The 56,135-nt window shown below is 47.2% G+C and overlaps 2 protein-coding genes across 3 annotated transcripts; one reads left to right on the forward strand and one right to left on the reverse strand.

The window, feature by feature from the left end:
* The first annotated feature begins 6,629 nt into the window (after positions 1-6,629).
* WSB2 (WD repeat and SOCS box containing 2) lies at positions 6,630-17,706 on the forward strand. Its single transcript, XM_012730974.1, has 8 exons — positions 6,630-6,833; positions 11,108-11,352; positions 11,504-11,635; positions 13,838-13,938; positions 14,987-15,159; positions 15,895-16,005; positions 16,120-16,227; positions 16,692-17,706. The coding sequence occupies exons 1-8, from the start codon at positions 6,646-6,648 to the stop codon at positions 16,852-16,854; spliced, it is 1,221 nt and encodes a 406-aa protein (XP_012586428.1). The 5' UTR covers positions 6,630-6,645; the 3' UTR covers positions 16,855-17,706.
* Positions 17,707-17,804: 98 nt separating this feature from the next.
* Positions 17,805-28,138, reverse strand: RFC5 (replication factor C (activator 1) 5, 36.5kDa). Of its 2 annotated transcripts, none has more exons than XM_004691003.2 (11): positions 27,977-28,138; positions 26,577-26,641; positions 26,178-26,314; positions 25,102-25,181; positions 24,176-24,249; positions 22,931-23,090; positions 22,127-22,208; positions 21,705-21,834; positions 21,093-21,170; positions 20,150-20,204; positions 17,805-19,248 (listed from the first exon to the last, which is right to left on the reverse strand). In XM_004691003.2, the coding sequence occupies exons 1-11, from the start codon at positions 28,039-28,041 to the stop codon at positions 19,152-19,154; spliced, it is 1,023 nt and encodes a 340-aa protein (XP_004691060.1). In that variant the 5' UTR covers positions 28,042-28,138; the 3' UTR covers positions 17,805-19,151. The 2 variants fall into 2 exon arrangements, with proteins under 2 accessions (XP_004691060.1, XP_012586429.1); XM_012730975.1 differs by lacking the exon at positions 27,977-28,138 and adding an exon at positions 27,523-27,765.
* Between the last annotated feature and the right edge of the window lie 27,997 nt (positions 28,139-56,135).

Raw genomic sequence — 56,135 nt, forward strand, 5'->3', positions numbered from 1 at the left:
GGCCGGGCCCTCCACGCGGGCCGGCGGCGGGGTGCGCGCTCGGCGCCCAGCTTTGTTTCACTTTCGCTGACAGTCGCCGCCACCGGGTCTCCGGCCGCCGACCCGACTCGGGGAGACCGGGCCTCGGCGAGGCGAGGCTCCCCACCTCCCGGAAAGCAGCGGGGGGGCGCCCGGACCCGTCACTTACTCGTTCGCGGTGGGATGCGGGGGTGCGCCCCGCCCTTGCGGAGTGCCCCCCCAGGGCAGGGTGCCAGCTGCCCGGTGACGCCCTCGCAGTCTGGGGGGGAGTCAGCGGTGGCCCTTCCAGGCTGTGCGGTGGAGGACGAGCCCCTTGACCACCCCCTCCGTGTTGTGGCGGCAGAATGGGACCATAATAGTACCTGCCCCCGTGGCTGGTGGGGAGCCTCCCCAGCCTGCCTGTTGAGGAGAATGGGGGCTGAGGTGCCTCTGAATTATATTTGGAAACAAACCCCCCCCCCCAACTGATGCAGTGGGGTGGGGTGGGGCTTTGATGCTGCAGGCTGCTGACAGGTACGATAGAGAGGGCAAGTTTGGGGTGCACGGGGGAGGGGAGGCACTGGGCTTTATCCTTAGAGAATAGCAGCTGTCATCAGGAACTGGAAATCACAGTACCCGGGATCTACTTGGAGCCCCCCACTCCCAGCCAGACGCAAGCTCTGGGAATGATAGCGTGCTTGTTATATGGAGGCGAGCCTCCGGGCGCCCCTCCGGCCTCTGCTCCCAGAACCCCCATCCTACCTAGCCCCTTAGCCCCACCTGTGTAGAAATTTGGGGCCAAGGGTTTGGCTTGGCTCCTGGGATTCCCAGCTCTTGAACGTCCCCCCACCTCCCTGCTAAAAGGCAGTTTGTCTTGGGGAAAGAGCCTCACAAGGGGTCAAGGCCTAGGGCTCAGAATTTGTTCCAGAACATTCACTTCCAGTGAAGTTCAAGCTTCATCCTGGCCTGGAGGATTCTGATGGTTGGTGTTTGTTTCCTTGGCTTGTTTGATCTAGCCGGAATTGCTGGTGGGTAGGTTCAAATCAGGGTATTCCCTGGGGTGGTGTAACTTTTTAATTTGGGAAATGACAGTTCTTTGTTTGCTGGAGTCAGGCTGTTAGTAAAAGGTGTTGAGGCGGCTCTTTCTTGCTTCCCATTTAGATAAGGGCTTTTCAGTGAGTGTGTCACACACAGAACTCTTTTAAAATGGCCCTTACTGTTTGAATCTTTTTTTTTTTTTTTCTTTTTAGCTCGGGCTATCCTTTCCCTTCCTTATGTATAATTATATCTGTAAGAGGTCCCCTACCCAGTCTTCGTTTTTTCATCAGGAATATGTTTCCAGTCTGGGTGTTATTCCTAATGATTGCTGACTGTATTCTGGGGTGTGGGCAGAGCTGTTTGAGAGCTGCCAAGCTACTGTTTTTTAAAAAAATAAGGCCAGAGTTTTACATTCTTTTGAAACTGAATAAAGCCTATTGTAATGGGTTTACAATGGACAATAGTAGATACCTTCAGAACAGTGATTAGAATGTATTTATTCAATCAGCAAATATTTATTGAATGTCTACTACGTGCCAGGCACCCACTTGTCTAGCACTGGCCAATAGAAATACAGTTGTGAGCCACAACTATAATTTAATGTTGTATGTGTTTACATATATATATGTATATATATATACACACACACTATATAATGCCCAAGTAGCTGTGTTTAAAAAAACACAGATAAAATTAATTTTGAAACACTCATTAGCATTAATTCCACACAGAGTGCTAATTCAACATGTCAATTAAAAAATTATTGAGACATATTTTGGGGCCTCCCTAGTGGTCCAGGGGTTAACATCTCAGCACTATCGAGCTATGGCCAGCCACTGCATAAAGTTTGACCCCCGGCCAGGGAGAAAGCCCTACGTGGTGCTGCAGACCTCGCCTGTCTGGCCAGCTATGCCCCTCAGCAGTGTATTTCAGTAGATCCGCCTGTTCTGCTCGCCACTCTGTCTCTGGTGAACCTTCTCACCCCTCGCACCTCTGGCCTACACTCCAGTTCTTGTATGCATAAATAAATAAAAATAAATCTTTTTAAAAATATACTGAGATGTTTTAGATTCCCTCCTCTCTCTCTCTCTCTCTTTTTTTTTCTCTCTGTCACACACACACACACACACACACATTCCTCCTGAGTATCTCTTTTTTTTTTTTTTTTTTTTGGTGCTAATTCTTTGGAGTCCAATAGTTTATTTTTACAGTCCAGCTTAATTGAGACTAGCCACATTGGAAGCCCCGTGTGACTAGTGACACTGTATTGGACAGCACAGCCCAGCCCCAGAAACAGGTAGCTTTGGGGTGGGGGTGTGGGAAAGGCAGACAATAAATGCATAAAAACAGGAAGGTGATCCAGAAAATCTGAGTGGTGCCTATAAAGAAAATAGGTAAGTGAAAGGAAAATGACTGGGTCACTCGAGAGTGAGACCAGGAAGGTCCCTGGGTAGCTGCCATCGGGCAGCCCTCGATGGTAAGGTGGGGTGGTCTGGCCACCCGGGGTCTGGCCAGGCAGAGTTTTTCAGGCCAGTGGGGACATTGAGTGGAAGGTGCTGAGGGAGGAGAAAGCACTGAGCTGCTTGCTGTTGGGGCCTTAGCGTGGCTCTCTGGTATCAGGTGCATCTTTCACAGAAGAGGCTGATAGATGTCTCTTCCTTCAGCCTGATTATCCAGACATTTCCCAGTGCGTAACTAGAAAGCCCTGATCCATGAGACCTCTCACCATGAAGTGCCACTGCAAGAACAGGCCCAGATGGGACTTGAACCTCTTGGCGTGCTCGCTCTCTTTTTTAAAGTTTTGCACTAATTATGGCTTTCTTTTCCAGCAGCCAAGTATAGTTTGGGCCCAGATCCTCCTCAGAATTTCTTTAGAAATGACAAGACAGAAGTCTGTCTGGATTCTTCTTTTATCTCCTGGATTCCTGAGTCTGAAATAGGGAGAGATTTAAGTCTCCAAATTCCATAAATAGAGTGAATTCTGAGTATGGTTCATTTTTAAGAAGAATGTCCTATGAAATGTTTGGCATAAACATCATAATAGTTTAAGGGGTTTCATTTCATTTTTAATTTCAATTGGTATGTGTTCAGACAACAAATATTTACTGCCTACTCTCTGCCAGGAACGGTGTTAGGCACCAGGGATAAATATACAAGATCCCTACTCCCAGGTAGTTTCGATCCTACTTGGACGGAGAGACAGACTTTACTTTTTAACCTTATATTCCTAGTTTATTTGTTAATATATATTAGTCATACAAGAACTGGGGTGTAGGCCATAGGTGTGGTTGAGGGGGTGATTCACCAGAGATTGGGGAGCAGAACAGATAGATTCATGGCAATACACTGCTGAGGTGAGCAACGGTGAGGCAGGAGAGGTCTGCTGCACCATGTGGGTCAGCTCCCTGGCTAGGGATTGAGCTCATGCCAGGGTACCTGGTGATAGCTTGAGAGCACTGAGACTTTAACCCCTGTGCCATCAAGGAGGCCAGATAGTATCTTTTTTAATAATAATTTATTTTTCCATCTCAGATGTAATCCCTGTAGGCTTCCCATCACCAAACCACCCGTGTGCCATCACCATAGTCCAGTGAGGCCAGCTAATCTTTTTTTTTTTCCACCTTCTATTTCTTGGATTTTTTTTTATAATATAATAGTTTATTTTTACATAATTTTGTACATTTTTTTTTCCATCTCAGTTGTAATCCCCATGGGTTTCCCATCACCGAGTCACCCGTGTGCCATCACCATAGTCCCGTGCACTTCCCTCCCCCATTTTTGATCCCTTTCCACCCCCACAAAATGTCTCTGGTATATGGTTGTTCATTATTCTTACTATTTTCTTGCCTGGTCCATTATACTCCTGCTATGAGTGAAACCCATCTGGTAGAGGCCAGATAATCTTAATGGTGATTGTGTTAATTTAATTAAAATTAAATGGTGTTAAATTAAAAATAAGCTGTGAAGGAGAGTGGAGTTAGAGAAAGGGCTTTCCAAGTTGGCCTTTGAGATGAGACCTGAGTGAAATGATGGTGCATCTCAAATGCAAGGGATGGCTGGTGCAAAGGTCTTGGGGTTGGATCTAATTGAGTATGGTATCAAGGGATATAAAGGGAGAGGAACAGCCTGGGTAGGGGACAAGGCAGGGACGAGGTTAGGCAGGACTGAGGGGGCAGGGTAAGGAGTTTGGATTTTTTTCCAAGAATGACTGAAATTGATTTTTTTGGTAGAGGACCGTGGGACCAGAGCAGAAGCTAGGAAAGCAATGAGAAGGCAGCTTAGTGAGAAGTGATGCATAAATGGCGTGAGACGATGTTGCAGTAGGTGAGATGATGCATAAGTTGGAAGAGGAGACATGGAGATGGAGCTAAGTGAGGGTTAGGAAGTCTTTTGGAAATGGATTTGGTTTGTGTATGAAGACAAAAGTCAAGGAGAACACGCTTGATATTGTTCAGCACTCCCAGGGTGTTGAAAGGATGGATAATGTTCAGGTTACAGACAAAGTGAACCAAGTGCGAATACTACGAAGATGGAATGAAATGTTCATCCAGCTGATGAAAATGTCTTAAAGGCAGTTAGTGTCATTTAATTCTTGATTATGTCCAGGTTTCTCAGCCTCAGCACTGATGACATATAGGGCCAGAAACCCTTCTTTGTAGGGACTTTCCTGTACACTGTAACAGGCTGATCAGTACCATCCATGACCTCTGCCCATCAGCTATCACCCTCCTATGCCAACCGGGATGTCTCCAGATGTGCCACGTGTCACTGGAGGACAAATAGCCCCCTATTGAGAGAACCAGACGACAGGAAGGAGGCATGGACAGACTTGGGAGTGGCCACTGGGAGGACATACCTGGGAATGATGCGAATGAAGGCAGCGTGGTGGGCTTGCTGCGTCACAGGAGAGCCCGTTTGCTCTCCCATGCAGAGCCCCTGGGAGTGTGTTCCTGTGGGCGTGCAGATGTGCCAGGGAGAGCAGCATGTGCAGACACGTAACATTTCTTGAGGAATTTCAGGGCCTCTACAGGTGCCAGTTTATATTTCAACTGAGACTTGTGCATTAAACCTCAGGAAATGAATGAAGGTTCTTTACAGAGAAAATTTCCCTAAATTTTTCTTTAAATAGCAAAGCCACCAAAGGCTTGATGTGATTTATTAAAATTCTATTTAAAGGCAGTTTCCAGGAACACACTTATTTTATAATACAAGGTATTTTCATGTACCATAACACCAGAAGAATGCAGATATACTCAACCGTATACATCCATGCTTGTGGGTGCTTCTTAACCGTCTCTTTGACTCCCAGGAGATCATGGATTGTTCTTGTGATCATGTATCACTGAGAAAAAACTGCACGTTCAACTCCGAAAGGTCACTTGTAAGACATATCCTGTTTTCGGTGAAGTCAGAATGTGAGAGACCTGAAAAGGTGTTTCCTAGAACATGTGAAACATGGACGTTTAGTAGCTGGGAGCTGATACAAAAGGGTCAGAGTCTTGAAACTGCTCAAGAGGGACACAAACACCAGGAAGTGAGCTCATTCAGGATGGAAGCCAGTTGTAGTATTAGTATCAATCATCGTGGTCACGGAGTCAGAAAGGCCTGAGCTTACTAGCTTCGACACCAGCATCATCTGTCTGCTGTTGAGAACCTTCCACTGGCGTAGAAGGTCGCCCTGGGAGCTGTCCTTCAGGGGGATATAGCCGCAGCGGCGTCCCAGTCACCACGTGCCAGGCAGGCCCTGTGTCTTGGTGTGTGAACAGGGGTGCCGGGATCCTGTTGCGGGTGGGAAGTTGGTTGTCACTGGGCAGGGAAAGCAGAGCAGGCCTGTTCCTCTCTGCAGTGTGAGGCTGGGGGATGCTTCCCAGCCGCTCCCCTGGGTGGGGCCGTCACGATCAGCCCACAAGACCAGGCCTGAATGTGAATTAGTCGCTCCCGGGGCTGACAGGGAGACTCGTGTGGCCAGTGTGGTGGGCGGGGCGTTATCAGGGACATACGATGCAGTGATGTGATGTGTTTCCTGCAGCAGGGTCCCTGAGGACAGAAAAGCAAACCAGGAGCATCGTGTAAAAGATGTGGGCAAGAGGGGACGAGGGTTTAAACCAGAACAGAGGAGGTGGGAGGCCCAATCAAGTGGTCTCTGGCAAGGAAGCCTGGCCGTTGCTGAGCTTCTAGCCTGGGCAGTGGGGAGAACAGGGGCACCTTTGCACTTCAGGTGTCTCCACCTTCACCTGTTTCCCAGCCCAGGTTCTACCTATAACAGCATAAGGCCCTGGGACCTGCAGCAGCCGGCATGATCCTTGCCTGGCCCACCCTCCTTCCCTTCTCTTCAGGAGCTCAAAGGACAGTCAGTCCTCAGTCCCGCAGTCCTTCTGCACAAAGGTTACTCTGAGCCTGGTTAACTGTAGTGGAGTGTGCCAGGATGAATAACCCGTCTGGAATGTGGCCTGTGGCTACTCTGACTGCCCCTGGTCATTTACATGACAGCTCCTCCTGGAATTCAGTGTCACCCTGTGCCATGGGAAGAAAGTGGCTTTCCTGTGTCTGCGTCAGGGAGGTGCTGGGGAAGCCCCACTCCCCACTCTGGGAGGTGAGGGTGTTTGCAGCATGCTGTCTCCTGTCTCAGAGGAACCGCTGCTGCTGGCTGAGCTCAAGCCCGGACGCCCCCACCAGTTTGATTGGAAGTCGAGCTGTGAAACCTGGAGTGTCGCCTTCTCCCCAGACGGCTCCTGGTTTGCCTGGTCTCAAGGACACTGCATCGTCAAGCTGATCCCCTGGCCGCTGGAGGAGCAGTTGTAAGTACTCACCCCCAGGGAACAGCGGGTCTTTGCCTCAGGGTCCAGGAGTGCTTTCCCGAATTGTTCTCTGCGGTGTGGGGTTTCCCAACCCAAGAGCAGGAGAGGGGAAAAGACTAACAGTTCAGAAATTGATCCTTGGGGTTTCCAGAGGCCTACATGCTGTACCTGTGAACAGCAATTCTGTTATAACAGTAATTATGATAGTCTTTTTGTTAAAGAACATCTTTATTGAAATGGCAGTTACTTAACACACATGTTGCCCACTTAAAATATGTACTTCAGTGACCTTTAGTGTATTCACAGTTTTATATCTATCACCATGACCAGTGTTTGAACACATGCGGACTCATCACCCCCAGAAGAAACCCCACAGCCCTGGGCTATTGTCCCCCAGTCCCCCTCTTTTCTCCAGCCCTGAACAGCCTCTGTCTTCATAGACTTGCCTTTTTTGACTGGCTTCTTTGATTAAACATAAATGTTTTCACACAGTGTTACTATGTGTAGCTTGTATTTCATTTCCTTCTATTGCCAAATAATACTCCATGGCGTGGAGAGATTTTATTTTGTTAATATATTTACCAGTTGATGGCCGTTTGGGGGGTTTTGCTTTTTGGCTATCGCGAATAATGCTGTAATAAACATTTATCTACAGCTTTCTTTGTGGACATATGTTTTCTATGTTAAACCATTTGATGAACTATCAGACTGTTTTCCAAGGTGACTGCCCCATTTTAGAATTCTACTAGAGATGTGTGAATTTCCCATACCCTCACCAACACTTGTTATTGTCTGTCTTTTGGTCACAGCCTAACAATCTTTGGGTGTGAAATGGCTTCTCGCTTGGCTTGGAGTTGCACTTCCCTGATGGCTGCTAACTGAGCATCTTTTCATGTTTCATTGCCTTTGTCTGTCTTCTCCAGGGAAATGGCTCCGAAGAGCCTGTGCCCACTTTTAAATTGGGTAGTTTTTATGATTGCCCAAGTTCATGGCTTTTCTTTCTTTGGGTTGGACAGGTCCCTGGATGCTGTGAGCTCCTAGTCAGATGGCCCAGCACCTCATCTTCCCATTTGTCCCTTACGTGTGCATTTATTCAGTAAACATTTTGTGTGTGTGTGTGTGTGTGTGTGTGTTTTGCCTGACTGAGCTAGGGGATGAGAATCTTGATAGGGTCAAACACTACCCCTGCTCTAAAGAGTCTCATTTGTTTTGCTCTAGGCATCTCTTACCGATCCCCTATTAGAATATTCACAGTTATAGTTGAGAGGTATAGATTTGCACTTTCTGGAAGGAAGGCTGTTTAACAATATGCATTAAGAATGAAACATTCTTCTGGCTATTGGTAATCAGAATGGGGCCATTATTTAGATAACTGAGTATCATCATGAGATTAACAGCATAGTAGTAAAAACTAGAAACGGCTTCAAATCCAGTGTGAGAGAATAGTTAAGGATATTGTGGCATTGCTGTGTGACATTTTTGCAGTCATCAAAGATTGTGTGTGTGTGTGTTATTTTAACCATGACTTTAATTTTTCTATGCTCAGTTGAACGATAACTCCATAGCCATTCACTGTTCCCCACTCACACTGTATAAGGGACTGAACTCAACTTCACATCTAGACTTGAGTCTGATACAAGTTTACAGACTAAAAAAGTTTTGATTTTAAAGCATAAAAAGGAAATTCTGTTGTTTTCCTGAAAAATCAGTCTTGTATTCAAATATATATATATTACTGTTGATATATCGTTTTAGGATTAACTAAGGAAAATGGAAATATGAATAGTAATCCTTTCTGTGTGTCTGTTGTTTAATGAGGAAAATAATTGTTTAATATGTTAAATAAAAAGTTACTTGTTTTAGAGGAATGATCACATTTTGAAGAAAAAAATAACTTGGGGAAATATCTGTGGCATAAAGCTTATTGAGAAAACTAAGCAGTAAAACCACATAGACAATATGATTCCAGAATTATTTTTAGAAAACATGTATATATACATAAGCAAACATTTATAGTGAAATATTTCCTTGGTTAAAGTGTTAAGATTATGGGTCATTTTTATTTTATTATGTATCCATTTCCAAAATATCCCTATTATTCTTACAAATTTAAATCATTGTTATTTTAAAAGTTCTTTGAAAAGGGAGTCTGGGGCATTTATGTTCTTGGTAGGATTATTAAAAATTAATAAAAATCCTTTAGTGCGTTTGATAGTGAGCACTTTAGAAGAAAGTGTGGAAACTTTAATTTCACTCAAGCTTTCCCAGTGAATCTTCCCTAGCTCACCCATGTAACTAATCTCTTAATTTGCTGGCAAACTCCAGAAGATATGTTGGACACTTGGCTAGAATACCAAGACTTGAGTTCTAATTCCAGTTCTGCTTCTGATTTTGTAACCCCAGGAAAGTAAAATAAACCACAAAAATGGAGATTTTGATATCTCTTTCTAGAGAAATTGAATGTGTGATATTAGAAGAAATATGTGAATATACCTTCTTTCAAATACAAAATTTAGGATTTTATTAAAAAAATAAGACATCTAGGGGCCCTCCCTGGTGGCGCAGCGGGTTAAAGCACAGCACTAAGAATGGAAAGTTACTTCCACATGAGATCGATCCCCGCCTGCCCCGGAGGTGACCACATGGCGCGGCAGACCTCTCCTGACCTCCCCACTGCTCCCCTCAGCAGTGTACTTCTTCAGTCGGCCTGTTCTGCTCCCCACTCTGTCTCTGGTGAATCCTCTCACCACCCCTGCACCTCTGGCCTGTACCCCAGTTCTCTATGCATATGTATGCATAAATAAATAAATAAGAAACTTAAAAAAAAAAAGACATCTAAATTTGGAGGTTCTGAGCTGACCGGCAGAGGTCCCCTACATCAGCTTTTTGTGTGCCTCTTTTCTGGACGGTGAGTTCAGGCGGGTCTGTGAGATGTGGCCCGGGCTGTGTGTGAATTGATCGGGTCCAGTCACCATCACAATCAGATTGTCTTAGCACAATAACACATTTTCAGATGACATTTGACCATCTGGACCTAAGGTCAGCAAGCTTTCTCTGAAGACCCAGATTGTACATGTTTTTGACTTGTGACCATATGGTTTCTGTCAAAACCATCAACTCTCCTGTGGAACTGTGAAAGCAGCCATAATACTTGAGCAAATGAGCATGGTGACCCAATAAAACTGATTTGCCAAAGCAGACAGCTGGCCTGGCTGTCGCTTGCCACCTTCTGTTTACACTAACAGTTTCAGAACCGAGGAAGCCTCCATTGCTCCTTGGGTTTCATTAAAATTCTTTAATCTACTTCCACAACTGACACAAACTCTTTGGTAGTACATAATGTATAAAGGAAGCCTGGCTGCGTAGTTGTTGAGTATTCAATTTCTCGTGGAGCTGAGTTCAAACTTTCTTATCTCCATATTCCCCAGTTTGATGTAGCCCTGAATGTGGTCAAGGTCACACAGAAAAGTAGGACTTAATCCTTATACTGATAAAGTGCTCCCCACTCACTAAGCCTCAGCGTTTCAGGCTGAACCCCAGGTTGTCTGCCGTTGGCACTTCTGACATCCTGTCTGCTGGTGCCGTGCTGGGCAGGGCCCAGTGTCTTATGAAATGTGTGTTACTTAGGGTCTCCTGGCCTGTTGCACACAAAGTAGAATGTAAAGAGAGAGGGTTGGCCATGAGAGCTTCGGGTCAGTCTGCTCTGAGCAGTCTGTTGACCTGCCCATTGGCTTATCGCTGTGCTGGCTGTCCATCAGGGAAGTAAAGGAAGAGCTTTAGGTTGGCACATACTTAGAACAGGGTCAACATACATCATGTAAGCTGTTTTGGCACAAAGGGGGCTCTTTTTCCAGCTTCTGGGGCTTCTAAGCTGGAAGTAAGGAGGCTCATCAGGCAGGAGAGCAGAGGGGTTTTCAGGCGCTTGGGGGTGTCCTGATTCCCACCCTTCAGCTTGCTGGCTTTCTCGGGAAAAATTTGAGTGCCTCTTTCTGTCTGTACCTCAAACCCTGAGAGAACTTTCTGAGGCAGCATATATCTCCCCTGGAGAATCTGTGATCTAGTTACCTGTAAGGCATGTCACCCCACTATAGAGCTATCACAAAGGGGTGAGTCAAGATCAAGGAAGCCTCTGTTACCTGAACTCTTAAAGAAGTCATACCAGAATTCCACACCACCTTGCTTCAGGGCCTTCAAGGTCTCAGATACCCCTGAATGAAAGTTGGCTGACATGGTGACATTTTGCACTCATTAAAAAAAATCTGTCATTCCCCCAGCGTCCCTAAAGGGTTTGAAGCCAAAAACCGAAGCAGCAAAAATGATACAAAAGGGCGAGGCAGCCCAAAGGAGAAGACTTTGGACTGCGGTCAGATTGTCTGGGGCTTGGCCTTCAGCCCCTGGCCCTCTCCGCCCAGCAGGAAGCTTTGGGCACGCCACCATCCACAAGCACCAGACGCCTCCTGCCTGATCCTCGCTACAGGACTCAATGATGGGCAGATCAAGATTTGGGAGGTGCAGACAGGTAGGCCATTTCCAGCTGGTGCAGGGCCCTGGGAGTGCGTGGGCGCGTGCTCATCTGAGACCAAGGGCTCGTGCCGGGCTGAGGGGTGTAACAGTGGCTGGAGAAGGGGCGCCGCGGCCTCTCCCACTGACGGAATGCCCCTTCCCTGCAGGACTCCTCCTCCTAAATCTTTCCGGCCACCAAGATGTCGTGAGAGATCTGAGCTTCACACCCAGTGGCAGTTTGATTTTGGTCTCTGCATCTCGGGATAAGACTCTTCGCATCTGGGACCTGAACAAACATGGTATGGGGTATTGGGCACCTTGGCAACGCCTTAAATATCACTTGCCTCTTACTTCACTTTATCAGTGCAGAACAGCGTCTTTGTTTCTGTCGTCTCTGAGGGAGCCAATTCGGACATTTTTTTCCTGATTGCCTCAGCTGCCCCACTCTGTGAATGTTTAATTCCAAAGGTTTACTGACTAAATCTGAATGCATACTTAGGATTTGTAGATAAAACATGTAAGAAATTTTGGTTACTAAGAACCCACTTTCACGCCGATTGCTATCACCCCTACTGAAGATACATGATGTAGAATAGAATAGGTGTTTTCCACCTGCACAGCACTGATTGACGTTGTAGACGGGTAATGCTGTTACGGCTTGGCCTGCCTGCTCTGGGTTGGCCTGTGCCCATGAGGTGCCAGCTGTACCTCCGCCAGTCGTGGTGACCACAGATGTCCCCATACATGGGCTGGCGTCCATGTGGAAGGCAAGGTCTGCCCAGGTGGACAGTCAGTGGGTACTTCCCGTTAGAATAGTCTCTTTGTCAAGCAGAATCTACACCCAGAATTCTCCTGGACTAGAAGGTGTCATTACATTTTCTTGAGCAACCAGGAAAGAGTTCCCTACCACCTAGGGTTGGTCCTTAATCGGAGAGGTGACATAGGCAAGAGGAACTTACTGCTAAGCCATTTCTCTCCCACATGGGTGGGGACAAAGGGCGGGGTGGGGGGGGGCGGAAGGAGGTGTCCGGGACACAGCACCCTCATCCGGATAATACAGAGGTGCTGGTAGCTTGACAGGGCTCCGAGGGGCACCTGCCCCCTGCCCGCTTAGCAGCGGAGTTGGGAACTGTCAGACAATGGAGTTGCTGTTTGTAGTATCCTCATGGAGGCCTCTAACCTCCGGAACTCTAGATGGGTCCTGAACATCCCTGGGGAGCTCTGTTGCACGTGGAGATGGGCTGCTGCTGGGAAGGTGTCCCAAAGGCAGCGCCATTCTAAGGAGAGTCAGGAGGCAACCTGTCGCCATCTGAGGAAGCCCTTGAAGGCACTCTGAAAATCACTGGGTGGGAAGAAGCGGGAGGAGGACTAGTGAAGGAGGATGAGAATGGGTGAAACGTGCTAGGGCAGTTATCAGAGCTATTTAAGAAGAGGGGAATACAGTCGTGGGCCCAGTGGGTGGGCCTCGCCCTGCGCACCTGCCTCAGTTTGTTCAACTCACGCCATTACCCGCAGAGCAGGCTCTGTTCTTATTTTACAGCTAAAGAAATCATGACTTACTATTTAAAAAAGTTTTAGTACTCACCCTTTATTTACATCCATAAATTCTTGAGTGTGTGTACCCATACACACCACTGAAAACTTTGTGCTTTCTTTCTGTGGTGCTCCCCAGCCTCTCCCTGGTCCTCCCATCCTGTGCATTCCCCCGTCCCTCTGTGACCTTGAAACCCATGCAGCCTCCTGTCTTTCTCTTTTCAAGAGACAGATACTCAGGCTCTCAAGTTTATGGGTTTTGAGTCATTGTTTCATAAACATAGGCTCACAGCCTTCATGTATTTTCTACATTTTGTTTTTTTTTCATTAGTGCTCTACAGAAAATCGAGAGCCTTAATTTCATCTAAATGAATAGTCCTGTCACCATTTACTTGCCAACCTTTTGTGAGTGGGCATTTAGTTTGCCTAGAACTAGAGATAGTGCGTGACCTCAGGTTATATGCTGAGTAAGCACTGGATCCAGGGTCAGACCTGCATGTGGCCTTATTCTGCACCCCTATCTGCTCATCCTCAGCCTGGTGCAGGCGGGAGGAAGGGAGATCCTTCTAGCCAAGGACTCGCACAGGGAATCTCCATCTGTTAAGTGACGGAGAACTGAAGATAAACTGTCCTGCAAATGTGGCAGGACACTCAAAGTACTTGAGGTGGTTGGGGGGCCTGTAAAAAAATGTTCTGTGCTTTGGAAGGGTACCTCATTATCCCATGTGCCTTGTGGACATGGGTGAAATTGTAGGTAATGACTTTTCCTGGGCATTAGAAAGTGGTACAAATAGATTTTATGCATTTAAATGACAAGTCCCGCAGTATTTTTCTTTGCATTGATGAAAGGGGCCTTGGGCTCCACTGTAGAGAACTGGACGGGTACACGGGGGAGGGCTGCTGTGACCAGTTCTTTAGTCTTGCTTCGTGGGTTTGAGAGCGGCTCATCATTTTCTCTTTTCTGCCAGGTAAACAGATTCAGGTGCTGTCAGGCCACCTGCAGTGGGTTTACTGTTGCTCCATCTCCCCGGACTGCAGCATGCTGTGTTCTGCAGCTGGAGAGAAGTCAGTAAGTCTCAACACTGAGGGCCATCTCCTTCCTGCTTGAGTTCAGCAACACGTGGGGGTCTGACTTAGGCCCTGTGTGTGAGGGTAAATAAACCAAGTGTCCTCTGCCATTGACAGATGCCCCAACAGAAGCCACAGTGGCCCACAGCCCCTCCCGAGGGACCTCCCTTTTGATTTGCACTTTGATGTGAACCAAGGGAGAGAGGTGGTGTTTGGAAGTGGATCGATTCCATCATCAGAGAGCTGTTTGCTCTTACAGAACGATAAAGGGATGCTTTTAAGGTTTATTTTCCTCTTGGAGTCTAAAGATTTTAAAAGTTGCAACCTACGTGTGTCCACACTTCCTTTGAACCATCTAATTTGAACCTGCCTAATTAGCATTTCCCTTTCCAACCATAAAATGTACAACTACCATTGAACTTTGTCCTGAAATCCTGTCAGTTGTTTTTTAAGGAGGAGAAGCCCAAGAACAGTTTGGGAGCAGTTTGTTTGAATTTTGTATTTGCATGGAGCTGTTTGCTCACTGTGACTGACTTGGGAAAGAAAGAGCTCACTATTTGGTACAGCCCAAGTAGTTAATCATTTACTTGAAGTTTGGAACTATGTGAAAATGCGAGTTTTCTTAAAGCAAATAAAATACAATCCTACTTTTTATGATTCGCAAGAAGGTTCAAAGTGATGAGCTGGGTCAGACGGTCACAAGGCCAGGTGTGGGAGGGTGGCTGTTGGCTACCCTGGAGTTCACATCTGACCCTTATTTTTGGTTTTAAGTGAAAGGACAAGGTAGCCCTTGGCTTAGTTCTCCATTTGCATTGATGGCTGTTTGCACTGATATACCTCAGTCTTCCTGAGACTCATGTGGTGTATTATCCCCTAAAGTCAGCTTTTTTTATGTCCATAGGCATTTAGACCTGTTACTTTATATAAACATGTGTGGTACATTCTAGAAGAGCTCTGGTGTGGGCTTCATCTGGTGGTGGGGCCCAAAGGGCACCTTCCGTACCTTTCTGCCACTTCCTCTCTGACCAGACGCCCGTTGCTCTCCATAGGTCTTTCTGTGGAGCATGCGGTCTTACACGTTAATTCGGAAGCTAGAGGGCCACCAAAGCAGCGTTGTCTCTTGTGACTTCTCGCCTGACTCGGCCTTGCTTGTCACAGCTTCTTATGATACCAACGTGATCATGTGGGACCCCTACACCGGCGAGAGGCTGAGGTCACTCCAGTAAGGACTGAATCCCCGTTTCCCTGGGCAGGGAGGGGGGGTGACTGATGAGACCTGCCTTGGCTTGACATGACCCTGCAAGAGGCCCACAGGGCAGCGGACAGCTGGGTCCACACACAGTGGGTTCAAGGCTTATTTGAAGGCACTGGAGGGAGGCTGTTTCTCATTGTCTCTTTATGTTCTCAAATTGGACCCAGTGTCTTCAGTGTCTTGAGGAGGTTGCTTGTACTTCTCTGGATTAAGCATTGCGAAATCTCAAAGTGACTCTTTCTTTCCATTTACTAATAACTGTAGTAACAAGTTCAGAACGATCCTCTCTTTGAAACTGTTATCTCCTAAATGAATTTTCACGCTCTCAAGACTTGGTCGACTTTTCCCCTTCATCTCTCTTGTTTTCTGAAGCAAATAATAGGTAATCCTATAATTACAACAGGCTTAGCCTAAAAAAGACTTTCAGTTTGTACTGTGGCATTAAAGTGAAGGGTGACCTACTTTGCATAAGAAAATTAGTACAGGGAGTTTTTGGAACCCTTCAGCCCTCCACCAAGTCACTCGGAGCCTTAGAAAAGGCACTTTTGCAAGTCTGCAGAGCTCAAGGTTTTCTGTAAGAGGGCAAGGTTCATCTTGATGTGTGCAGAGCCACAGTAGTTGAGCTGCCTGCGCAGGGATGAATGGAAAGCTGAGGAGTGGAGGGTGGCCATCATCTAGGCCGACTGCCGTTTCTTTTCTCCTCAGCCACACCCAGCTGGACCCCCCCATGGATGACAGCGACGTCCACATCAGCTCCCTGAGATCCGTGTGCTTCTCTCCCGAAGGCTTGTACCTCGCCACCGTGGCCGATGACAGGTAACCACAAGCAATCTGTGTACCCTCAGAACTGCTTGCAAGTAATGGGCGCATGACCCTCAGGGCTGGCCCCAGGGCTGCTCCCGTGCCAATGTACCTTTCTTTCTCATCCAGACTCCTCAGGATCTGGGCCCTGGAACTGAAAACTCCAATTGCATTTGCTCCTATGACCAATGGTCTTTGCTGCACATTTTTTCCACATGGTGGAGTTATTGCCACAGGGTATGTATCTGTTAGCTGAGCAGATGGGTGGCAGTTTCTGCTGACTATACCCTGTAGCTTTTTAAGGAAAGAAAGCATCCAGAATTTTCTGGCCTATGAAGAAATCCAAGATTACATAAAATTGTAATCTATTTTGCCAATATAGGTTATCATTTACATTGTAAATTTAACCTAAGTGTATTCAGAGAACTACAACTCATGTCCCCTTATAGGCCAAGTATAAATTAAGTTGCAGAACTTATATGGGAAGTTATAGGGTGAAGTGGCCGCCGCACAGTAGGTGGCACTCCTCTCCCACGTGGACTGCGTATGCTTGGGAAAGGGCGGTGCTGAAACAGCACTTTGGCATCAGCGGTGTCTTGCGTCCCACTGTCCAGTCTCCTGGCTGTGCAGCTCAGAGTTGAAGCTTTGACAGCCGTCGTGATGGGCACACGCGGTTAACACATCGGTTTCCTTCCTTTCAGGACAAGGGACGGCCATGTCCAGTTCTGGACAGCTCCTAGGGTCCTCTCATCACTGAAGCACTTATGCCGGAAAGCCCTTCGAAGTTTCCTAACAACCTACCAAGTGCTAGCACTGCCAATCCCCAAGAAGATGAAAGAGTTCCTCACATACAGGACTTTTTAAACAATGTGACCTAAGTCTTGTTTTTGTTTTGTGTTGGTAGCAGGATTGATCTTTGTGGCAAAGGAGTGTCTGAAATGATGGGCCAAACATCTGGTTGGGTTGAAGGATTTCTCTTTGGGATTGTGAGTAGAATGTAGCAAAACCAGATCCCAGTGGCCTAGTCATGGGCCTTTATCTCCATGATGTGTGACAGTCAGTCAGAGGAGGGGAGGCCGACTCCATAGCAGCAGCTCCTGACCCTAAAACTTCCATCCACTTATAAACAGCAATGTTGAACTCTTTCTAGTCATTTCGATTCAACGTGCAGTTATTTATGTTTTGATCAGTCACTGGGCCTCTGAGCCTCTGAGGTGGGAGCTCAGACTCGCCCCACTGGCATGTCTGGCTCCCACTGTGTCCTCACGTTGTGGCTTTCAGGTGCAGTGGCAGCTGTCCGTTCTCATCACAACCGCTCTCCTTCCTCTGGCCCTGCGTTAACCAGCAGGACCAAGGTTCCATGGAGCAGTCTGGGGTGGTGTTACTTAGCCTAGCTGGCCTGCAGGTGACTCACAGGCTGGGCCCCTAACGGACAGACACTATGATTTGGCTTTCTTCTCCCCTAAACAGTGGCGTGCATGTGCAGATGACAAGTGTGTCAGGTTACACGAGGATATATTCCTAAACTGCATGACTGTTCAATGGCTGAGTTGTCTGTTGTTTGCCATTCGTTAGCATATTTATTTGTATTTTCTCAACAGATGTTAAGGTACAACTGTGTTTTTCTTGATGGTATCTAAAAACCATAGTACTTCGGTTGAACAGTTGTGAAGATGTCTCTTAATTGCGTAAAGAATTGGTGTTGTCGTAACTTCAGCTGATATTCTCACTTTCGACGTCCGACTTTGCTGCTTCACCTCCTCAAACTCATCAGCCAGTTTCCACTTTACCCCTAAATGAATATAGCCCTTAAAAGTACTGTTCTCCTTTAGTGGCACATAGACACCTCATTCAAACAAAATCTGCCTTTGGAAAATTTAATATATTTTAAATTATTTTAAAAGAAATGCAACGTCTTATCCTTTGGCTTCCTAATGGTGTTTGATGGAGGCCAATGGGTCATTATGTTGAAAAACTAGGAGTCTTATACCACCTTCGTTGCTGAAGAAAAACATTTCAAGATGAGAAGCTTTCATCTGAAGGGAAAGTTTAAAGTTCTAGCTATTCTCATTAAGGGAAAAATAAAAATCACCTTCTAAAACGAATGAGTACAACAGGATAGTGGGGAATGGGCCAGGCAGAGTTCGGCTCCGTGGTTACTGGCGCAGTGGCCCAGAGGCCCAGAGGCATAGGCTGGGAGGCTCCATGGGTTCGGGAGGCCCCATCCAGCCAGCTCCAGCTTGACTGGTGACCTTGGCAGCAAGTTGTCTGAATGATGGAAACAACCAACTTCTTCCTTTTGATAACAGAAGAATCTGACACCTGCCTAAAGAACAGCCTCCAGAGGAGTTGACTCTGTGATAGCAGAGACAGAGGAGGCTTTCATGTAAATGCAAATTAACAAGTCAGCATCTTTACACCGAATAAGAAGTCACTTATAATACAACCAAAAAGCAGGCTGCTTTATTTTTATTATGAAGAACACTATGATAAATGCAATATAATTGCTATAAAATAAACTGCTACATTTGTACCAGTCATAAGTTCAGCAGTTGTAGGTTCAGGACCGGGCTTCATCTCATGCAGGTTCTTCCTGGGTGAAGTAAGGGAGGTTTGTACAACCTCTGACCTCAACAGCATCATTTTCAGTAAAATTTTCTCTACTGTCCAAACAACTAGAAACCTACTAGTAATGCTCTTCAAGAAGAGAAATAAAAACACCAATTTTTAAATTCAAGAGAACTGAGTCTGTTTTATGAGGGTACAAGTCACTTTGGGCAGAAATCCTTCAGTACTAATTTTAAGTAGGTAACAGATGGCCACAGATTAGATTTATAAACTTAGTTTGGGAGGTTTTCTGTTTACCTTGAATTGGAAGAAAGTTGGACCAGGTAAGATCTGAAAGCCTTATGTTCCAGGCCAAAATGGAATAGGCAGATTTCCTGTCATCTAAGTCAAGAGTAAAAAGCCTTAAGGTTGAAAAAAAGGGTATATTTTCCCCCCTCCAACAAAAGACAAACGGCAGCACAATACCACAGCCATACACGCGAGCTGGCACAGCTGTCTAGGGCCTGTCCCCACGTCCGGGACGGCTGCCCAAGACCTGTGGTGATGCGGCAGCATCTCTGACCCTGAGCCCGCTGTCCGAGCAGGCTCCACCTTTAGGCCTCTGTGACGATCAGGTCTCTGGTGACTTGGAAGGCAGCGATGAGGGAACTCAGCTGAATCTTCTCGTTGGTGCCAACAGAAAGCCTGTACCTAAGAGAAATGAAAAGAACAGGCAACAACATATCACAGCAGCTGCCTTTGACAAGTGAATAGAGATCAAAGAGAAAGTGTGCTAAGGCAGACAGGAAGTAATGAAAGTTTATCCTGGACAGGACTCTTGTATACGTCCCCTTTCCATCTCCTGTGCCACAATCTGATTCAGACTAGTGAAGAAAAATTCAACAAATTGTTATGAATAGCAGAACTCTGTTCTAGCTTGCACAGATAGGCAGGACTTTCAGGCCTATCTTCATCAGAGGAACTGTAGTCAAAGGAACTGTAGTCAAAACTTTTCTCCTCTGAAGTCACTGGGAAGCTTGGCTGAGGCATCTGTGGTGGTGCTGGGCACTGACCTCCCATCTTGCCGCCTTTCCAGTGTATGGTCATTGAAAGCAAAACCATGATCTTTACCACCTACTGATGAGAACTGACCTAATTTATGCACAGAGAACCAGTGATGGCCTGTGGTGACATCTGTTTTGAACCCAGTGCTTTTTCTCTACTTAAATGATAGCTGTCGGCTTCACTGGGGACTAGTAACTGTTTACTGAACCAGGCAAAGCGGAAAATTGAGTTCATGCTGACTGTCCCCCCAGTATGCCGTAGCATGCCAGATGCCTTCCTAACAGCTGGAGTGCTGGGCCCCAACCACCTAGTGTGAGCCCGGAAGTGGGCCCCCCATGCAGCACAGGGACTGGGCCGAGGCGGGCACAGAGGCCAGTGTTTATCCACACATCCTTCAAATCGGGAGCACCTCACACCCCACCACAGGCCGCTCGACCGCAAAACACTAGGCTACACCATGTATGGACAACAACAACAAAGCTGAAACCAAGAAAGTAGACAAAAACAATAGGGAAAAAAGGGGAAGGATGAGAGTGGAAATACTCACTCAATGTCGGCCATCTTGGTCAATAAATGTATTCGAACTGAAGATGGAAAGTCAACTGGGAGAAAAACAAGATCAAATGAGCGAGGTCTGTCACTCCCCACACTGAACGAAACATCATAGAAAAAGTGTGAGCTGCAGAGCACGAGGTCACACCTCTGAAGTACAAACTGCAGGTTTCCAGTTCATTCACTCTGTTCTGCGATGCTTCGGAATGGAGCCCAAAGGGAAAGAAAGCACTGAGGCTTCCACAGCCAGGTGGAGCTCAGGGCGCCCCACACTGCCCTTTTATAGCAGTTGGGCAGCTCTCGTGACCCTCACGGCCGAGTTCTCACCTGACATCCCCGTCCTACTAACAGTTGATTTTAAAAATCCAACTCATGCTCCACTTCCACCATCAAAGGGCGGGACTGGCCTTGGGCTGCCCTCGTCCGCGGGCAGAGGTTAACATGCCAGCCCCGGGGAAGAGGGCGCGGCAGGGCGCTGGGGGATGAGAAGACTGCGGTGGTCTCGCCCCAGGGCCTCAGCGGAGATGGTCTCGGGGATTCCTATGTGCGGCTGAGGGTGCGAACAGCTCTGAGCTGAAGACACAGCGAGCACAGTGCTCTCGAGGTGGCCACCTCTGAGGCCAGGTCCCCCTTCCTTTTGGGGAAAATACCCCCAGAAATGGGAATTAAAACATACCAACTGCTATAAAATAAAAACCCTCAGAGGAAATAAAGTCAGCCACCGTGAGTTTCTACTTACTCCCCAGCAATTTTAGAGGTCAAAGAGGCGTCTGGGAACAAAGTTTTAAATAGCAGCACATCAAAACTAAAACAAGGCGTCAGGTTTGTATTTGCTTTTCTTTGCTTTAAAATGAAGCCTCGTTTTTACTGGGACCAGCCTCGCCCCCAGAGCAGGCCACCACCTCCATGGCTTCTGACGCAGGGGACAGCCCAGTTACCTCTGTGCACAAACAGGTGTATCTCTGTCAGGATATCATATAGCGCCAACCCCTTCAGAGTTTTCAGCTCCATAATATCTAGACAGATGCAGTTAAGGCAAAGGGAACAAGTCCCAGACAAATGTGCTGTGGGGAGTCCGGCCGTGAGGGTGAAGCAGGCCTGTCAGCTGCAGCCCAGCAACTGCTCTCTCAACTTAAAGCTGCCTGTACTAGGCCTCAATTCTCCTGTTTTCTAGCCAATAAGGGCTTTCTGAAAGACAGGGTGGCAACTCTGTATCCCCCAAATGTATTCATTTCACTACCCTGGCCTTTTCTTCCACAGAAAAACACGAGTCGACTGACTACTTGAAGATAACCGCAGCTGCCCTGCCTAGGGCTGACTGCTGTCCCGCCACCTTGGAATGAAGTGACCTCAAGTCCAGGTAACGACAGGCCTCGGAGAACTTTGGGGCCTCAGCGCCAAGTGCCCACTGCACCCAGACAGCCTGCTCCGTGACAAGGTGACCAATCCTATCAGCTTGTCTCTGGCTAGCAGTGTGTGGTGAAGGCTACAGCCTGAGCTTTCAGGGCCAAGTTCAGGCCTCAGGCACTTCATGTGCCCAAAAAGGATACTTCTGTAGGCCGTGGTGAAGTCCTGATTCAGCATCCAGTCCAGAATGTTGGCGATGTCAGACTTGAGCGGGTGCCCGGTGCAGGTGTACACCGTCTCCTCTGTCACCTTCCCAAAGGCCATATTGGTGCTCTGCAGATGGGGAGACGCTGTGGCGGCGGCCACGCTGCAGGCAGGCCAGGGAGGCCACAGCAGCCGCCACACAGTGGCGCCAACCCTGTCCTTTTACACCAAGAGCTGGCCTGGCTGCGCTGCTTGTTAGCGGTCAGAGCTGCAGAATTCGTCCCTACCTTTCCCTCCTTTGCCACAAATTATTCTTTGGACTAATCTCAGCACACAGGTAGGGGGAGTCTGGCACACTGGGAGACCAGTTGGAAATGTCTCGGTTTGCAGACGGCGCTGCCGTTGCTGGGTGGTACGGTACCTGCAGTATGTTCAGGGCCCGCCGCATGTCTCCGCTGGAAAGCGTTACCAGCGCTTTCATCCCGTCTTCACTTATGTCGACTCTGCAAGGAGACAGGCAGAGGGATGTAGAGGTGCCTGAGAGCACCAGCCCTCTCCCTGGAAACCAGGGGGCCTGGAAGGGTCTAGACTTTAAAATAACGCAAGAACGAACGGGAGGCGGCGTCAACAATCCTCTGCCAATCTAAACGAGCTAGAATTCACTCTGCTTTTTAGGGATGGGGGTTTGGCATTAGTAGTCACAGCCCACTCAGCATCGAGCATTGAGCAAGACCCATATTTAGGACCAAAGCACGTAAACGGGGCTCTGCAGTGTGTCCTCTGGCATGATCCATGGTCACAGGGCAAAGCACTTCTTTTCAAATCAGCAGCAGCTTGGGTTGGCTACTTGTCTGGCATCAGCTTACACAGAATGTCATGTCTCAGAACTTTCCCTTCTAGTCAAAAAAGGCTGGAGGCATCTTAGCAGAAGGGACTTGGCAGCATGGAGGTTCCAGTGACAAAAGAAGAGTAGGAGGAAACTGGCACGTTTCCAGGGGAGGAGGATGGAATCCAGAAAAAATCAAGAGAACCGAGTGGCTTTCAGGGAGAATGTCTGTGAGATACCAGAGAAAGTGACAGCAGAGCACAGCCCCGGATGCTTACCTGGTGCTAGGCACCCCGCTAAGTCCCCACAGGCATCACACTCTGCAAGTGAAGCAGCCAGGCGCCCCAGACCCTGCTCACAGCACCCCCAGGCCCACCCTCTCCGGCTCCAGGTACTCGCCTCTCTTCTCCTATGACATGTTCCAGGCGGGGGACCATGAGCTCGGGGGTCAGGGGGCCAAAACGGAACCGCGTGCATCGGGACTGCAAGGCGGGGATGATCTTGGACAGATAGTTACAGATGAGGCAAAATCTGGTATTTTCAGTAAATTTCTCAATCACTGGCAAGGAAGAAGAAAACCACCGGCTGTCAGAGTCCATCCGACACTGCAAAGGGCCCAGAGCCCCCGCCCCTGCTGTGGGCACCCGGAAAATGCAGCAAACAAGGCAGCTAGAACTTACGAGGGCAGACAAGTGGGGGTGCGGCTACAACGAGAGCCCCAGGTCAGGACTAGAAGCCACCACTCTCCTCTCCCAGCTGATGGACACGTCACCTCCATGAGACCCTCCGGATCTCACTGCCTCCTTTTTTATAAGAGTCGCCTATCCCGGCACTCTTGCCACCAGGTCACTGAGACAGGGGAGCCCGGACCCCAGGCTTCTGCATGAATTGTCTGGCAGCTTGGTAGTGCCCCACCTCTATCGAGCAGGGAGGGGATGGCCTTTTGCAGACTTCCCAGTGGACTTTGTCCACGAGCCTGAGAGCACTCGCGGCAGCAGTAGCCCAAATTCAGAGATGCTTATGACACTGGTTTCATGGTGTGGGGACCCAATGTTCTCGCTCGGGGATCCGCCTCAACTCGCAGGAGCTCCCCAGAACAAGATGCCGCAGACAGGCTGCCAAAGCTTCTAGGGCCAGAAGACTCTAACTGTCCTCCTCCTCCTCTTAAATATGGGCGCCTTCCCTCCTGGCTGATTACCTCAGACTCTTAATGAAAATGATTATCAATGTCCTTTCAAAGAGATAAGAGCACCAGGCTGCTTAAGAGAGACAAATCACAGGACACTCTCCCTTCTCTGCCAAATCATCCCTTGGCTAGTCTTCGCTACTTCATCATTTCACTTAAAGTCAGCTTTCAGTGCAACTCAATCTCTGGCTTTGTTTTCCTGACTATTTCGCATCTAAGCACAAAGGTCTCTCCAGCAGTTCAGGAATGAAGGGCTTCCCATGACTTCCCACCCCAGAAACTGAACACAGTGGAAAACAGGGAAAGAGCAGTGTCTGACTGTATTTTAAGAATCCCACAAGGCGAATCTCCTGAGGCTACCGAGGAGGGGAAACCACCCGCACACGAGCCACCCCACACCTCCTATCCAAACTGCCTACGCTCTCCCCACCAGCACCTGTGCTCGTCAGCGGGCTCACCTCTCCGCAGGGCGTTCTGGGCGTCTTGAGTCATGGCGTCTGCTTCATCCAAGATCACTAGTTTAAAGCCTTTCCTGGGGAAACAGAAGGCACCATCTAAAGATTTCCTCAGCGTCACCTGAACTTCCAGGACAAGCCTATGTCTTGACCTGGTGCCATCCGGGTCTCTTGGAGTGCACTTGGCCAAGGACTCAACCCAAGTGGGCACCTGTGGGCCCCCTCCCTCCCCCAGCACACCTCTTTCAGGACACTGGTCTCTCTGGCACGCTCACCTTTCTCTCCCTCAGCACCCCTCTTCTTAGTATTGCTTTTCTCCCCTCCTTCACTCATGCCTGTCTCTTCATCGTTTTTTTTTTTTCTTAACTGCCACCCAAGGTATCCATCCCCATCTCAACTTCTTTGTGTTTCAATTCAAATTAGCTCCCTAGTCTTAGGATGTACTCAGTCCTCAGTAAAGCAATAAATAATGTTCGTGCCTCCCCACATCACTTGCTAATGCTAATACAGGTTTAATATCTGCTTTTAAACATTTCCTGCTGCCATCCCCAGACTGTCTCTTTTTCATGGATGCTTTTGACAAAGTCATTTTTTGTTTAACCTTTACAAGCTGGCAATAGGGAGGATTAAAAGTATGAAGCTATAGGGTCCTCCCTGGTGGTACAGTAAGTTGAAAGCAGCCACTGCTGCACGAGTTCAATCCCCAGCCAAGGAGCTAACCCACAGGGCGTGACAGACCTCACCTGTCTCACCCACTGCTCCCCTCTGCAGTGCATTTCGGCCACTCCACTGTCTCTGGTGAATCCTTTCACCCACCGCACCTCTAGCCTGTATGCCCAGTTCTTGTATGCATTAAAAAAAAGTTATTAACCTCTATTATTTCACTGATCAAAATCTCCAGGGAGAGAAATGATGCAAATAGTTCTTACTTAAATATTGTTCTTGTGCTAGCAAAGCTCAGGATGGGTCCCCGAACGATATCTATTCCTCGGTCATCTGAAGCGTTCAGCTAAAGGTGGAACAGAAATCACAACAAAAAATATGTTGGTGCTCTGTCTGTGACCATCTGTTTCAACCCAGCTCAGCAAGCCCTTGGTCTCTCGGAATAGTGACAGTTTATAGAGACAAACACGACAAGAGAATGAGACCACAATTACACTTAAACCTCACAACTCCTGTGAGCATTACATTATATTCTAAAAAGCAAGTAACTTTTCCCTCCCCATTCTGAACACAGTCACTGTCATAAAACACAGGCATAATTAACTGGGCTCTGGCGTAAGCAGAGTGGTGCTAACTTTAGCTACTGCAACCCATAAGTCACCGAGTTTTTAATTCATAAAAGCACAAATGTCAGCAGCAGCAAGGTTTTAAGTTGTTAAAAGGTAAGTTAAACATGTTTTTCTTGCAAGAGTCATTTAGGATTTGGTCATTTAGGGCCACACACTAAATGACTCAAATTCAACTGGATGAAAAACTTCCAAAAGGCAGTGATGGGTCTGGGGAAAACACAGGGCCATGCAGTACCCCAGGGACTAGGGGGGCCCATTGCACTCCCTCTTACGGGGCTCCAAGGGGTGTGGTGTTGGTCCGGGAGGGCTGTGTGATGTGCCTTGCAGAGGGGGATGCTAGCAGCCTGTGGGGACTCCCTGTACCCAGCCTGACTTCTGTCAGGGCCCCTAGTGGCCAAACCCAAGTAGGAACCAGAGGGAAGGAAACTTTCAGGGCACAGGGCTCAAGGGGCATGGACAAGATGCAGCTACCTAGAGAGGTCACCTGCAGCGGTGTAAGGGAGAGCTGGCAGCAGTAAAGAAACACAACTCTACACCTGGCCTGTATCTCACACCCATCCAAATCAAAATACCAACTACTGAAAACAATGAGTTGAAATATTTTGCATCTGCGGCTTTTCCTCCAGCAGAGCAACTTCTTAAAAACTAGCAGAGTAAAAATTAAGATACCGGAGGCCTTTGGAATTGGCCTATTTAGGAACTGTCCTATTTACCTCCAAGACCATAGAGCCAAATTCTTTGTCTCTGTACAGCTGTTTGGCACAGGCTAGGATGGTGGATGTCTTTCCCGTCCCTGGAGGTCCATAGAGAAGCAGATGTGGCAGCCGGTCTTCACTGATAAATTTTTGAACTGAGGAGGAAGAAAAAGAAACACTGACAGTTTCCGAGAGTTGCCTCAGTCGTCATAGTGGGTCCTTGTGTTGGTTGGTTGCAATTCAAGTCACAGGACTATGCAGGTATGAAAATCTGAAGCACCGCACTCTTTAACAGCCACATTCCATAAATTAGCTCAATTGGATTCTTGAAATTTTTGAACAGCAGAGACGGCATCGCCAACAAATATATCTAGATCCTCAACCTAGGATAACAGCACTTGACACATGTATACTTACTGGTACTCAAAATATCCTGATGAGAAATGAGATCATTCAGTGTCTGTGGCCGGTATTTTTCTACCCTGGAATACAATTTAGCATAGATTGCAACATATATAAAAGCAAGAACATTTCCGTTATGTGCAACAAGCTTTTTTCATATTTTAACTAAAAGGAGAAGAGAAACAAAATGCTTAAAGTTTAATACAGATCAGTGATTCTCAACCAGTGGCCATCTTGTGGGAATATTTCGCATCATGGGGAGATTTTCCATTGTCACAAGGTGCCACCGATCATGAGTAAGCACCAGAGATGTTGCTATACACCCTACAAAGCGCTGGCCAGCCTCTGCCCCCTCCTCACCCTTGCCTCACCCCTTCCCCAAGTATCTGGCCCAAAATGTGAACTGGGTTGAAAAGCTGCTCTGAGTTCATGTTCCCAGCCATCTGTCTTTAATCCCAGCCTGAACGGGCACCTACTACTACAAAACACGTTCAAGACTGCTCTAGTACCCTAATATGTCAGCTCACCCATGGAGTGTTATTCCACATAAAAGAGGTGCTACAACATGGATGAAAGCTGAACGAAAGACAGACACAATGGCCACGAACTGTGTGATTCCATTTACATGAAAAATCCAGGACAGGCAAAACCCTCAGATAGTGATGGCTGGGGCTGCTGGTAGGTGTTACAGGGCAGGGGGTTTCCCTTTGGGGTGGCTTTTGAAACTAGATCGTGGGGTGTCTAAACAACGTTCTTAATGTACTTAATACTACATGGTCACCAGTATAAATTATATGGTATGTGTTTTTAAGCACAATATAAGAAGCTGGGCTCATTCTTAAGCAAGAACTGAAGGGTTCTCCAAAATTAAGCCAAATCCTATCAAAGTCCTTAATAAAGCATCACAGGACATAGCTAAGCAGTATGATGATTAGGAGTGCAAGCTCCGAGTTCAGACTACCCGAGTTCAAATCCAAGGCGGTTCCTAGCTGCATCTCAGGCAAGTCCTTCTTCACCCTTCCGGGCAATTCCCTCCTGTGCAACCTGAGCTTAACACCTACGGTGCCCGCCGAACTGAAAGCCAGACTCAAATGAAAGTTAACTGGGGAGCGCCGCGACTACCACTATTTCAGTTTGCAATCTGACCCCCACACACAGGGAAGGCAGAAAGTCGGCCAACGAAAGTCAGGAGACGGAGCTCGAGTCCTCGGCTGTCACCCAGGCGCGAAAGGCGCTTTCCCACTGGGCAAAAGCAACGGGGAGCCGTGGCCGCAGTCCTAACTAGCGCGGAGGGTGACGGGGCGCTGGCGGGGTAGCCAAGGAGCGCCGTGGGCTCGGCGGGCGCAGGAACCGGAGTGTGGGCCTGCGGGGCTCGCGCCGACCCCCTTCCCCGCGGCGGCCGGGCCTCCTCCTACCAGGGCAGGTTCCTGATCTTAGGCGCTGCGGGCTGCAGCTGCTGCTCGTTGCCCGAGGGCTCCATGGCGGGGACACGAAGGCTTTCGGGTCGGCGGGGGCGCCGCGTGCCCCCAGGGGTCCGCACCGCTGCCCGCAACTAGCAGTCCCGGGGCCCTCTTAGAGTTCGCGCGCAAAAACGGCTCTCGCGAGACCTGGCGCCGGCGGCTTCCGGCTTCCTCCTCTCGTCCCGCCCCCGCTCCGTTGCTCGGGCGGCGGTTGCCAGGTTACGGAGGCGCAGGCCGCCGGCCTCCAGCGCGCTCCGCCTTCCAGCCCGCGCGCCCGGCTGCGGGGTGTCGTGAGGGCTTCCCGCGCGCCCAGGGAGACGGGGAGCCGGAACGCAGGGGCACCCCCTACAGCCAGTGTCACCACTGCACGTTCAGGTCTTCTGGCCTGAGCCAATTCCGGCCATCACTAGTGTTCAAACGGCCAGAGCTTAAAAATCCCGAGGAAAAGCACCCCCAAATGACACTGCCGGTTCTTGAATATAGATGCCGATGCGGAAACGCTCATGACACCTTGCGCCCGGCGCTGGGAGGTGAGTACTTCGAGTTGAAAAACAGCTTCAAACACAACTCCAAGCTGTGTCCCAGATCCGTGTCCTACCGCCGCACCCCCGCCCCCAACAAAGTTCAGAAAACCAACCTCCAGCAAGAACGGCAGAGTGAAATTTTTAGAACTTTACTTCCCGTTAGGAGAATATGTGTAACTGGAATGGGCGAATTAATAAGCAGAGCATAGGGTCCCCGTGACCCGGAGGTAATGCAGGGAAGAGGCTTTAACATTTTAGCTACCCCTGACCCACCCACCCCCACCCCAGGTGAGGGATTATGGATCACTTGTTTGTTTTTTGTTGGGTTTTGTTTTGGGTTCCCCCCCCCCTTCTTTGCTGGGCTGTGTATTCCAGTAGTGAGCGTGGGTTACATCCATAATCATTTTATTTTTTACCATAATCATTTTATTTTTTAGCCAGACAATACTGGGAGAAGGTGGGGCAGCTTGTGTTCAGTAGGTCTGGTTCAGAAGTAACTGCCCTTGCATCTTACTACATCACTGTCACCTGCCTTAGGAGCAGACTAGAGCCACAGTGGCAAACTTAGCTTGGCGACAATGCGTTCCCATGAGCCCCCAGAAGAAGTGAAAGGAGAGCAGCAGTATTGTAGATAAGCGCAAAGAGCAGGGACAGAAAGGAGTCGGGCACGTAGTGTGGCCAGCAAAGGAGCCTTTACTGGAGCGCTCCGGGCAAGGTTCACTGACCTCCACAGGGTGGGAGAAGTCACACCCAGCCAGAGTCTGGGGGGTGGTTTAAGGGCCTTTGGGACTCAGTTGGGTATGGGAAGATAGGGGCTGGGTGCAGCTGGGCGGAAGGTGGGTGGAAGCAGTTGGTTGTTTTAGGCTCTGGGAAGATAAATGCAAGGACAAGTTTCCAGGCCCCTTCTCCGCCTCCCTGAGTTGCCAGGAGCCCATGTATTTCTTGGGCGACCTTTCAAGAACAGGGATGTGACTTGTGGTATGACAGAGCTCCTGCTGTCTGCTCCCTGCAGTGCCAACCCTGACCCCCTTCTTCAGATCACTCGCTCACCATGAACCATTTCTTCCATAGTTTTGGGTAGGTTGCTTCTCTTCTGTCTCATAGTATCAATGGGGTCATCTACTCCAAGTGAGTGAGGATTAAGCACTGTAAATTATGTAAAGCATCCAGTTGGTTCCATCTTCCTCTCTCTGTCCCTTTGAGCACACTCTCTAGCCATCCTGTTCTTTTTTTTTGAGATGTCCTTAAACAACATGTCAAGAATTGGTGGGTGAAGAATTGGTGGGTGTCAAGAATTATGCCTGTGAAGGTTAAGCTTATGTGTCTCTTTTACTGGCTTAAGGGATTTCAGAGATTTGATAAAATATGACTGGGGCATCTCTGAGGGTATTTCTGGGAGAGATTAGCTTTTAAATCTGTAGACTGAGTATAAGGACTCCCTCACTGATGTAGGGGGGCCTCACCCCTCCAGTGAGAGCATGGTTAGAACAACAGAGAAGGGAGAACTTGCCCTTCACCTGAGTAGAGAGTCATCTGCTCTCACACATCTGCAGCCCTGGTCCTCGTGCTTTTGGATCTGGTTGAATCACACACTAGCTTTCCTGGGTAGCCAGTTTGCAAAGTCAAGCATGGGCCTCTCAGCCTCTATAATCATGTGAGCCAATTCCTATGATATGTAACAATTATTATATATAAAAGTGCTATATTACATGTGTGTATGCGCGTGCATACATATGTATGTGTGTATTTTTTCCTATTGGTTTTATTTTTCTGGAGAAACTTGACTAAGACACCATAGCCTGGGTTTTATTCAACCAAACACAGGATGAACCATCTTGCTAACGGAACTTTGCATTAGAAAAACTTGAGCCAGAACATGTGAACAAGACTGGCACCAGTTCTCATAAAACTTGGTGTGTGCCAGACTGCTCATGGTTCAGAATTCTTCCGTGTGACACTATATACACGTTGGTAGAGTCAACCATTGTGTGCCTCCCAGGTGGAGTGTAAGCAGTAAGCTCACTGAGAGGTATGAGCAGTGCTTGACTTAGAGGAACCAGGCCATTAACAGCTTGATGGCTGGGTGGTGGAAGGAACCCATCAGGCAGAGACTGTGGCTCAGATGCTGTCCCACTTTGCATTTGTTCCACACAGCAGTTGCACTAAGCTCCACCTCTGCCCTGCCCTTGGCTGAATTTCATAGATATGTTTAGTAACTTGTCAGTGCTGACTTGGCCTAAGAGGCAAGAACAGGGTCTTAACCAAGGCAGTGTGCTTCAGTTCTCAGCCACTGAAGTAGTGTGGTCCCTGGACCTGCAGCAGCAGCCCCTGGGAACTTGTTAGAGATGCTAATTATTCTGCCTCCCACCCCAAACTCATTGAATCTGAAACTCTGGAGGTGGGACCCAGCCATCTGCTTTGTAACAAGCCCTCCAGGGGATTCTGAGCTCAAGTTTGAGAAACACTGGCCTCTACTCCACTGCCTCTCATTTCTGGAGCTCCCCATGACTTCATTTTCTAAGAAAAAGAGTGGGTACCCAGAGGCTTGCTCTGGAAAAACAAAGCTGTCCTGGTAAATGTCACCTGGGTGTGTGTGGTATTTGATTGTGTCCAGTCTAGCTATTCACTGAAGGTATGGTCCTTTGGGTAAGTTAAATATCTCTTTGCATTTTATTATTTACTTTTGTAAAATGGACATCTGAGGGATAAAGACAGTGATGATATTAAAAGCACCCGACAATTTTGTTAAAAATTGAGGTAGCATTGGTGTACAGCGCTGCGTGTTTCAGGAGGACAGGGTCACACCTCTTCGAGTGTACGGTCTCACACCACACCACACCCACACCGAAGCACCAAGTATCCTCCAACCCCGTCCACTGGACCCCCTGTACCCTTCCTTCCCAACCTACCCCCCACCCCCACCCTTTTTTTTGTAACCTCACTGAGCATTTTTTTTTTGCATAAATGAGGATTTTTAAAAAAAATTCTTGGGCCTTGGATGCCACAAGGCCTTGGCATTTTGAAAACTTTCCCAGCTGATTCTACCATTCAGCCAAAGCTGAAGTACTGTTCCAGGCTAAGCCAGTCACAGCACAGCATCCCTGGCCCCCTGGCGGGCTCAAAGGGTGAACACGTGACCCACTTCTGCCCAGGGAGAAGGGAGAAGGGGGTGATGCAGCTGAGGCCCCTGTGGAACTTGTCTGATTTCTTGATTCTTGTGCTCTATCATCTTTCTCTTTCATCCCCATACCAAAATTCTATCACTTTTTAAGAGAAGTAGACTAGCGTCTCAAGCTCACGTATGTATGAGTGGTCTGGAAATGAATGAAGGTCGGTGGAAGCTATGCCCTGCCGCAGGGGCGGGGTCTGCAGGGGAAGATTCAAGGAGGAGAGACATATAGGCAGGAATTCGCCCAAAGCTTACACTCTGCAGGAAGGCAGAGAGCGTGGCTTGACAACAGGATAGGACCACAGGCAGAATTTCTCCACGGAACCAAGTTGGTAAAAAAACCTCTGTCACTGCCTTTTGTTTTTTAAAGATGTATTTTACTTATTTATGCAAAAAGAGCTGGATACAGGCCAGAGATGTGGGTGTGAGAGGGTTCACCCAAGTGGGGAGCAGAACATGTGGATCCACTGAAATCCACTGCTGAGGGAAGCAGCGGGGAGACAGGAGAGGTCTGCTGCACCACATGGGTCACCTCCCTGACCAGGGATTGAACTGGTGCTGCAGTGGCTGCCAGTAGCCTGAATCCCTTGTGCCACCAGGAACCCCTGTCACTGCCCTTTGGATGCTGCTGTTTCATGCCCCCAGAAACAGGCTTTCTTTAACATTTCTCCTGTCACGAAGAATTCTTAAATTCTTGGCCTCCTCCTGAAACTAGTACCCCAACTCAAACACCTGAAGAGACACATCTAATTAGCCAAGCCAGTCTGAGTGCTAGCGAGGCCCTGGAGTGTGACGTGAGCAGTAGGCTGTGCCATCTGCCTCCCCAGGACCTGGGAGCTGGAGGTAACGCTGAGCAAAGGGGAGGGGTTCAGATGCTGGTGGCCAAAAGTATCCCAAATGCGCCCCACTGCATCCTGCAAACACATGACACAGCCAGATCACCAAAATTTGAAATTTTATATGGCATTAAGACTACAGTACACACACAAACTTGCTGACCATCGATCACTTTGTGACCTCTGATTTCTCTGGGACAGACAATCAGGCAAAAGAAAGAGTAATTTTTTCTTACCCTCTGCCTGGAGATTGGACCTTCTGGACAAGAAGGGAACTTGAGTCAAGCTGGGTCTCCATGCGACCTGCGACATGGCTGAGCACAGGCACAAATCTCCTTACATAATCAGAAGGAAATTTGGACATGCTTTCATAAAACATCAGGTCCTGGGGGGCAGGCTCAGAGATGACAAACAAAATTACCTATGAAAGACATTTGCTCTTCCAATCAAATTAGGGAAAGGGAGCCCTGGATTTTATTACACTCAGCTTTGGAACAAACTTGGCTTTGGACACAGTACTTACTGCCTTAGTTTATTTTTAAGACTTGTTCTTATGAGAGAATAGGATGTGAGTCTATCTTTGGAAGATGCTGGCAGAAGAAATCAAACTGGGTCCTTCTTCTGAACATGTTTATACTGATGAAATCATATTTAAGTGAAGAGCAAGGGCTTGAAGGAGGGAAAGATCTCAAAGATCTATTTGAACAGCGGTTGTTTAAGGGGCAGGGGCCATCTTCTTTGGGGACCAGTTAATCATTGATAAGGAATTTAAATCCTCAGATCTCTTGGGGCATCTGTCCTCTTCAACACTTTTTTTCTTATCAGTAGCCTGAAAATTCACTACATCAGGGATTAGAGAAATTTGTTTATCACCACCAAATATTTGTTGATGGAGTCACTAATAAACGGTTACTTGTCAATTCCCAAACCTGATTTTCTAAGCTTGAGACTGAAAGGGTAGCGCCTGTGAATTTGCTTCGTGACACTTGGGCTTGAAACATCTCACATCTCTTAGTTGATCTAAATTGAAAAAAAAAAAAAAATTGACTCAAGGTCCTTTACTGTTCCTTCCTCAATCCAAGGTAGTTTGGAAATTCAGACTGGGGGCTGGGGGGGTGCAGTTCAGGGGTCGGGACCTGTGTTCCTGTGGGGTAGATGCTCTCTGTAGGGCCTGCTGGTCCCTCTGAAGACGGCAGTTCTGCTGGTGTTAGGGCCCTTCCCCAGCGTAGCCCCGGGCCACAGAACCTTTGTCATTGCTCCCACTGCGGTAAAGTTCCAGGCTAGACAACCTGGTGCCTCTTCTTCAAAGTCCTTCTGTCTCTTTTTCCTCACCCCACTGCTGCTCCAAAGTGAGGTATCAGGCCTGCAGTGTCCATCCCACCTGGGAGCTTAGAAATGCAATCTGTGGGCCCACTCCAGGCCCCCTGAATTGGAATCTGCATTTTTAACAAGGTCTCCAGGCAATTGGTGTGCACATTTCAGTTCTCTCGCCATCTTTCTTCTCTGCATCTCTAGTGTGGGGTTCCCCTGAGAGCTGGGCCTCTCGCACAACACTCCTGTTGCCTGTCCTCTTGAGGGCCTGCCATTTTGATAATTTAACTCCAAGTCTCAAAGTGCGCAGGCATCCAGGGTCCCTGGGCGAGGCTAACCCAACACCCCAGGGCTCTCAGGTGTAATTGCGTGGAGGGGAAAAAAAAAATTGCATACAGTAGAAAATAAGTCCAGAGCCACATTATTCTGTGGCACTGACAATGGGCCCTCCAGGCTGGCACAAATTTTCAGATATTCCCTCTTGTGGAATCTTACTCTCCTGACCCTGAGTCCAGCGTAATCACCCTGAGCGAGACTCTCTGAGAAAAGATATTAAAAGGAGGTGATGGAAATACAGTGACTCCATCCTGGTGCTGTTTGGCCCTGGCCCAGCCTTGGAACCATACTGCTTTGGGGTTCACGAGACTAAAGGTACAGAGGCAAAGACGAGCTGGGCACATACATGCTCGCTGGGGTCTGATCTCTGTGCAGAACGAGGGGGTCTTTCACCGTCTGCCTCGCTCATCAGGGTTGTGACCCTGGGGGATGTAAGGGAGTGAGAGATAGACCTTAATATTGGCAAAAGACTGTAGATTCAATTCGAGGATGAATAGTAATAAGAAAATGCAAATTACTATCATTATTTATGTTGTGTGGCAGAGTTGCACAACACTTTATTATTCAGTGGATGCTACACACAGAACAGCTATTTATAGCCATTTCAGCCCTTTCCTCCAGTCCCCCTAACTCACTCTTTCAAAGCATTTGGCCCAGGTTCAAAGACAGTGTGATTTTTAAAAAATATAAGTATTTTTAAAATAAATGCAGTGCTGAAACGTAAAACAAGAGAGTAGTACTGAGAATTAATGAGCCAGGCTCTCCAAGTCAATATGGAGGAGTTTTTTTTTTTTTTTTTAAAGATTTATTTATTTATTCATACAGAACTGGGGTACAGGCCAGAGGCTCAGGGGCGGTGAGAGGCTTCACCAGAGACAGAGTAGGGAGCAGAACAGGCAGATCGGCGAAGTACACTGCTGAGGGAAGCAGCGGGCGGGTCAGGAGAGGTCTGGCTCGCCATGTGGTCTCCTCCGGGGCAGGCGGCAGGCGGGAATTGAACTCATGCGGAAGTGGCTTCAGATTCTCGGTGCTGTGCTTTAACCCGCTGCGCCACCAGGGAGGGCCTGGAGGAGTTTTTAAACTGGAAGATATTAAATGTTTCAAAGATATAAATGATCAAATTTTATTTAAAAAAATGCATCCAACTTAAGAGAAAGTGGCTTTTTTTTTTTCGCCAAAAAAGGGGAGTCACCTCAGAATTAAATCTTGTTTCAAACTGAAGAAACTTGGCAAATGTGCAGGAAATTAAAATATCTGGCATGCTGGTTCTATGAGGGTAGACAATGTATCTTGAAAAGGTCATTTAAAGATTTGTTTAAAACTTAGCAAAAACAAATTTCTAGCTGAGAGGGGTTTCTAGTAAAAGTCTCATTGGAGTAAATTATTTTATACCCTTGGTCTTAATTTTTTTTCATCATTTAAGAGGTATTGGACAAAAACAACATATTCAGTATGTCATATTTTAGCAAATGTCACTCAGAACAGGCTTGTTAAAATATGGGTTATCTGCAGTTTGTGCCAATTAATTAAGATGTTTTCTTAATGCTAAATTCAAATAAGTTCTTGGTTTTGATACAACTTCTAATTTTCTTCTGTTGTTCAGGTGATTTGAAATTATAATTGAGAATACATTTTGCAAAATTAACACATAAAAGGGCATCACTGGAAACATCTTCCATTGCATAATTCCAAATGCCATGGAAGTGGTTGGCGTATTTGGGTAGTCATGGAACTTAATTCCATACGTACATATTTCAAAATTATCCATCTGCTTAACACCAGGAAGGGTTTCAATGGTAAGATCTTGGTGTACTCGATTGTGAAGAACTCGGTGTGACAAAATCTGCAAAATCAAAATCGTGTTATTTCTTTAAAAACAATTAGTGGGATTTAGAAAGTTATTCCAAACCTGCAATATGGTATTGAGAAAGCTAGATCGTTTATGCCCGGCTCCCTGTAACCTCTGAGGGATCACCAGGGAGAACATAGACTCACAAAGGGCGGTGAAATCCCCCAGATTCTAAGGGCTAGGTGGATTTAGTTTAAAGTTTAATGTTAATTGAGGTTGTACCTTCTCCCTTGAAATTTTAAGTGCTGAAAAATAACATTGACATTTACACACTGCCCTTGACTACATTGGGAGAGCACTTTAACATGTTTAATCCAAGCACATTAACATACTGAAGCCAAATATTATGTGTACAAGTACCCCAAACACTAGCACTAACTTACCGCTGACAACCTCTCCCTTTGGCTCACAGCCCTTAATAAACAGAATGGCGCTAAAACTCGGGCAGTGTGACCCCACCTGATAGACTGTCTGCCCCCCCGGAAGGCAATGCCTCCCAGCCTCACGGGGCACACAGCTCCACCCCCCCATTCCCCCCCAGCAGTGGCTGTCTACTTCCAGTCACCCTGAAGGCTGCTCTTTGCCTTGCTCTGACCAATAGAATGGAAGTGCCAGCAGAAGCCTGGATGTTTCCATTTTAACTAGAGGGGATACCAACTGCCTCCTCAAATCTAGACCATCCGAGAAATCCAGACACGTCAAAGTAGGGACTCTAGGAAGCCAGCTGACAGTCCAGCTAACTCCACAGAAAAGGGCCTGCTGGTCCCTTCACTCCTCAGCTCTTCCAGCCCGTCCAGCTGAAGAGGCACCCTTTGAGGGAGCCCTGGGGCGGCCTCCAGCCCCACCAGGAGCCACCCAACTGACACCATCAGAAACACAGGCGAACGGCCTCCCTGGGCCCCGCCGAGATCCTGACCCACAGAAACGACTGTTACTGAAACCGCTGTGCATCAGTGTGGTCTGTGACGCTGCCACAGCAGCTGGTACAGGGGCAGCTTTCTAAATCCTGAAGGCTGGGATTGCCAAACTCTTAAAACATACAGGGAGATTGAGAGGAAAAATCAGGTAGAAATTTTATTAATAATGCTGGCCTAACTAAGGAAAGCCTCTGTAGTCTCTCAGAAAGAGCATAGTGACTGTTTCAGTGGCCGATGCTTCTGTCAGGAGAGAGGTTTGTTTATTAGCTGGCTAATATGTAACCTTGGCTATAGAGGTGACAAAAGCAGTCCCTTCTTACTTCCCTCATTTCCACTTGGTAGTCTATAAATGAAAGTTCTAAGTAAACTATGCATAAAGGTAAATAGCATTATAAAACAAGCCCTCTGTCTAGCATTCTTAGGGAACACAAAGTACATTTGATATATCAATAGGCATATTTACGTGGATGTGTTCCTTCATCTAAGACCGAAAGAATTTAGGCCTAATAATAAGTAAGTTTGTTGTTAATAGTCATTCAAATTATGAATACAAATTGCAAGACTAGTACAGAATTTTAAAAAACTTAGTTGCCCAGCACCACCAGCTACGGGGGCTGACAATGAAACATATGGAAACATTGCTAGCAGTTTTGCTAACCTCAAGATTTGTTTTTTTTTTTTTTTTAATCTGCAAGGTTGGCTTTTTTTTTTCCCCCCAAGAAGAATGTTTAAGTTAGCAGGTGACACACAGATCAAATCCTGGCTATATTTGGTCCCCGCTCACTAGGAAGTAACATAAAAGGAAAGGAGATGAAAAGATCCAGTAATAAGAGCTCAATACTAAGGGCTAGAGAACTGTTTATCGGTGAGAAACTATTAGCATGAAGCATTTTGTGCTACATTGTCACTATTGTAAATATAAGAAAACAGGAGGAAGGTGGAAAATGGACAGAAAGTAAGAGGGGAATAAAGTGACCTGCTAAAAAGTAGATTCACATGCCAGAATGAGGGAGAGTTCTAAAAATCTAGTCCACTCAGTTTCCATTTTTGGAAATATTTAGGACTAGATAATTCAAAAGCCTTCCTGCTAATTGTCGCATAGAAATGTTGGGTAAAATAAAACAAGTGCCCTGTAAAGTCCTGAAAACAGGGACAGTCCTCAAGTCTGAGGGCCAGCGTGGGGAGGCGGGGTGGCCAGGGGCAGAGCAGGGGTTTGAATGCTGCGGGCCCCAAAGGGCAAGGCACAGAGCTGTGGAACTGCATCCCCAGAGAAAAGGACCCCAAGGAGCTCTGCCCTAGAGGAGGGGTGCCGGGGTGGGGGTGGGGGGACAGTCAGATAAATCCCACCCATCTGCAGAGGGAAAAAATGTGGAACTTTGTCTTATTCTGGGCCACGGTGGGAAAAAAATGATCCCTGCAGATTTGTCACAATAAAACTATACTCATGTGGGTTTGGGGTTTAAGTGTATTCTGTGGGAATCCCCAAGCCAAGAACTTAGCAAAACACAAACTCTAGAAGAACAAGCTTACTTAGGTATACAGGATTCTCACACACTCTGCAAAATGACAAAACACACTGGAGAACAAGTTCCCATGAGCCACCACAGTGAACACAATGAACAAGAGCAGATGCCCCTGGCTTGGGGTAATTGGATTATTAAAGACTCCTTTAAAGTAAGGCAGATTACAATGGTTAACGCCGTAAATAAAATTTTAAAAGAAAACAAGGACTGAGACTCTCAAAATAAATAAAATGTTTTTAACAAAAAAAGTAGGACACCTTTATCTGGATAAGCACTTTTTCTCTTATCATTGTCAGTGAAACCAAATATTCAACATGAGACCGCACCTACATGTTTGTGTATTAACTGGAAGCAATAAAATTTCCCCCATGAGTCATTCATCAGCACTCATTCAGCAAACATTTATTGACACCTGCAATGTGCCGCCAACGGTGGTGGGCCCTGGGGGTCCAGCAGATGGGACAGAAAGACCCTCCAGGAGGGCAGAAAAAGTCGCAGGCAAAAAGGATATTAAGTTAATTCCAAGTGCAATGAGAGTTTCCAGGGTGAAGGAGAATAAAGGAGGTCTGGGAGGGGCTGAGGACGCCCCTAGGGAGTGATGTTTCAGGAAAAAAACAAGCAGAATCTGCCCTGGGGAGGAGGGGGGGGCAGCGGGGAGCTGTCCAGGTAAAGGAGAAAGCCTGCAGCAAAGCCTGGCTGCTAGACGGCTGGCACAACGGCAGGTCTTCGAGAAGCCACTAAGGCGGAAGGAAGAAAGCAGTGGGGCTGGGGGTTCTGGGTGCAGGCCACCGTGCAAAGCTGAGTAGCGGAGCAGTCAGATTCTGCAAAGCCTTAGCCGCATCTGGATTCCTCCTGCAGAGGTGGATGAAATTTGGGAGAGGAGCGATCATTAGTCTTATGCTCTGGAAGATCATTTTGGAGCCAAAGTGCCAGATGGTCCAGGAGAAGGCAGACCTGTAGTCCCCCCTCAAAGTGATTGTCACCAGGACTTGAGCTGCAAAAGGAAGATTCTATCCTTTGAGCTTTGAGGTGAGGGGAGGGAACACTTGAAACACTTTTGAGCATCAATAGGAAGGTGAAACAGTTAAGAGGGAACAGGCTGGAAAACACATCCACTGTGTGTTCTTATATGGAAAAACGAGGATGTTATGTCAAACATGTTCCCATTAAAAAAAAAAAAAAGTGGAAACAGGTCTCCATGGTGACCCAGGGGTGAAGTCTCCTACCACTGCCTGAGTTTGGTCCTGACCAGGGAACTGACCCACATGGCACAGCAAACCTCTCCTATCTCACCGGCTGCTCCCCTTAGTATGTTTCAGTCAGTCTGCCTGTTCTGTTCCCCACTCTGTCTCTGGTGAATCTTAGGCTCTGTACTTCTGGCCTCTACCCCAATTCTTCCATGCAAATTAAATAAAGTAAAATCTTAAAAATCTTTTTTTAATTTTAAAAAGAAAAAGGAAACAACTTAAAATCACTCGTGTGTGCATAGTAAATATATATATGCATATATATATGTATATATATGTGACAAAATCTGAGAGCTTTCAGCCTTCTTGTTCTTTTGGTTCCTATGGTAGATGGAGGAAAACAACAATGGCAATTCTTGTTTTCAAATTCATTGCTGGTTGTCTAAATGGATGAAAAAGCAGGAGTAGTTAAAATTTCTCCAAGGTCATAATCCCTGTACCCTCACAGGGAATTGAGCTCCCTGAAAGTAAAGCACTTTTTTTTGTCTTTGTATTTTTCCAGGTCTGGCACAAAAACACCCAGGAGAAGTCTACTGGAGATGAGGTGGGGAAGTGGGAATTTGGGATCTCCCTAAAGGTGGTGGGGAAATTGGCGAGTTCATTTTAGGGAGTTAAATTCAACAAATGCTTGTGGAGTTTTTGCTTTATATTACCCTGAACTGGCACATAGGATGAGCGGGGTGGTTGTGTTAGCAGCCTGAAGATGCATCTTAGCAGAAAGCAAAGGAGGGTCAGTGGGACATGGTCAATGTCAGCAGCTTTGGAGTCAGGAGATCAGGTTTGAGTTAGGGCTCTTCCATCCACTTGTTTGACCAAAGGCAAACAAACAGCTTCTTTGGGTCTCAAATTCCTCATCTGCAAAATAAAGATTTTACCTAGGGGATTGTTCAGAAAATAAAATATGTTCATGTCAAGCTGTGACACACTATTTGGAACCAAGTAAGTCCTTAGTACCCTGAGGTGTCATTGTAGATGTAGGGGGCCAGTTCAGTGCCTCTGGTTGGTGTGATTCTTTTTTTTTTTTTTTTAATATTTATTTATTTATTTATTTATTTATTCATATACAACTGGGGTAGGGGCGGAGGTGTATGGAGGGTGAGAGGATTCACCAGAGACAGAGCGGGGTATAGAACAGGCAGATCGACGAAGTACACTGCTGAGGGGAGCAGCGGGCGGGTCAGGAGAGGTCTGCCACGTCATGTGGTCACCTCCGGGGCAGGCGGGGATCGAACTCATGAGGAAGCGGCTTAGGCTTCTTAGTGCTGTGCTTTAACCCGCTGCGCCACCAGAGAGGGCCCCTGGTGTGGTTCTTACCAGCTACTCTGGTATCTCTTTGGCAACTCTAGTAGACTGAAGAATGGCCCCCCAAAATGTTCAAATCTTAATCCCTGAAACGTCTGAATAGTTTACCTTTCACAGCCCAAGGGACTTTGCAGACATGATTGAGCTAAGGATTGTGAGAGGCAGAGATCTTCCTAGATTATCCCAGTGGGCTTAATGTCTTCACACCAGCCCTTGTCAATGGAAGAGGGAGGCAGGAGGACCAGGGAAAGATACGGCTATGAAATTGGACTGCAGTCTGGGGAGCCAAAAGCTAAGAAACTGGGCAGCCTTAAGAAGGTGCAGAAGACAAAGAAGTGGCTTCTCGTTACCACCAACACCTTGACACTGGTCCATGAAATAACTTTGGACTTCTGACCACTGGGACTGTAAGATAATAAATCTGTGTTGGGTTGAGCCACTCTGTTTCTGTTCATCTGTTACAGAAGTGACGGGTCACCCATACTTCCCAGACTCTGAAGAAGGGACTTGCCCTCCAGCTGGTGGAGCGTGATGAAGAGACAGACTTTGGGGTTGGCCTCACTGCAGATTGCTGCCACATTCCCAGGTCATGTCCTTCCTGGGGTGCTCCCCCGTTTGTTGGGGAGGCAGAGGAGGGGTGTTGAGGGGCTTCATAAGCCTTCCTTTTGGCCCATCAGAGACGATTCCAACAGGCAGCCCTATCTAGATCGCTGTAATTACACTCCATGATGTTCACCCAACAGAATCACTTAATGACTCATTTGAAAATGAATCCGTCGTTAAGCAAAGCATGACTGTAGTATAAGAGATATTTTGAAATTTAAAAAACTAAAACTCATTTCGATGCACTTTTAGGAACAGTTAGAATAGTCTCATGAAATTGAAGACTTGACAAAATGTTCTCATCATAGCAGTGAAACACAGACTTTGGAGTCTGAGAGCCCTTTTACCCTCAACTCTGCTATGTGTGGTGTGACCTTAGAAAAATCACCTAACTTCTGTAACAACCACTAAGGAATTGTGCTAAGCATTTTACACATATTAGTCTTCATAATGTGTACATTTGGGAATATACTCATCACAACATCTAATTGTATATTTATTAATTATGAATATGAACAAATTTTTGTTTGTATTTTATTAAAATGAAGATGAATAGAAGAATCAAAGAATAAAAAGGCTAAGTAACATTCTGCTAATTTGAGGCTGGATATGCAATATTCTCTGTCCTCCTGTTACATATAATCCTGAACATGAAATAAGAAAAGTTCCCCTGGCATCAGAAGTGACACTTTTTGGCTTAGTACTGCATTTTTTTTTAATTGTTGTAAAATATACTTAACACAGAATTTACCATAAGTACATACAGTGCAGTGACAGTAAGTATATTCAGAGGGGTGGGCAAACATCAGCAGCCATTTCCAGAACTTTTCTTCCCAAATGGAAACTCTGTGCTCAGTAAACAGTAACTCTCCATTGCCTTTCCCTCAGCACCTGGCAACCACAGCTTTAGTTCCTGCTTCTGAATTTGACACCACCAGATACTGCACATAAATGATAGTCATCCTTTTGTAGCTGACTAAGATAATTTTGGCATAATGTTTCCAGGGTCATCAATGTTTTGTCAGGACTTCATCCTATTCATGGCTGAATAATATTCCACTACATGTGCCTAACACCTTTTGTTTATCGTATCATCTGTTGATGAAAACATGGTTGGGTTCCACTTAGTTATTGAATAATGCTGCTCCAAACATTCCTATAGAGATCATGGGCTGTTCTTTCAGTTCTTGCTTTCAATCACTGGATCCAAAAGTGGAATTGCTGGATCAGATGGTAATTTTCTATTTAATTTTAGGAACCGCCATACTGTTTTCCACATCAGCTGTGCCATTTTACATTCCCACTGGTAAAGCACAAGGCTTCCAACTTCTGCATATTCTCATCAACACATGTGCGATATCTTGAGCCATGTGGAAGAGCTTCTGTTGCACAGATTTTTAGAAATGGAACTGCTGGGTCAAAGGGAGTATGCATCACTTTACACTCCCCTCATCAGCATACAAAAGTGCTTATTTGTCATGTCATCAACCTTAAACTACAGCACTTTTTAAAATTTGTTATACTGGCGGACAAAAAGAGTTTGTAGTTTTCTGAGTACCGGGGGGGGTCTCTTTTTGCATTTCCACTGGCTACCCATGTATCTGTGTTGTGATTTACTCTTCCGTTCTCTATGGGTGGGCACTGATCTTGATGGCCAACCCCCTGCTTATGGGAAATGGTCCAGCAGGAGGGTGAAGCTGGGAGGCTGCTAGAATTCTAGCATCCAGTGACAATAACATGACTACAGAGACATTAAAAATGATAACCCTGAGTCATCAAGTAGTTGCACTATATTTAGGGAGTGAAATAGTGTTTTACAAAGAGTTCTATCAAAAATGGTTAAAAATATGGAATCTTGGTAATTTTTAACAGCTGCCATTTATTGAACAGCAGCATGCGTCATCCTCTTTGTTAGGGCTTTTCATACATCACTTTACCTTTGCCTGAACAAGTGTCATTTCACTCTAGGTTGTCAAAAGGAAGACTGCTGGAGACCGGCCCAGGTCACAAAGCACAGTAAGTGGGTCCCAACCCCAGTCTGTCTGCTGGCGAGGGCCCCGCAGACTCGGAGACAGAATAGGCTGTCTGAAGCGGCGATCTGGGGCTTCTTGTTTTTGTTGATTATTGTGACTTTGGTGATGTCGAATCCAGAGTTAAACATTCGAAGACTTTATCGCAGTCTGCTCAGCGCATGTAAGTCGCCAGGCAACCTCAGGTGCCCCAGCACAGTAGGAAGCGCTGGGTCAGCAGCTGGACGTCCCCTCTCAGTCACCTGTCAAGGGGAAAGCCCCACGGTGCGGCTGTAGAGCTTCCCTGGTGCTTGCTGGGTTTTGGTTTTGTTCTTTGTTTTTTGCTTTCAATATTTTTTGGAGAGGGGGCACACTTCCACTGAATTCAGAAAAGCAGTATCTTTCCCCATACCTGTCATGCTATGAATTTATAGGAAACGGCTTCCATCAGCTAGGGCTCCTTTCCATAGGTTCCCACACAGTGCGCTTTGCGGGGAGCAGGCTGGTATCTCCACTGAACCCAAGTTTCTTTCTCTTTGACTTCCTTTTTTTGGATTTTTTTTTCCCCATGGGTCTCAGATAGCTATCTCGGCTCTTAGGGTGCTTAATATGCTCAACATGAACATTCTTGGCAAGAATCTTGCCTTGTATGTTTACAACAATGCCAAATGCATGGTGGGTAACAGTAGAGACTTCCGGTTTTGGCAGTATTTACAGGCCTCTCCTTCTTGGACAGTGCTCATCCCCTTGGTGTCTAAATATAGCTCTTTTTTTTCTTTTTAAAAAGATTTATTTACTTTGAATACAAGAACTGGGGTGGAGGCCAGAGGTGGAGAGGGCAGTGAGAGGATTCACTGGAGACAGAGTGGGGAGCCAAACAGGTAGATTGACTGAAGTACACTGCTGAGGGGAGCAGCAGTGAGACAGGAGAGTCTGCTGGACCATGTGGGTCACTCCCTGGCTGGGGGTCGAACTTGTGCCTCTGGCTGGTGATAGCTTGATAGGGCTGAGACTTTAATCCCTGGGCATCAGGGAGCACCCCCACAGTATCACCTTTCCTCTAGATCCTCAGGTGTGTGGCCTCCATGTTTCCTAGAGGGCCGAGAGGATACAGTAGGTGCCTCTCCTCGTCCCCTCTGTGCAGGTCATTCCGGCAACTTACTGGAAGATAAGGGTTGGGCTGAGGCACTTTTTTCTTTCAAAGAAAGATGCTGTCACCACTTCAGAGCTATAGCAGGTAATAACTGTCTAGGTAGAATTGAATAACATCATTAAAAAGATTATATTTACTTTAGCGGTTATCATCTAATTACGGCAAGATTCCATTTTTCATGTGCAGTAATGAAATTAATTTTTCTTTTAAAGTAAATCTACTTTTGTAAAAACAGTAAGTCACTTTACAGAAAATGAGAAACAGACTGTTACAGGTCGTAAAATAATTGGACAAAAATGTGAAGAAAGGTAGCCACCTAGTGACGTTTTGGAGACCCACTCCGTTGGGTCCTTTAGGGCAGAGCTATGGCTGTTCTAACTCTAAGCAGACTTTTCTGACCTTAGGGCACATTGCAGTCAGTGGGTGGGGGGGCTTGGATTCCAGAAGCAAGCCAGTGCCCCCGCTGCATGCAAGTGGCGCTTGAAGAAATTCAGAACTGAATCTTCCCCTTTTTTTTTTTTAAAGATTTATTTATGCACACAGAAATGGGGTACAGGCTAGAGGTGTGGGGGTAAGAGGCTTCACCAGAGACAGAGCCGAAGCAGAACAGGCCGGCTGAAGAAGTTCAATGCTGAGGGAAGCAGCAGGCGGGTCAGGAGAGGTCTGCCGCGCCATGTGGTCACCTCTGGGGCAGGGATCGAACTCATGAACTCATGCTGGAGTGGCTTCAGCTTCTCAGTGTTGTGCTTTAACCCGCTGCGCCACCAGGGAGGGCCCGAATCTTCCTGTTTTAACCCAACACAAACGTTTTAGTAGCTGCGTCAGAAGCTGCGCATAGGGAGTCTGCCCCACCTAGGAATGCTCTGGTGGGTCCTGTTCCGGGGAGCAGCAGGAGAGCTAGTTTCAGGCCGAGTTCTAAGCACCTTGCACGCATGGAGCCACTTAGCCCTCAGCACAGCCCCAGGAGGCAGATATTGGGGAGAAGCCCCAGTGAGCAGTGACCTCACTCACCGTGGTGGCAGGGCCCCGCGGTGCCCCCAGCTCACCCGGACTCCAGTGCTACACTTTAGGGTGTCGGTTGGTTCTCCCTTCCAGGTCTCCATCTGTCAGGAAATCAGATGCTGTGATAGGAACTGAACTGAAACTAGAGAAATCAATAAATGAATCGGTGACTAGGTAAACACCAGGGTTGAGGACTGGTAACCTACTTAAGAATAACCCTGGACTAGGTCTGTTTTTAAAAACTAAAAGCCTTAACACTTCCCATGACCAAAATGAAGTGACGCTAAGCTGGTTCCGATTTATCTGACTCTGCACAAAAGCACAAGCCGGGAAAGACCGTGAGATCCGTCCTGCTCAGCACTTCTAGTTTCCCATTTCTTCAGGGAAAAAGAAGGTCCAGCAGCCCCAGAGGGAACTAGGGAGGACATGAGGGCCGTTGCCACTGAGTCCAGAGAGAGCCTTGGCAAGGTGGGCTCAGCCTCTTTCGGAGGCCGGTCAGGATTCGGGAGAGGTGAGGCTCGTCCAGGGTCCATTTTATCCACTGCCCATGGACATGTTTCCCTTTTCCTTTCTTCTTTCCCGGGAGTCACAGATGGGTGCTGGAAGCCTTAAGGCAATGCGTACCAGGCGCCTGTGGTGGGGTGTGAAGAGGAGGTGCGTTGTGCACGTGAGGGGCCTGCGGCTTCCTCCCCAGCCTGGGCCCTGCGGACTGGAGCAAGGTCTGACCAGGGGAGGGTGCGTGCCTTGAGCATGTGCCCACCAGGAGCGGGTTTTGCTTTTCTTCTGGCAGATGCATTATAATTGCCCTGAGAACTTGTGGGGGAGAGCTCACTGGCAGCACATGGAAAATGCATAGCCAGGGGCAGCCGCTGCCCCCAGGGGCACTTTGGAGAAGGGGCACAGTTTGGACAGTGGCCAGGCGACTGTTGGCACTTGGATGAGATGCTTCAGGGGCTGTTTCTGATAGCGAAGCAATGGACTCCCCTCCCATCAAAAGTCGATTACTCATGCAGATCTTTCTGGTATCTGTCGAGTTGACCTTCAGGCAGAAGAGGGTAGAATTGTGTCTGTAAGGGTGGACGTGGAGAACAGCTAAAGATAGCTTGGAAGGGTCTATCGAGACTCAACTTATGTGTTGTTCAGTCAGCGACATCTGAAGCCAACTAGGGACAGCTCTTGCCAGGCAGATCGAAAATCCCAGGTCTCCATGCGGACTGCACGTTGGGATCACCTGGGACCTTAGAAAATACCCCCTGCTGGGATTGCAATCCCCCCCCCCCCAGATAAATCCTGGGTGGAAAGGACCCAGGTGTCAATACTTCTAAAGTTTCCCAAGTGATTTAAAGTTTGCCAAGTACAGCTGAGGTTATGAATCATTACCGTCCGCTCCCGGCACCCCTGGGTCTGTGAAAGCAAGCCTCCTTATTTTTCCAAAGGTCACATTTTGGGGGGAAATGGTCACCAACTGACATCTCATTTGCAAAAGAATAAAAATGGAAGTCACCATATATTTTGCCTGATCGCCCCACTTTCTGACCTGACTGCCTTCTGTTGTCTTGGGCGAGTATTGGAAATTCTACACCCTGTACCTCTGGTCATCTGGCAGATACAGCAGGTGAGGGAAGGCTTCCAGGGGAAGGTGGGGGTGAGGAGAACCGAGAGGATCAGAAAAACTTGGCCTCCAAAGGGAGGAGCCGCTATGCTCGCCTCCCGAAGTTGCTGTTAATCCCCACCCCATCTGCATAGACGGAACCACAGCAAGGCTCCTGAGAAATCAGCTTTGTTGCAGGTGGACTGGACTGATAAACTCAAAATTCCTTCTATGATTAATAAATGAAATGAGGCTAGATAGCTCTGAGGGAGGTTAGGGGCAAAGCGGCGTCACGGGCCTTCCTTGGGTCACTGGAGATTGGGATTTCCATGCGTAGAGCCCTTGTCTCCAGGTGGGAACTCAAACATCCTCCGACAGATGAATGAATAAACAGAATGTTGCATGTGTCGTAGGATATTATTCAGTCACTTATGCATACAGAACTGGGGTACAGGCCAGAGGTGTGGGGTGGTGGTGAGAGGATTCACCAGAGACAGAGTGGGGAGCAGAACAGGCAGATCCACTGAAATACACTCCTGAGGTCGGCAGCAGGCAGGTCAGGAGAGGTCTGTGGTGCCATGTGGGTCAGCTCCCTGGCTGGGAATTGAACTTGTGCTGCAGTGGCTGCGGATACCCTCCTAGTGCTGACTTATCCCCTTGCGCCTCAGGGACGCCCAGAATTGACACATCTTACAAGATGGATGGAACTTTGTTTACAGACATCTCAGGGTGGGCAGGTTCATTGTTGATTCGGGCAGATGAAAAGAGACTTTGGTAGATGTGACAAGCCTTTAATTCTGAGTGGGGACCAGACCCACAGATAAACCAGCTGGCAGGGAGGCAGCAACCGAGCCTCCCTGCCGCCCTAGGAATCTCCACATGCTCTTGCTCTCTAGCATCTCTCTGGCTTCTCTCCTCGCAGTCGCGTCTAGGAACCATCTCTTCTGGGTCACCCCATGTGTAGGTACGTGAGCCCCCTGCTCTCTGGCTTCCTGCCTGGGTGTCTGCAGTTACAGGTGCACATGCCTGTGTTCACATTTCCAACACAGTATCATGTGTGAGCAGTGAAACCTGGGAGGAAAGCATAGCCTTGGAGGTAGCTGGAGAGGTTAGTGGCGGGAAGAGAATGTGAGTCTAAGCCTGTTTTCCCCACAGCCTCGCAACACGGCGCTCCTGAAAGACATTAGACACGCACGTGGGATGATAAACAGTGTAGGTTCCGTTTGTTTGGAATATTCAGAATAAGCACACGAGCAGGTTGGCGGCTGTCAGAGGTTACAGAGGAGGCGCTGTGAGACATTGTAATGCATCAGGGTTTTCTTTGGGGATGATGGAGATAGTGGTGCTGGCTGCACAGGGCTGTGCCTGTCTCAAATGCCACCTGCACTAACTTTGTTCCCCTCTTGATGACCTTTAACATCTTGGGCTTTCTATCACAATTTATTATTATAACTGTTTCAGTATTAACGTGAAGGTAAATATGGGCCTGCTTTTTTTTTTTTAATAGGGAATGCAATAGCTATTAAATATTGTTCTTTTTAAGTTATTATTTTGTAGTAAGGTATAGTGAAAACTATGATATGTTGGATGTTTAGCATGCTGAACAAGTTCTTCCCTCCATGAGTGAACACTGGTATTTCCTGTATGTGTAAGACCCCAGGTATCAGGGACCCCACAGACACCAAGCACAGGCCATAGACAGAGCTCTCAGGAGTGTATATATAGTCATATATGTAAGATATGCAAGCTCATATATGTATTATATATGTGTCTAATTATATGTGTACAACTATATTATACCATATATACATCTATACTTACATGTTCTATCTTATATGTGATCACATTTATTATACAATACGTTATATAATCTATTATATAAATTATAGATGTATAATTTAATGTATAGAATCTATTATATATAATTTATAAGGATACATACAAAAAGTATATGGAATTTAGAAAATCAAATGCCAAATTAATATTCCTATAAAATATCCAATAATGCTACATAAATTTCTTATTTAAAATTTCAAGCTCAGAAGGGTTTTTGGGTACTTTTAAAAATCCTAGCAGAGACTAATCAAGATGTGAAAAATAAAAAAAAAAGAAACTCCTTGCCTAAAAGACAAACAAAAAGATGATTATAACAGCTAGACAAACTAAGATTTGTTAATAACATGAAGTTAGATAAGATCTGTATTTGGAAAGCAGCTTGTCACTTTAGAAGACCCTAAAGAAAACTGACACTCTCTGAGGCACTAAGCTTTCATACGACACCACTAAATTTGCTTGCGATGTGTATGAGTGAGTAACGTGAAGGAGGCCAGTCCCCGGGGACACAGCTCAGACGCGGCGGTGTCCGTCAGAAGCCAGCACTGGGGCATGTGGCCACAGTGTCATCTCCAAAGCTGCTCTTCTTAGGAAAACCAGGTGAGTGGTGAACAGCACCCCCCTAAAAACACTCTAAATATAGCCTTCTTACAGTGGGAGGAAAGAGAAGTGAGCAAGTTTTCTAAGGCTTGTCAAAAAAGGATTCACATGTTCTGTGGTTTGCAAATCCACCACCACCAACTAAACCCCCCAAAACAAAAACAGTGCAGGTAGAAGTGTAACCAGAAAGTTAAACGAGCCAAAGGTGTTTTGTGTGAATTAAAACTTAAAGCCGAGATACCACGTAGTCACATAACCGACAAGTTGGGCGATGCTATCTGAACTTGATCTTATAGTTAAATGGTTCTGCAGCATCGGGCACCAGTAAGTTAAAAATCAGAGCACACAAGTCCGAAGCTGTTTCTATGTAAAGCAAAATATTCACTGTCAGCTGTAAAGTTTGCCCAAACTGTTTGATTAAATCATGAGACGGACATGTGTGCATAGTTTTTTAAGAAATCACTCTGAGATTCTTTTTTTTCTATAACCAGGACAAAAGTTTTCTTAGTAAGATCAGACAGGTGCACAGTTTAACAAGCAAAGGAAGATAATCGTTCGTGTATCTTAATGCTCTTCTTCCCACATTTCATTGTTGAAGATGTTTAAGGAAAAATTTTTAAATATTTGCCATTATTCTAGCAAAACAAGCCCCAAATAATGAAACGACCAAGTAACAGTAACATCACATGACAAAGAAGGAGTATTATGCTTTCATCTGGCTTAACGATCACATGTAGTTTAACTGGGATGTTTTTCAACTTTAGAAATTGTGATACATGAAGATGTAACTTTAATGGATAATTTAGGGTTTGGATTTAATTTTGTTGAGTATTATAACAGAGTATACAACACTATATACAGGGTAACACACTTTTCTATTAGAAACAAATTTCCTTTTCTCCCTCTGCAACAAGGATGTATTTAAATGAATGGTGGTCCATGGGATTTTTTTTTTTTTTTTTTAAGATTTATTTTCTTGGCCCTCAGTAGTGGCACAATGGGTTAGGATGCAGCACTGCACGCTAGCTTTAGCTTCAGTGAGAGCTGGATCCCTGCCCCGGAGGTGACCCACATGGCACAGCAGACCTCTCCATTCTCACCCGCTGCTCCCTCAGCCGTGTACTTCGGTGATCTATCTGTTCTACCCACTGTTGTCTCTGGTGAAGCCTCTGGCCCTTCCCCACACCTCTGGCCTGTACCCCGGTTCTTAAGAACAGAGCAGGGAGCAGAATGGGCAGATTGACAGGTACACTGCTGAGGGGAGCAGCGGGTGAGACCGGAGAGGTCCGCTGCGCCATGTGGGTCAGCTCCCTGGCTGGGGATCAAACCCCTGCTGCAGTGGCTGTAGACAGCTTCATAGTGCTGCGCTTTAACCTGCTGCACCACCAGGGAGGCCCAACATGACTATTTTAGAAGGACTTAAAGGACCGAGATTTGTCACTTCTTTGGATAGTCACTGCTGGATATAATTCTAGAAGCTTTCAGTGAGTGCTGTCAAACTTGTAGGTTTCATAGGGATGGACATTATGTTTATAATGCCTTTCTACATATGTTGCCACAGACGTGAAATTCCTGACCTTCATATCTTTGAAAATGTTAAATTATGAATTCTCTTAATTTATATTTTTACCAATTGGCATATTATCATACAGCAAGATTTTCAGCACAGTGTGAAGTTGTTTCAATGCACCGGTCTCTCTTTTTTTTAATTCTATTTGGTTTTGTTTCTTTTCCCATTTGGTTTTAAAGCACATTTTAAATGTAGTTTGTCATTAGTAAAAGTTATCTAATCAAAGAACAAGTCTAATAATAGCTTAGATTTGATGCGCCTTGTAGGAAAGTATCTAGGGTAACTGGGTGGTCCCGAGGAAAACGGGAAGTTCCTAACCATGGAGCAGCAGCAAAGGAAAAGGAGCAGGGAATCTGTTTCTGACAAGGGGTAGCAAAACCCAGGGTTTTTAAAAAAAGATTTATTTATTACTTATGCATACAGAACTGGGGTACAGACCAGAGGTGCAGGGGTGGTGAGAGGATTCACCAGAGACAGAGCAGGGAGCAGAACAGGCAGACTGACAAGTACACTGCTGAAGGGAGCAGTGGGCGGGTCAGGAGAGGTCTGCTGCGCCATGGGGTCACCTCTGGGGTGGGGATCGAACTCGTGAGGAAGTGCCTTCAGTCTCCCAGTGCTGCGCCACCAGGGCGGCCCCCAAAACCCAGGATATTTTAAGGAACCGCCTGTCGTGGGCCCTGCGGTGGCCCACTTTTGCGGCTTCTGCTTCCTTACCCTCCTCTGTTGGTCCCTGATGCTAGTTTGGGTTGCCAGTGCCCAGGAGGCTTCACTTTCGATCAGATACCTTATCAGGAGTTCAGTTAGGGGGAGCCCTCATCCTCTGAAGCTTCCAGAGAGCTAACGCTCAAAAGGGAGCCCCCCCAGTACTGAGTTCTGAAACCTGTGCCACTTGGCAGGTACGCTGCTCTGGTACCTCTGTGGTCGCCAGCGACAGTTACCTGAAAAGTCATCACTGCTGGATGATAGATGTCATGGCAAACCCACCCCTGCCGTGCACCTGCATCCTGGGTCCTACACCCTGTTTCCTGAGTCAGGGGCACAGGCACGTTGCTTGCACCAGTGCTAAGTTTTGCTGCCTAGATTTTACCACGATAATAAGAGAATCGGGAACCTCACCAGGGCTCCCACAAGTGGATGCCATGTTGTTTGTTTCCTCCGTAAGGTACCAGAGGGAAAAGCCTGGGTTCAGATGTGCGTTCGCCCAAGCTGTGGTACCTCTTTCTGCTTCACAGAAATAACGTCCGGGCTAATGCAGAACTTCACAGGCACGCTGCAGTGTAAGAACTAAGCAAGGCTGATCGATACATTCCTGTGATTTCTGATGTTATCCCTTCTGTGCATCTCTTAAGTACTCGGAGAGCAGCACAGAATGCATCTTCCCCCACCCTGAGGGCGCCATCTATGAACACTCCCGGCACATCCATCCCTGGATTAAACCATCCATTACCGTGAACTCAAATTATCTCACCATCAAGTGAGTGAGCTGGTTGTTTTGCTCACATGGAAAATGAAGAGACAGTGAGGCAAAAGGTCAAGAGGAGAATGCTGGGAAAGTCAGTTTTCTGGGAAAACCTCACAAGGTTAAAGACAGGAACATCTGCCTGCCACCATCAAAAGTATTTTTAAAAGGCCACTTATGTGTTGAGGATCAGTGAGTTAGAGCCGCAATAAAAATCCTCCTACGACTATGAAAGATTGGATCATAACCTGGGATCCGCATTCTGATATAACCCCTCAAAGATTCAGTAGGAAAAAAGAAGAGAAGGAAAAAAACCGTAATGCCCCAGGAAAGCCGTGTTGAGACCTTTAGGGAGTTGATGCCAGTTTTGCCTCGTTGCAGGGGCACTGCTCATACCTCTCCCTCCAACTCTGCAATGGCCAACCTATGCACAGGGCAACTTAGAAAATACTGGGGTGAACTTTGCTGTGATAACAGGACGTGGAATTAGCCTTCTGGTCCGAACACCAGCTAACGCTTCAAAGGTGAGGGCAGTGGGCGGCGATGCTGCTTCCTCCCAGTAAGAGGTGGCCAGACTCGTCCTGGACTGTCAACAAGCATCAACTTCAGTCTGTTTGAGAAGGTCCACACTTCACCCAGGGGAGGTTTCACTAACAGGTCCCTGCAGGGGTTTTCTTTTTTCCCAATCTGAGTGCCAAGAGAGGAGAGTTCACCGAAGTATCACTTATGAGCCCGGGAGCATCAAGCAGGGTGGCTGGCATCTCACCCGACGGAAGCCTGCCTGGGGCTGCCCGTGAGGGCGGGGTGCAGAGAGAGGGCCACTGGGCAAAGATGCACCCCGATTCCCACAATGTGCTGAAACAAGTTACGTGAAAAGACCCCCCCCACCACCACCACATACAGCAGCCAGACCCTGGGAAGCTGCTCCGTAGGGTGCCATGTTCACAATCAGGGCCACTGCCCACTTATCCGTGGAAACCTCCGGTGATGTTAGCACCTAGATGACATGAAACCTGGTTGTATAGAAGGTTCTGGAAAAATGCTTTAGCTTTTCTTAAGGAGCCGTGAGACTCATTTTGTGAGAGCATTTTGTAATCATATGAAGGGTATTAAAGGAGGTCGGGCGGTGGCAAAGTGTAACTAATGTCCACGAGAGCAGTCGACGGAAAGAAAGGGGATAAATAAAGATATTTATTTACTTATTTCCACAATTGGTGGAACAGAATGGATTTGTGTGTGGTGTACAGCCATGACAGCTGATGACCTCTGACCAATGGGCTACTTCCTTTAAATTTCCACCTCTTCTGAGAACTTCTAGAAAAGCCAGATCAAATCATCACCATCTGCTCGAAGGCACTTAGAGAGCTGCGGGAGCAACCAGAACTAGAGGCACTAAAACCCTGGCAGAAGGGAGAGAGGTGAGCTGACATTCTTCAGCCGCTTTTTCCCTGGGGATATTTGCAAATTTGAGCTTAGGGAATCTAGACTTTTCTCAGGGAAGTGGCCTGCTGCTGGGGGATGAAGAAACCAGCAGAACTTTCGATGGTCTCATAGAGCCGGAGAACCAAAACTGGAAACTTGAAAGGCATATTCCACGGTTGGGGTGGGGGGGGGGCGGAACATGAGCTTAAAAGCTTAAAATGGCAGCGCTTTCCATCGAGGCACTTAGCAGATTCTGAAACAGCACAGGCCAAGAGATGATGAATCCAGGCAGGAAGTCCATGAAACCCAGAAGAGAGTTTCCAGCAGTCTTGCCATGCCGTGGAGATAGGGGGAGAGCTCACAGTCAGGGATTCGGGGGTCCTAGAGGACAATCCGCAGCTCTCAGTTGGAATCCCTGAAAGGCAAAGCCTCAGAGACAGGGGCCAGAGTTACCAAAACTCTTTGCTGAGAGTTTGTCTCACCCAAACTTCAGCCTGGCCTCCACCCAGTTCTGCTCCTGATTGGCGGACATGGTCGGTCTCCTCACCATCCATTTTGCAAAGAAAGGTGAGGCCTTTCCAGAGCTCCTCACCTGAAAAATCTCTATTTTTCACACAATGGCTGACATTCAACACAACTTACAAGATCTGTCAAGAGACAGGACCAAATCACTGAAAATGAGAAGAAAAAGTCACAGAAAACAAAACTTTAAAATAAAGGCAGTTCGTATGTTCAAAGAACGCAGATCAAACGTTGGAGAAAAGAGAATTGGAATCCATAAGACTGGGAGTCCAGAAGACTGGGAGTGAAGACAGCGGGCTGAGTCAGCTCTGGATGAGCTTAAACTCCCTTGGGCTACAGTCTGGGAAAAGTTCGCTATCACTGTCATCCCTTACTTCTCAAGGAGAGGCCTTTAGGGGAGCGCACTGTCATGAGTTCTGAGTCTCCTCGGCCAGTTCCCTGGCATGGCGCTCTGTTCACTCGGAGAAAGAAGTTTATCCTGCTGATTATTCTAAATACATCTTTCGGACAATGTGCTGGGAGTCCTGTTAGTCAAGGTAGCCAGGGAGATGACATCTGAGTTGACACTGAGCAGTGAGGAGCCAACCAGGAGAGGGTTAGGGGGTGTGTGGTCAGGGCAGAGGGGGCCTGCGTGAGGGAGCCCTGCAGCAAGAATGTGTTTGGCGATTTACTCTGGGGGTCCCTAACCGTCTCTGAGAAGGGCCGGCCAGCATTTAAGGCGTCGCCAGTCATACAGCTTCTGTTGCGAAGGCTCAGTCCCACGGTGTAATGCAGAAATAATCACAAATGATAAGCAAATGGGTGGCTGTGCGCCAAGAAAACTTCACTTATGAACACTGAAATTAGAATCCCTTATAATTTTCACACGTGAGAAAACAGTCTTTTGATTTTCCCAACTATTTTAAAATGTCTAAAGGACATTTCCGCTGGCTGTGTTTACTCATACATGTTCAACCAGGCAGCTGGGCTCAGACCAAGCAGGAACTCTACGCAGGACACGCGAACAGTCAGACTACGGCCCCCTTCGGCCCCTCCAAGGGGACAGCCATCCATCACCGGGACAGCCGGCCAGAGTACCCGCTCTGGCAGGCGGCGTCCTGCAGATCGCGAGGGATCAGGCTTATGTGCCCCTGGTAACAGGAAAGGGCCGGCGAACACAAAGACAGAACGCACGCACACGCGCCGAGCCGGGCGAGCGAGAGGACGTGCCCGGGTCCACGCGGGCGTTTCTCCCGCGCGCACGGTGGGTTTAAAGTTGGGCGCACACCTGCTCGCTGCACGCACCTGCCGGGCCGGACTCCGGCCTCGTCTCGCGAGAGCCGGGCGGTCGTAGTGG

This window comes from Condylura cristata, unplaced genomic scaffold (genome assembly GCF_000260355.1).
Source record: "Condylura cristata isolate star-nosed mole 26May11 unplaced genomic scaffold, ConCri1.0 scaffold00029, whole genome shotgun sequence".
In the NCBI taxonomy this organism is placed as follows: domain Eukaryota; kingdom Metazoa; phylum Chordata; class Mammalia; order Eulipotyphla; family Talpidae; genus Condylura; species Condylura cristata.

Bases quoted from the DNA above. Each gene is read 5' to 3' on its own strand.
- WSB2 (XM_012730974.1), top strand. From the start codon at position 6,646: ATGCTGTCTCCTGTCTCAGAGGAACCGCTGCTGCTGGCTGAGCTCAAG. The intron at 11,636-13,837 runs GTATGGGGTATT...CTTTTCTGCCAG, and splicing joins CTGGGACCTGAACAAACATG to GTAAACAGATTCAGGTGCTG. The intron at 16,006-16,119 runs GTAACCACAAGC...TTTCTCATCCAG, and splicing joins GCCACCGTGGCCGATGACAG to ACTCCTCAGGATCTGGGCCC.
- RFC5 (XM_004691003.2), bottom strand. From the start codon at position 28,041: ATGGAGCCCTCGGGCAACGAGCAGCAGCTGCAGCCCGCAGCGCCTAAG. The intron at 26,315-26,576 runs GTAAGTATACAT...CTTCCTCCTCAG, and splicing joins TCAGGATATTTTGAGTACCA to TTCAAAAATTTATCAGTGAA. The intron at 21,171-21,704 runs GTATCCTTTTTG...GCATCTGTCTAG, and splicing joins CTTCACCACGGCCTACAGAA to ATATTATGGAGCTGAAAACT.